The sequence below is a fragment of the Arachis stenosperma genome, chromosome 9 (genome assembly GCF_014773155.1).
Source record: "Arachis stenosperma cultivar V10309 chromosome 9, arast.V10309.gnm1.PFL2, whole genome shotgun sequence".
Taxonomy (NCBI): domain Eukaryota; kingdom Viridiplantae; phylum Streptophyta; class Magnoliopsida; order Fabales; family Fabaceae; genus Arachis; species Arachis stenosperma.
In genome coordinates, this window is record NC_080385.1 from 158,647,222 (window position 1) to 158,717,580 (window position 70,359).

The 70,359-nt window shown below is 34.7% G+C and overlaps 9 protein-coding genes and 1 pseudogene across 11 annotated transcripts; 3 read left to right on the top strand and 7 right to left on the bottom strand.

The window, feature by feature from the left end:
- Positions 1-6,291: 6,291 nt before the first annotated feature.
- Positions 6,292-8,275, bottom strand: LOC130950295 (uncharacterized). The gene is made up of 2 exons (XM_057878806.1): positions 6,740-8,275; positions 6,292-6,567 (listed from the first exon to the last, which is right to left on the bottom strand). The coding sequence occupies exons 1-2, from the start codon at positions 8,273-8,275 to the stop codon at positions 6,292-6,294; spliced, it is 1,812 nt and encodes a 603-aa protein (XP_057734789.1).
- A 7,718-nt stretch (positions 8,276-15,993) lies between these two features.
- On the top strand, positions 15,994-24,342 carry LOC130948028 (uncharacterized). The gene is made up of 13 exons (XM_057876739.1): positions 15,994-16,385; positions 19,325-19,436; positions 21,411-21,523; positions 21,618-21,925; positions 22,477-22,552; positions 22,659-22,745; positions 22,822-22,902; positions 23,012-23,044; positions 23,131-23,184; positions 23,264-23,305; positions 23,399-23,477; positions 23,693-23,763; positions 23,852-24,342. Exons 1-13 carry the CDS (start codon positions 16,206-16,208, stop codon positions 23,945-23,947), a joined length of 1,332 nt encoding a protein of 443 aa, XP_057732722.1. The 5' UTR covers positions 15,994-16,205; the 3' UTR covers positions 23,948-24,342.
- A 3,962-nt stretch (positions 24,343-28,304) lies between these two features.
- Positions 28,305-28,925, bottom strand: LOC130950296 (transcription factor TCP7-like; annotated as a pseudogene).
- A 508-nt stretch (positions 28,926-29,433) lies between these two features.
- On the top strand, positions 29,434-32,193 carry LOC130948564 (pentatricopeptide repeat-containing protein At5g02860-like). Its single transcript, XM_057877334.1, has one exon. It carries the CDS (start codon positions 29,514-29,516, stop codon positions 31,971-31,973), a length of 2,460 nt encoding a protein of 819 aa, XP_057733317.1. The 5' UTR covers positions 29,434-29,513; the 3' UTR covers positions 31,974-32,193.
- Positions 32,194-32,278: 85 nt separating this feature from the next.
- Positions 32,279-33,977, bottom strand: LOC130948566 (uncharacterized). Its single transcript, XM_057877335.1, has 4 exons — positions 33,732-33,977; positions 33,517-33,638; positions 32,977-33,237; positions 32,279-32,695 (listed from the first exon to the last, which is right to left on the bottom strand). Exons 1-4 carry the CDS (start codon positions 33,856-33,858, stop codon positions 32,522-32,524), a joined length of 684 nt encoding a protein of 227 aa, XP_057733318.1. The 5' UTR covers positions 33,859-33,977; the 3' UTR covers positions 32,279-32,521.
- A 1,103-nt stretch (positions 33,978-35,080) lies between these two features.
- LOC130950683 (uncharacterized) lies at positions 35,081-39,025 on the bottom strand. Of its 3 annotated transcripts, none has more exons than XM_057879243.1 (6): positions 38,823-39,025; positions 38,600-38,722; positions 38,208-38,459; positions 37,742-37,885; positions 36,901-37,662; positions 35,081-35,472 (listed from the first exon to the last, which is right to left on the bottom strand). In XM_057879243.1, exons 2-6 carry the CDS (start codon positions 38,708-38,710, stop codon positions 35,233-35,235), a joined length of 1,509 nt encoding a protein of 502 aa, XP_057735226.1. In that variant the 5' UTR covers positions 38,711-38,722; positions 38,823-39,025; the 3' UTR covers positions 35,081-35,232. The 3 variants fall into 3 exon arrangements, with proteins under 3 accessions (XP_057735226.1, XP_057735225.1, XP_057735224.1); XM_057879242.1 differs by having other exon boundaries at positions 35,231-35,843; XM_057879241.1 differs by having other exon boundaries at positions 35,231-35,846.
- A 70-nt stretch (positions 39,026-39,095) lies between these two features.
- On the top strand, positions 39,096-41,412 carry LOC130947715 (pentatricopeptide repeat-containing protein At2g17033). Its single transcript, XM_057876419.1, has 2 exons — positions 39,096-39,463; positions 39,530-41,412. Exons 1-2 carry the CDS (start codon positions 39,170-39,172, stop codon positions 40,598-40,600), a joined length of 1,365 nt encoding a protein of 454 aa, XP_057732402.1. The 5' UTR covers positions 39,096-39,169; the 3' UTR covers positions 40,601-41,412.
- On the bottom strand, positions 41,313-43,446 carry LOC130950297 (uncharacterized). The gene is made up of 5 exons (XM_057878807.1): positions 43,322-43,446; positions 42,773-43,243; positions 42,541-42,633; positions 42,057-42,460; positions 41,313-41,966 (listed from the first exon to the last, which is right to left on the bottom strand). The coding sequence occupies exons 1-5, from the start codon at positions 43,377-43,379 to the stop codon at positions 41,313-41,315; spliced, it is 1,680 nt and encodes a 559-aa protein (XP_057734790.1). The 5' UTR covers positions 43,380-43,446.
- A 552-nt stretch (positions 43,447-43,998) lies between these two features.
- On the bottom strand, positions 43,999-46,521 carry LOC130947289 (uncharacterized). Its single transcript, XM_057875948.1, has 6 exons — positions 46,368-46,521; positions 46,094-46,174; positions 45,471-45,920; positions 45,284-45,376; positions 44,744-45,150; positions 43,999-44,658 (listed from the first exon to the last, which is right to left on the bottom strand). Exons 1-6 carry the CDS (start codon positions 46,405-46,407, stop codon positions 43,999-44,001), a joined length of 1,731 nt encoding a protein of 576 aa, XP_057731931.1. The 5' UTR covers positions 46,408-46,521.
- A 261-nt stretch (positions 46,522-46,782) lies between these two features.
- LOC130950955 (serine/threonine-protein kinase ATR) lies at positions 46,783-60,034 on the bottom strand. The gene is made up of 13 exons (XM_057879563.1): positions 59,498-60,034; positions 59,081-59,400; positions 58,853-58,977; positions 58,497-58,641; positions 57,757-58,344; positions 57,603-57,678; positions 56,753-57,068; positions 54,941-56,197; positions 51,186-54,558; positions 50,515-51,084; positions 49,323-49,946; positions 47,633-47,827; positions 46,783-47,428 (listed from the first exon to the last, which is right to left on the bottom strand). The coding sequence occupies exons 1-13, from the start codon at positions 59,955-59,957 to the stop codon at positions 47,261-47,263; spliced, it is 8,217 nt and encodes a 2,738-aa protein (XP_057735546.1). The 5' UTR covers positions 59,958-60,034; the 3' UTR covers positions 46,783-47,260.
- Between the last annotated feature and the right edge of the window lie 10,325 nt (positions 60,035-70,359).

The window sequence follows — 70,359 nt, forward strand, 5'->3', positions numbered from 1 at the left end:
AAAAATAAAAGTTCATGGTATATTTTTATAGGTATTTAATATTATTATTCACAGTTAAAATCATTTTTATTTTTATTTGAGTAAAGTATCGTTTTTGTCCCCAATATTTAGGGTAAATCTTATTTGTATCATAATGTTGTCGTCTTATTTGTATTCCTAACGTTGGAGACAAAAACGATAGTTTATTCTTTTCATTTTTAATATTTAAAGTTATAAATAAAATTAAATCAAGAACCTGCTGTATACTTGTATACACTAATAAAAGTGTATTAAATTAATGTGATTCAGAATTCTGCACAATTATTTTTGTTTGAATACTATAGAATGGCAAAAGCATAGTTGGCATACTTGGAGGTTACTGGGGAGGTTACTAGTCAATGTCTTAAAGATGTGCACCAAGAATGTGTGCCCAAATTTTCTCAATTATAAAATTTTTATCTTATAATTGAGCTGTGCTTATACTTTAGTCCTGTTTCAACTATATACAATTCTCTTGAATCTCTGATATTATTGTAACTACCTTTGTTTGGTTTGGTATGGAAGGATTTCTTTATTAGTAATTTGTATGGTTTTCTAGAGAAAAATAAAATACAATTCATTGTAGCTGTCTTTAGCTGTATTATTCATTACTATAGTTCAGGTTCAGGTTCACCGTCCTATATACTTAGTTGAATTCAATCTTAATTTTAATTATATGCCATGTTATGTATGAACTACAAATTATAAACTATGGTTAATTGAAGTTAATATAATTATTAAATATGACCCCCCGCAATTAAGATGAATGCTAGTTTAGAGTTTGTTGTTGGTCAATAATCTATTGCATATATAAAGCGGAATTTGAATTATCGATATTTATTTAATCGGACTAGTGAACTAACCATTATACCAATTGAAATTAATGCATGTGGTTTGGAGATATAGTATATAGTTGAAGTGAGAAAAGGTTTTTTTTTTATACTTAAGAAGGAAACCTCGTTACGTTACTCCACAAAATTGGAGTAGAAGTAGTGAGACAGGCATTTTGTCGAACAGGGAGAAGGCTTAATTAAGATGGTGATGATTGTGATCCAAGTCAATGTATTCTATTCTATGCATGACAATGGCATGTAACGTACCAACATAACAATAAGAATGTTTTTGCCACTTTTGTGTAATTAGAACATGTCAATTATTACGGTTTTCTTTTTCGAAATCAAAGAATAAATTAATTTTATATATATATTTTTACATAATAAATATATGATTATTTTTTGGTTTATTACGGTTTTCATTCAAACTTTAACTTTATATTGAATTAATTAAAAGAGAAATCTAGGACCAACAACTTATTAAATTATGGCTAACATATAATGATATAATCAATAAAAAAAAATGAATAATTTCATATCATTAGAAGAAATCTCACACTATTAAAAACATCATTAATGGTTACAAATTATAAAAGTTACTGCCCTAACACTTCTCAAATATATGATTATTTTTTTGTTTTTCAGCGTTCTCCAACTTGATAAACAAAAAGTTAATTCGTTACAAATTTAAGTCTTTTAAAATTTGGATAAATTTAACCTAAATCTTAATTTAGTTCTTGACATTTCAAACGTCTTATTTTTGTCCTAATAAGTTTTAAACAAGTTTAGTGTTATTCTACCATTAAATTTGATACTAATAGTTAACGGAGTGAGTGGCGTAGACGTTAAAACGTTACTAGTTAAGTCATATCATCTTCAATGTGTTAGAAAAATATAATCAAAACTTTTGTTGTAAATTGTAATACTTCTTCTCCTCAATTTCTTTTTGATACAAAACTCAAAATCCTAACAATCAATCATCAACGCTTCAAAATTAAAAGAAAAATTTTTATATTAATGATTATTGGCGGATCGATTTTATTTACATACAGAAATAGAATGTTATTGGTTCTTCAATATGTGAGAGAATTGCATTGTTTGCGTCAAATTTAATTGTGAGATAACATTGATCGCGCTTAAAAATGTTTTAAAGATTAAAATGAAACGTTTAAAAGCTTTTTAGACTGAAATAGAAATTTAAAATAATAAAGATCAAATTAGAATTCGATCCAAACGTTGGAACTAAAATAATATTTTATCTTTTAAAAATTTATTATTAGTCAATAAATTATTAAATATATAAAAAAATTCAAAGTTTTGAATTTCTAATATTTATTTAAATAAACAAAATATTATTTAATCAACTCAAATAAATATAAAAATAAATATATAATTAATAAAAAATATTTAAAATTTATCTTATTTAACTTTTATTAATTATTATAATAATTAATAAATATTAAATAAAATAAGTTCGTCTTTTTTTTCTCTCTCTAACATTACCTTCCTAAAGATAATTTATTCTCTGATTTCGGAAGAATACTGGTACATTTCATTTCATTTGAGTTGCAGCAAAATAAAAAAATTTATTATTAATAATTATGGGATAATAGAATACAAATTATGACACAAAAATGGTTAGACTAATCCTGGACATAATTAATTCATGGTCTCCTCTTAACTAGTAATTGATGCAAAGAGCAACATACACAAGAGTGGGAAACAAATCCATCCCCTTTTCAGGAAAAAAACTCTTGTTAACAGAAACACAAGAAGAAGATGAAGAAAAAGAAGCTATTCTGGAATGCTTTGTAGCCCAGGGCTCCAAGACTTGTTGTTGTTGAAAGAGAAATTTTTCTTCTTGCTCTTCTTCTGTAGCAGTTGATTCAATCGTTGCTCTGCAGTTACTCTTGAAGATGCTTTTGTTCTATCATTATTATTATTCATCACTTCAACTAGTTGCTTTAGCTCACTCTTCCTCACCACAATCTTCATTCTCACCACTCCTTTTTTGTTATCTTCCAATGCATGCATGCTACCACCACTGCTACTCTTCTTTCCACCAACAAATTTTAACTCCATTTTTAACAAAGTTTGAAGCTTCCTTGAGCTTTATATACAGTAGTGTTGATTGTTTCTGATGAATAATAAAAAAAAGAAAATAATGGTGCCATGATCTGGCATTCTTGATCTGTATTATTATAATGAATGGATTAGGAATGATGAGTAGTTAAGAGAAGGGAAGATTATTATGTTATATGTCAACTAATTAAAAAATGGTGAAATGAAGTTGTCCACCTTCTCACATCACATGCATGGTTCCAGCACTGAAAGAGACACTTCTGCATGAAAATTTTAACTAATAATGGAGTAAGTTCTGCTTCTTTTGTCCTCTCTCAACTAATATAATACTTTTCTCTTTAATCTCTATTCATTATTTTTGGATTGTCCATACTATCCTCCAATTCGATTAATTAAAAATTAATTCGTAGGAGATAATGTTTATTTTTAAATAGGTTTAATTATTCTGTTGGTCCCTATAGTTTGGCCGAATTTTTAATTAGGTCCCTATAGTTTTTTTCCTTTTAATTGAGTCCCTATACCAATTTTTTTGTTTTAATTGAGTCCTTAGTCGCAATCAACGTTAAATAAAACGTTGACCTGTGTTAAAGTTACGAAAATACCCTTGTGTCTAACCCTATATAATCCTTGGCCTATCCTGAAACTCCAGAATCGTATTCTGTTCATCGTTCTCCTCTTCTCCCTTTCTTCTGATTTCTTGCTGAAATTTTCTCATCTTGCATGGATTCCACCCAACGTTCTTCGAGAATATCGAGTTCAAGAACTCTCAACAAGAAAAGACATTTGTGTTACTGTGGGGAGGCAGTTGTTGTTCTGTCTTCTTCTGAAGTGGCCAGCCATGGAAGGAGGTACGTAGCTTGTGGACGAGTGCCAAGGTGCAGTTTTTTCGAGTGGATTGACAATGAAGATGATATGAAAGGTGAGTGGTTGAAGCAGAAGGGGAGGAGGAGTCGTTGCTTCTGTGGAGACTCTCTGATTCTGAAAAGTTCTAATACACCCAAGAATCCAAACAGAAGGTTCATGTCTTGCCCAAGTAGAAGATGCAAATTTTTTGAGTGGGTTGATGAAGAAAAGAAGGTTCGTGATGCTTGCTTATTGTCTTCAGAGTATCACTCTGGTCAGGTAGAGGGTGAAATTAGGGGTGAAAATGCACAAGAAAGAAGGGTTGATAGACTTAGTGTTGACACGGAGAGGTTGAAGGTTGAGATTGGAGAAGTTGACGATTGTGTTGGAAGAATCTGTGTAGAGTTGAATTCAGTCCAGGAGGAACTTCGAAAGTTGGAAGAAAACATGAAGAAGCAGACCAAGATGCAGATGATGTTTTTTTTTTTTTTGTGTAATCCTAATAGTTGCAGTGCTATGTGGTAAAGTTTATTGATGAAGTGGTCAATGTTGGCTTTAAAAAGAGCAGTTATTGTGAAGTGTATGTTAAATTATTTAGATTGAATGGATGAATTTTTTTTTGTTTGCTACTATAAATATAATGTGATATTGAATGAAAATATACACAACTAAAAACAACTGCTATCAGCCAATCACAGATGCATCATTAGCATAATATAATTCACAAAAGTGGTCCTTAGAGTATTCCACACATTACATAAGTTCAGTAGATCCAAGTTGCACTAGAGACAAGATAAATGCTCCACCTAAAATGAACTACCAAAAGTGGTCCACCACAAAGCAAAATAAACTAAAAAAGTTATGTTCCCAATACCAAAATACTTCCACAGTAGACTATAATTCACAAAAAAGCCCTACATAAATCCATAGTAGGAGGAGCTACATAACCCTAAAAGCATCAATCATCCGTGAGGTCTATGTGTTCAGCAGGTTTGGCTACTCCATTTGTTCTTCCCATCTTCAATCTTTCACTTCTTCTCATCCCAAAAGTTCTAATCTTAGGCAAAGGCTGTGTAATTGGTGCTACTTGTGAAGTTGGCTGAATGAGTGGTTCAATGAAGGGAGTTGGTTGAGTTGCTGGTGTATGTGGAGGATTTGCAGCAGCTCCAGTAGTAGGTGCACCAGATCCAGCAAGGGGTGAGTCATTTGCAGAACCAGATCCAGTAAGAGGTGACACAGTTGTAGATCCAAATTCAGCAGCAAGAGTATTTGGTGCAGGGGCTGATGCAACAACAGCTAAATTTTTAAATCATTCCATCACTAAATCCAAACAATTATGTAGTATCGAATAGCAAAATATAGTTATACCTGTGAAACTAGTTGTTTTTCCTCTGCTAAGTCCAACACCCCTTCCTCTGCCTCTCCCCCTTGCAGCAGATCCAGCAACTAATTCAGTAGCAGTAGTAGGTGAGCCATTTGCAGCATCAGATTCAGCAGCAGCAGTGTCATTCGTAGCAGCAGATTCAGCAACAGCAGTAGTTGGTGCAGAGGCTGATAGAACAAAAGTGTAATGGTTAATTCATTTCATAATAGAACATTATCAATCCTCTAGTACCAGCAACAAATCCTAGAAGTACCTGTTACAGTAGTTCCTCTTCCTTTGCCCCTTCCTCTACCCAGTACCGCACCCCTTCCTCTGCCTCTCCCCCTTGAAGCAGCTCCAGCATCTTGTGCACCATCAGATGCAGCAGCAGCAGGTTCAGGAGCTAATGCAAGTTCCCAAGAATCAAGACAACATTATAGAAAAGAACTGGTACAATCAACAATTATGTAACAACAACAAAGCAAGATTTACCTGAGAGAATAGGATTTGGGCAGTGTCTCCTGTTGTGTCCATATTGGCCACAGTTGCTGCAAGTCACAGAGGTACCCGTCCTTCTATACTTTGTTTGCGATCTATTTTCATCAGGTTCTCTAATCCGCACCATTCTTGGTCGACCAGGTTTAACCCTGAAAACTGGGGGTATGATGGTATCACAGTTCACTTTTGGCCACATGTTCTCTCCATTAATTGGAGCAATTGATTTTCCATAGGTTGCAAGGTAAGCTCCTGGACTATAGTAGTTGCTGCAATACTCTTCGGGATTATCACCCTTTTCAAAGATGGCACTGCATGCATGAGGGCATGGCATGCCACTTAAACCCCAAAATCGACAGCTGCAAGTACCAGCTAACAAATCCACCACAAACCTTTCCATGATCATCCTATTTTTGTGATGTACCTCAAATTTCAGATCGCCTGCCCATCTAGCTTGCCATTCCATACTTCTTGTTGCAATGACATCCAACCTCTTTTTGGGTTTAGGAAGAATGGATCCTTCATACTTCTCAGCCTTCTTCTTCTTCTCTGCAAATCTTGACATCCAGTAGTATCTAATCCACTCAAACATCGTCAGAATGGGCTTGTCTCTTGCCTCAAGAATCCTGCCATTGAAAGCCTCCGATATGTTATTCATTAGCATATCACTCTTGCCATAAACGTGAAATGGCTCTTTGTCCACAACTTTGGGTCCACTCCCATCAGTTTATCATAACAATCTCTATTTTTTTCCTTGAGCAGATTCATTCTTCTCTCCCACTCTTCCTCATAGGTGGCTTTAGCAATGGATAGGATTAGATCCCTCAAAACTGTCCCTCCACCATATGCCTTCTTACAGTTGGCATAGAGATGCCTTAAACATAATCTATGCTCAATAGAAGGTTCCATCTCAGCAAAAACTTGCATCAATCCCTGTATATAAAAAAAAGCAGCAGTATCCAGTATCATTATTCAATCAGCCAAGAACAATGCTTATTCAATGACATAGTTAGAATCATAATTCATATTATTCAATGACATATTTACTATCATAATTCATATTATTCAATGGCATATTTACTATCATAAGTCGTATTATCCTTACTTTTTGTTGATCTGACATGAAAACCCATCTTCTTGCAGAGCCGATATCATCCAACAACAAATCAATAAACCATCCCCAGCTGTCCTTTGTTTCCGCTTCCACTGCTGCAACTGCAATTGGAAAGTAATTGTCATTAGGATCCCTCCCTACTGCAACCAGTAGTTGTTGACCATGGTCCCCTTTCAAGTGACACCCATCCACTCCTATGATCGGCCTACAACCAGCCAAGAAGCCCTGCTTCACCGAATCCAGGCACATGTACATCCTCATGAATCGGGGTTGGTGAGTTAAAGATGGCCTATCCACCATAATATTAAGCTTGGACCCCGGATTTGCCCTTAAAATCTCAGCACAATAATCCTTCAACTTGGCATATTGTAATATGGCCCTTCCATGTACTTCTTCCCTTGCTTTTCTCCTTGCCCAGTAAGCCTTTCCAACACTAACATTTGCCATATACTTATCCTGAATTGCTTGAATAATAGTGGCCAGCCGCATATCTTCTCCACGACTAATGTTGTTCACAATCTTTTTTGATATCCACTCACTAGAAGCAAGCCTACCAGTATAACTCCTCCCACAGGTATGCTTGCCTTTCAAGGTTTTTATCCTAAAACAATCAGATCCTCCTACCTTACTTGCAAAGCAAATCCACTTGCACTTTCCTTTTTGTCCATTACACACTACTCTACACCTCAACTTGTCGTTCTTCTTGTACCTAATATCTCTCTCATTCAATAAGGCATGCTCCTTAATTGCATCTTTAAACTGGGACAGTGTTTTGAACTCCAACCCAACCTTAAACTCATACTCTCTACACATTTCTGCCTCATCATACTTAGGAAACCTTTTTTTCTTAATCATGTCATCAGAATCTCCCTCGTAACTATCTATGTCTTCAGTTTCATAACCATCCGAAATGTCTCCAATTTCTTCATCCATACCTCCAGCAGCTTCATTATCACCAGCACCTTTATCTGTTGTCCCTTCTTGATTTAGCGGGCCATTGATCCCACCAAACGCATTTGATTGCCCACCATCAACACCATCCTCTACATCGAACCCAAAATAATCCTCATGTTCACCATCATCAGCACTGTCATCAAACCTATCCTCCTCAGTAGAAGGTTCTGACTCAGAATCGACTTCTACTTCTATTAGTCTACTATCTTCGCCTTCATTTGGGACATAATCTGGATCCGTTGATGTGATTTCAACCCCATTACCTTCTCTGTAACCATCAACAGCATACACTATACCATGCTTCAGAGGATTAGCAACTAAAGCCCTACCCATTCTAACTGCATCCCCATCTGACTTCAACTCTTTCAGACCTACCTTCAAGTCCATTCCAGGTTCGTTCCACCATATCTTTGCATAACCCTTCAGCAAAAATACTATCTCTTGCAGAGACCATTCATCTAATTCATAATGCAAGTCCTCCACAACCAACCCACCTAAATATTCTAGTCCACCTCCCGTGTCAATAAATTTTCCTCCGTGATGGAGCTCTATTGTGAACTCTGATTCTCCCATTGCTACACAACAAAAAAAAGAAAAATACTGATTAGTCATCCCCTAATCAAACATCACCAACAATGATAATGACTTCAACGCCATAACGTTCGGCAACTTTTGAAAGAATGAAGAATGAAAAAAGGTGTAACTCGTACCTTTGCAACAACGACGACAGTAGCTACTCCGATAAAGAAGGCGACGATAGACAACAACAAACCTCGATCATACAATGGTGGAATGCAAACTCATTCTCCAACTATCAGAAACGGAGAGGGAGTGAAGAAGAAGGGTTTTTTTTTGCCTCAGTAAAAATGAAGAGTTATTCTTTTATTAAGGAAGGGGCAATTTTGACAATACATAATAAGTAAATACACTAAGAATAACAAAAAACGTTTATAATTGGGTATATTCTATTTTGAAACAGAATATTCCGTTACTCCTAACGTTTCTTGTCACTGTAAGGACCCAATTAAAACAAAAAAATTGGTATAGAGACTCAATTAAAAGGAAAAAAACTATAGGGACCAAATTAAAAATTCGGCCAAACTATAGGGACCAACAGAGTAATTAAACCTTTTAAATATTAGGACTGAAATTAAGAGATAGAGACTCAATATTATGTTTGGTAATTAAATATAAAGATATATATGAATTAGATAAAACCGAATTTATTCTAGTATTAAATCTATTTTTTATATTCTTACTTAATCCTAAACCTGATAAAATCTATACACATTCGAATTACAATTATACTAGATAAAAATCAGACTTTTAATCATAATTTCATGCATCTTTGTATCTCTTTTCTAATTTCACAATTATTTTTATTAAACATAAATGGATAAATTTAAAATTAATATTACACAATATTAGTTAAAAAACATAAGTTCAAGACGAAATGTATTATCTTTTTGAATACTAATATGGGAGAAGCTCCAAATCTTCAACAATTATTACATACAATAAAATTCACTTAGAAAAATATAATAAATACTAATCAAATTCTAAAATTAAAGCATAATCATGAATCAATACTGTACGTAAGTCACATATAAGCGACACTTGTTTAAGCGGACGAGTGAGCTCACCACTCAACCAACCCAAGTTGATTTAATTTAATGTCTTATACTTTTTAAAAACAAAACAATAATTTTAGAATATATATACCCTTACCGGACCGAGTCAAGTAGTCCGAACTATGGCCCGGACTCAGTTGAGGTATTTTTCTAAATGTTGTTTTTTATCTCAGGTCAAACCCAGACCACTTTAAGTCTGGGCCAATATGTACAAAAATACTTTGGATCTATGCTGGACTTTTGGACCGAACCAGACTGTATACACTCCTGGTTAAATATTATAACTAAAATTTTAGTTTTAAGACTCAAAATTTTAATCCCTTGAGTACCTCTAAAAAGTGAAGATACAAGAGACCAAAATTTGTAGGGACAAAAACTAAAATTTTAATATTTTTTAAAAAAAATTTATTTAATTTTTTAAATTTTAAATTTATTTCTTAATTTCTATATTTATCTTAAATTAAACATAATACTAAGATATAATTTAGTTCAATTTATTTTATATCAAACATAATACAACAAACAAATACATTAACTACTCAACAAATTCAAATTAGTTCATGTCTGTTCATTATTGTAACTACATTTATTGGTTTGGTATTGGAGGCTTTTATTCTTTATTAACGAGTTTCAAATTAAATATAACGTATGTGTAGGGTTTCTAGAAATACAAAGATAAAATACTGCATATTATCGTAGGTGTATTTAGCTGTCTTTAATTTATTGCTATATTAGTTGAATTTCTGTTTCAATACATTCTCTTCTCTCCCTGCCTGCATTAGATTAGAATTTCCACAAGAGATACCTTCTGTTGCATGTGAAATTAAATATAAACTACGGTTTCAAGTTATTAAGTTAATATAAGCTTTAGTTAACGGAATTTTCTACTCACACATTCTCAAATGGCTTTAATTAAATTTAGAGTGATATTATATGAAATTATTTTTTTGACTAATATCAGTTAATTTTTTTTAAAATTATTTTATTTATCTAAATCATATATCTCAAATAATCATAAATTTTTTATTTTTAATTTTAAATTATAAATTTAAATCGTCAAATTAATTAATATTAATTAGCTAAAAATTAACTAATATTAACATGATTCCTTGTTGATAGTTGGAACGGTTAAGGCCATGTGCATGGATAGATAGTTCAAAGCATGAAAACGTTATTTTATAAGAAAGAAATTAAAGAAAGAAGGAAACCTCGTTACTCCAAAGACTTTTGACAATAAAATTGGATATCCAACAAATTTCAAAAGCTTTATTGTTTGAGGACCTTTATTTCTAGATCATATAACAATTTTTTCATTTTATTATCCAGATTCCAAAGATCAGTTTTCTATTTTTCTTATTAATTATATGAGCTCCAAGTTTCTTTTTTTATATAGAAGTACTTCATTTCGTTGAACAACTTCTTTAATAATTAATATACTATAGAGATAATTATTATAACTCTAGGATAATGTAGAAGATTTGAATTTTTGTGTTTTATAATATTCAAACATTTTGTATTCACTAAGTTACTTATTTATTTAATTACATATATACATTTTTACATTTTAATATCTTTATTTAATATATTGCATTTTACTTGCTTATTCATTTGTTTTGTTATTTTATATATTTTTTAAAAGGCTTAATTATTCTGTTGTTTCTTATAATTTTATGAATTTTTTAATTAGGTCTCTGTATTTTTTTTTATAATTAAGTTCTTGTACCAATTTTTTTTAATTGGGTCTCTACACTTTTTTTTCTTTTTATTTGGGTCTCTGTACCTTTTTAATTGAGTTCCTATAAAATTAAGTCAATTACTACTAATAGGGACCTCATTAAAAAAAAATTGGTACAGAGATCCAATTAAAAGAAAAAAAATTTATAAGAATCTAATTAAAAAATTTTCACAAAACTATAGGACTAGAATAATTAAACCTTTTTTAAAATTATCAAACATTTGAACAAGTTTCAAGCCAAGATTAGTATTCATTAAGTAGTCTATATAAGATTGCAAATTTTGTCTGATAAGAATGAAATCTAATCAAGTTAGATTAGACTTTGTATTCATTAAAAAATTTATAGCAGGTTGTATGTTTTATTACAGAATTCGGCTCATTTAAAATTATATTGTCACTTTAAAAAAATATATATATCATTAATCACTCTTAAATTAAGATAGTAAAATTTATAAGTAATAAATATTACAAATTTAAAAATAATTAAAATATTGTTTTATTATTTTACTAACATTGTTAGTTTAGAGATTTTTTTTCTTTTATTACATACCTAGTCTGTTAAAGAAAAAGTTTGATTTGATTTAATATGTTTTTATCCTTAGGTACATGAAAAATGAAAAAAATTTTCTAAGAGTATTTCTCAATTTTATAGACCAAAAATTAAACTACAGTAAATTTGAATTTTGTTTAAATATTTGTCAATGACCAATTAGTTGCTACATAAACAAGGCGAATCCAATACTTAAGTATATAACTATTTTTTTGTTGTTGTCTATAGCATCTTTTAGTTTGATATATCAAAGACTAAGTCATCGCGAATTTGAGTTCTATTTAAGGGTCTGCTTCTAATTTATAGGTTGTTTCATGCACATGATGGGATTTGAATACTCGTGCTTAAACGAACGAGTGAGTTGATCACTTAATCAACTCAAGTTAGTTAAGCATATAATCACTTTTATTTTTGTTGAGCTCTATTTAAGGATCTGCTGTTAGCTAATGAATTACTATATACATAAGGTAAGATTCAAACTCTCGATACTTGTTTAAACGGGAGAGTAAGCTGACCATTCCATCAACCTAAGCTAATTAAGCATATAACCACTTAATCAAACTAACTTGGTCAAGTACTCAAGTGTTTTTTTTTTATGGTGGAGAGGTAAATAGCCAAAACGCTAATTGGGCCATCAACCCTGCCAAGTGAATTGGACATTTGGGCTATCTGATGAGAAAGATTAATCAATAGCATTGGCCTCTTAATCATATCATTAAAAACATTCTATTCTTTTTCTCAAGCCTTATCTATATACTCTGACCCAAAAAAACATATTTCCTCATCTATACCAAAGAAAATATATCTAAAACTATTCAACCCAAATTAATATGATTCGAGTTTTTGTTTTTGGTAGAGAAAAAAAAAACAATAAGAAAAAACCTAAAACAAATTAGTAGAATAAGTATTCAATAATTAATTGATAAAATAAATAATATGTTTTTATTTTTATTGTCAGTGACTCTGTATGACAATCAAATCATGGAACTAGTTCAACGACTGTCTATCTCCTCAATTATTAGTGGCTCTTGAATTTCTCCCTCAATGGGTACCTTTAAGATTAATTGTGATGCTAGCTATCCTGGCAGTGGTGATCGAGTTGGTTTTGCTTGTGTTAGCAGAGATTGGAAGGAAAGGTGGCAACGAGACTGTTTGGGAACAATTAAGAGTCGTAGCATTTTGCAAGGAGAGTTGTTTGTTATTTGGAGAGGCTTTCTTTTAGCATGGGACTCGGGACAAAGAGACATTATATGTGAGACAGATTGTGTAGAGGCTTTTACTATTGTCAATAATTTACAAGATTGCTCTGGGTTTATTAATCCTTTGGTGTTAAAAATTCGAGATATCATGTCTTGGAAATGGCGTGTTGATCTTCGGTTGATCTTGAGAGATGCAAATACAGTAGCAGACATCATGGCAAAGACCGTAATGAGGATCCTTTCTCCCCAAGTGGAGTTTCCGTTGCCTTGAAAAGAATTTGAGAGTAGTATTCAGCGGGACTGTTTTTCTTAAGCAGTTTCTTATTTTTTTTTCTCGTTCTTAATTTTTGTTTATTTTCTTTTAAGTCACAAAAAAAATCATGGAACTAGTTGCAGGATTTATAGGATCAAAATGATATATTACCTTAGGAAGAGAAAAATAAAAGGAAAAAGAAAAAGGCCAGTGGTAGTTAAAGGAAGTAAACAAAAAAAAAAAGAAGCATAAAATTAAAGTTAGCATGAGATTGCTTTTTGTTTAGATCTTGAATGTCCTGCAGTTTGCTTTGAATAAAGGAACCCTATGCAATGATATATATATTTTTTTAATATCATGATTGGTGAACATTTTTAAGTACAATATTACAATTACAATCTTCTTCATATATAAATATAATAATTAGAATAAAGTGATAAATAGATTTATGAAGAAGACACTTTAAATATATTAGTTTCTAAAAAAAATATCAATAAAATTTTTTAAGATAGTATATATAATATATAGACGTACTACTTTTAAAAATTAGCCTTATAATTACGGTAAAAGATTTTAATCTAAATTAATTTATCTACGTTTATCATCCTAAAAGATTTTATTGATTTTTTTTCTAAAAACTAATTTGTCCCAAATATAAATTTTTAGAAATTTTTAAACTAATTTATCTACGTTTATCATCTTAAAAGATTTTATTAATTTTTTTAAATTAATTTATTCCAAATATAAATTTTAAAAAATTTATTTTTCACTTTACTCTAATAATTGTTCACTCAACTAGCTAAGACAATTTTAACCAATTCAGTCCAATAATTCTTGTCATTATCTATCAAAATTCAATGATTTGAAATAATCATTTCATTAATATCTAATTAACCGTTTCTTGTAGGAAACAGCAAAGGTCTATTTACGGATCCTGTTATTTTCTTGATATATCCAGTTATCCACTAAGTATATTATGGGCTCAGGGATTATGATTATGATGTTATTATTCCTCTCCAATCACCACCATCTTAGTTTAATAATTAACAAAAACTATAATATTAATAATCGTTCACTCAAGTCAAGTAATAATAAGATGCTTCAATATAATATTACTCCATTGATACAAAAATCACTTGGTTACTCTAATGACCTGATTAATTTTCGTTAATTCAAGTGAGAAAAATACTTATTAATTAGAACTAAAAAGAAAAAAGGAATAATATATTATAAAAATCAGTTATGTATATTTATAATAGAAAAGGCTTCTAAGTTCTAAAAATTAAGTTTTGACTATTGAGTATAAATGTGAACAAATTGCAGAAAACAAACAAGGAATAATTAAAAGTTGAAAGTGAAGACAAATATATTATTATTAGGGGAGTTTCCTAGTCTTGGCAATATCTGAAAAGCTAACATCATCACAATAAATAAATAAAGCATGTAAAATAGTTTTGATTATCCATAATACATATGTATATACATGTAACATTTTTCTTTTGCTTGTTTGTTTCTAAATAACCGTACCACATATATTTTTCTGTTTATATATATATTGAAGTGAAATTGCAAATGTCATTTCGACAAAACATCCAAATTAAATAAATATATTGAATAATGGTGCGGCCCCCTTCTATAATAGTATATATATAGTTTATATAATAATTAGGTAGAGCCACTTAGATAAAGACATCTAAAATATCTTTTTAAAAATATTTTTTAGTAATTAAAATTTAATACATATAATTAATTAAAAATTGTGTTATTTTTTGTTAAAATTAAATCAGATAAATTAATTTAACAAAAAAAAATGAATCAAATCTTGAACTGGTCTAAATTAATATTATGTTTTAGATAAAATGACTAAAATACTTGTGTATATATTCGAAAACTCTAAATCCTATAACGATGGAGAAGTAAAAGACTAGGATTCTTAAAATTAATATATAAAATAAGAATATTTTAATTATTTTCTATAATAAGAATATTGTAGTCATTTTCTATAAAAAATTATATTAATTTAGACCAGTTTAAGATTTGATTCACTATTTTTGTCAGCCAAATTAATTTGTCTGACTTAATTTTAACAAAAATAATACAATTTAATCAATTATATGTATTAAATTTTAATTATTAAAAAAATCTTTAAAAAAAGACGTTTTAAATGTCTCTATCTAACTCCCTAAGTAGATAAGGAATGCTAATTATAAATAAATTGAATTGGCGGTAATTTTAAGTTAAAAATAATTTAAGTGTAGATCTTTATTATTTGTACATATTTGTTTCAATAAATTCAATTTATAACTGAATATTTGAACCTTGGACCACTGTGTATGTATATATGATATTTGCTGACGAAAATAAAATAGTAATGTATATATAAATAAGTATTCCGAGAGTAAATTAGTATTTTTATTCTAATAAATTAATTGTGTTTTATAATAATATCATATCACAGATCTATAATTATTTTTAATTTTAAGATTATTAATAAAATAAAAATTAATTTTAAACTGGCAAAATAAATAACGCATGACAAGAATATTCATTTATACTCCGAACACACACACAAAGTAGGTAGGTGTTGAAAATGGAGTCCTAGGCGAAACGTGACGTGTACAATTAAGGAAGAAAGTAGTGTCCATATAAATATTAAAAAATATTATTGCACACTAAATTTAATAATTATGTATTAATATATAAATATATATTATTTAATTTATTTTTAATATATATTTTATATTAATAATTAATTTTAATATAAACTTAACATAATTGTGGTATTTATTGAAAAACATTAATTGATGAAGAATGGAAAGAAGCAATAGCAATGGCTCCCCCACACACCATATGATAATAAATGAAAGTATATATATATATGTATGTAAGTATGTATTGATGTGTTGCCAAGTTTGTACGGTAAGGCACATAAGAGCAATGAAACTTCGGCAAAGTGGAAACAATACAAGAGAAAGCAACAACTTAGAAGCCACGCCTCCTTCGTCCTTTTTTGCTTTGCTTCCATCTTGGCTTATTCTTCTTCTTCTACTCACTCACTCACTCACTCACTCTATATATTGTGCAATTCCTTGAGTCACTACAATTGTTTTTTAGAGTTCCAAAGAAAACAAAAATATGGAGGAGGGGTTGTTAGGAATAGTAGGAGGCTTGAGGCACCTTTTGGTCACAATATTCTTGACAGGTTTAGGAGGCGTAGTAACCATGCCGGTCATGACGGATATCTCAATCGCCGCCCTCTGCCCCGGCCAGGATCAATGCTCCCTTGCCATCTACCTCTCCGGTTTCAGCCAAGTCGTAAGTAATCCCCGCCCTCTTCTATCTTTAGTTTTTTTTTTTTAGAAATTCAGGTGCAGTCGACTTTACGTGAAGTTGATACTTGAGAACGGTCAGATAAAAATTTAGTCAAATAATCTAATAGCTCTCAGTATCAACTTCATGTAAAATCGATTTCACTTACATTTTTATCTTTTTTTTTTATATGACGGCCCTCAACTATAATATTCACGTGAGGAATTATTTTTTTCTTTTAATTTCAATATTCAAAATTTACTTTAACTAAACTTTGATATACAAATCTACATACAAATAATGTTAAGCATGTATCTAGGAATGTAGGTGCTCTGTTATCTAAACAACCTTAATTAGCTTCTTAATTCTCCTGAAGATTTTGTTTCATTAATAATTAATTATATAATGCATGTTCGGCGTTGTTTAACTTATCTCAAAAGGTTTTCAGCTACAACTTTTGGACCTACCTATGTTACATTTTCATTCTCCCTTTCTCTTTGGTAGATATTAACATACGCCATTGTTTCTCAGTTGGTGCTGTATATATTATAGAAAATTTTTTAAGTATATTGATATATTGGTGTTTTAATCATTTTTAATCGTTAATCTTAATTATAAATAAAATATATAATATATATAATTAAAATCAACGTTAAAATTCAGTAAATACTGATGTACCAATATATTTAAAAATCTCCCTATATTATATAGTATAGTTAATTAGTAGTCCTAACTCCGAGGCGTACGATATAAAAATAACAAAACACGACAAATGCAATGCGTTTAAAAACCATAATCTCCGCCCAACACTAATGTCTCCTTTTATGGGATTATCCATCCTTCTATTGCCCTACCATGGAATAGAATGGGTCCCACACACTCAATTTATCTAAAATATATATTTTTTAATTAAAGATCGAAAACTTAAACCCACAATTTTTTAATTGAATATGAAAAAACTATACTATTTAAATTATTACTCATTAGCTTATCTAAAATATACTTGTCCTTGCTTAACATTAATATTTTATTAAGTTTAATTTTAATATATTATTTAAAATATTTTATACAATCAAATAATTATTAAAAAATTAAATGATTGGATATATATATATATATATATATATATATATATATATATATATATAATTATATTCTATGTTATTAAGAGAAGACGTGGGGCATAACAAAAAAATTTAAAAATATTATATAAACAATAAATATTATTTTTTTTGATCGGTTAATAATAAATTATAATCATATTTATAAATATTTTTTATACAAAAATATATAATTTATATTTATATTTATTAAAATTTTATACACATACATAAATTAATACAATTTGTATTTATATTTTTTAAAATTTATACATATAAATTAATAAAATTTATTTATTAAAAATAATTTAATATTTATACTGTCTAAATATTGACTAAAAGTATTAAAAATTATTAGTCTCAAGAATCTCTCAAAAAAATTTATCCAATAATTAATTAATAATTTAATATAAATAAATTTTAGATGTAAAAGTTTTTTTAACTGTTCTTTTTCTAATTCTTCTAACAGAATCTTCTTATTTATTGGTAAAGCATTAGAAGGCATATAAAAAAGCATTACAAACTATCATCTTCGGCAAGGGAAAAAGTGTTCATGTAAGCCTGTTTTTATTGGATGGGAAACCCATATTTATATATCCACCATTATATTGGATAAATTGTAGGTATTACTAGTTATATACATTAACAATTTTAGTGCTCATATACACAATTTGCACAATTGTGTGGAAGCACGTATAGAAAACTATATATAATGCTACAAAAACATATGTGTCATGCCACATTTTTTGACATCAAATTCCGGTAAACATGACTCATCACCATCCCAAAATACACATATTTTCATTTCTCACGGTGAAAAAATTAGGCTCCTTATATCAAACTATATCTATATCATCACTTTTTTCCTTCTATTTTTGGCTGAGAAAATTTGAGCAACCACTTCCACCAGAAAAAAACACACAATAAAACAGCCACGAAAGCAGGAAATTCAAATAATAAAGTGCTTTCCTATAATATATATAATTTAGTAATTAATATATTAATTTGTGAAAGTGACCGAAGTACATACAAATAAATTATAAATTACTTGATGTCTTACTTACAACCTAAGTTACGGTTTTTAGTTGTGCCGTCTTTCTTGCAACTTTTGACTTGTAACTTCTAAGACTTATTAATTACCTCATCTTCTATTATTACTTATTTTTATTATTATACTTTAGCCTTTAAGCCTTTAGAATATAGATAGCATCTCTCACTCACCCATACCCACTTAGGAATTAAAGTTGGCAAATGTATTAATCAACAATCACGCTAAAATTTAAAGCTAAGAAATAGCTTTGTATAGTAGATTATTAATCCAATTTAGTTGTTATATCTAATTCATACATTAAAATTAAAGTTATATATATATAGCATTCAGTGTGACACAAACTAGCTTTATTATTATGTGACTACGACCATTCTTTATTATGGTCCTTCTCTGATCTGTATCGTCACGCAAGCAATGCATATATATATATGGAAACAATTTCAAATGTTTTTTGAAATATCGATATTCTGATAATTTTAGGCGTTGATTTTAATTATAAAAAATATATAATATATATTAATTATAAAAAATATAATATATATTAATTAAAATTAACTGTTAAAATTATTAAATTTTAAAAAAATTTATATATAGTATGGTAGTTAGTTTTTACTTTTTAATTTGAATATGAAAACAAAAATAATGTTGGATTCGGATATGAAGAATACAGGTACTTTACAGTCATGTGGTGTCACTGAAATTTATATTTGTTCATGTGACATTATTAAAGCATATGTGACGTTATTAATTGAAGAAAAGAAAGAAGAAATGAAATGAAAGTTTTTGCATTGTAGATGAGTGGAGTGGGATCAGTGGTGATGACGCCATTAATAGGGAATTTATCGGATCGATATGGCAGAAAAGCTTTGATCACTCTTCCTCTTATGGTCTCCGTCATTCCTCAAGGTAAATAAATAAATAAATCCTATTTCAACAATTATTAATTTTCGTAATATATAATTGAATTAATGTAATTATATATTCAACTATGTATCACACTAACTAAAAAAGAAAGAGGGTTCTATGAATATTGAATAACAAAATAACAAATTGATACGCATTTGTAGAAAGCATCTCATTTGTTCTTCTACTTTATTCTTTTACTCATAGTGGTTGATGATTCTTTTCTTTACTCTCTGTTTCCTATATTATCCCTTATTATTATCAATATTCTTTTTTTTATTTTTTTAAGAAAAGGAGCAACTATAGGTCTATCTCTATAAGTAGGTATAAAGAAAAAGTGTCATAAAATAATCATTCCATAATAAACTAAACTAGTCTAATCCAACCTTTAGAATCTATTTGATTAGATTGAAATTTAGTATTGTATTTGGTGTTTAATTTTTTTAATAATTTAAAAAAATATAAAAAATTAAAAATTTTAAAAATTAAAATTAAAATTTTAATAGTTAAAAATATTTTAATAGATATTTTTATTTTATATTTATATTTATTTTAAATTAAATAAAATATTATATAATACAAAAATTTAATTTAATTTTAATTTTTAATTTTTTTTTAATTTTTATCTTTCAATCTCAATTTTTCTTCTAGACATAGTCTTAGAGTCTCGAGTCCCTTTCAAATCTAAATTATTTTGTTAGTATTAATAAATTTCAATTTTAAATTTTTTATTTTCTAAAAAATAAAAACTAGAAAAAGTATAATGAAATAATTGATTGATATTAATTAATTAAAATAATTTAATTTGTATCTTTTTTAATAATTACTTGTATAATATTAATATTAATTAATATATATTTTTATAATTAAAATTAATAATGAATATAACTAAACTATCGATATTATCTACCAAGGCATGGGAGTTAAAATTGAAGGTTGAGTTTTTCCATGTAAATGGCTATGATGTAGCTTGAAACAGTGTCACTCACACATAGATGTTAGAGCTGTTCCCTAAATAGTAAATTAACTAATTATTCATGATTACTGATCCATAATTGCCGACTCAAAAATATCATCCAACAATTCCCGATGTTACACACATACACACGAAAACACGACACATCACACATGCAAAAGTGGTTCAAAATTAAAATGAGGTGAGTTCTATGATGTTTTTGTTATAATATTTAAATTATTTATTTTTTTTAAATAAAAAATAAAATATTTAAAATAAAAAATAAATTATATAAAATTTATTAAATATTATTATTTATTTTTTTAATAATTTAAGTACAGAATAATAGCAACATAGGATTCACCTTCAAATAAATAACTCAACCTTGTCAGAACCATTCGGTTCACCGCCTTCAATTTCTCATGTCACTCTTTGCTTTTCTTTAAAAATGGATCCTTCAATTTTTTTTAAATAAAAAATATATAATTTTTTATTATTAATTTTATAAATAAAATAAAAAACATAAAAATTATATTTTATTTTTTTAATTTTATCTTTAAAGATATTGAACACTCATCACTCCTCATGCATGACACATGCATACTTTATGCACTATCCTAAGTTAAAAGAATGATTTAATTATTTTATTATTTTTTATAATTTTATCAAATTTTTATATCTTTTAATTTGATTATTATATTATTTTTAATTTAATAATTATATTTTTTTATATTAAACATATTAAAATTAATAAAATATATAATTAAATATTTAATTATTTTTTTAATTATAAATATCTTTAATTTATAAAAAAATATTTAATTAACTTTAATATTTTTTATATTAAAAAAATTTAATTATAAAATTAAAAAAAGTATAAAAATGTAATTAAAAAATATAAAGACTTATCTAAAAATTTAATAAAATTATAAGGATCATTAAACTTTAAAAAATTAATAAAAATTTTAAAATTGATTTTTTGAAATGCTAATCTAAAATATTTTGATTTAATTTTGTTGAAGTGATATTGGCATCTGGGAGGGACAGAAGATTCTACTATGCATACTATGTGGTGAAAATTGTTGCTCACATGGCAGGGGAAGGAAGCTTCCACTGTCTGACTCTTGCATATGTGGTACTACTTTGTTCATTCCAAATCTCTGCCACTAATTAAATAATTAATTATGTAATCTGTTTTTAATTATGTGTTATACTTAATTACATGCTAGGCAGATAAAGTTCCATTTGAGAAACGAACATCAGCATTTGGATTACTTGCTGGTGTGGGATCAGCTTCATTTGTTTGTGGAACTTTAGCAGCTCGATTCATTCCCACTCATTTGACATTCCCTGTTGCTGCTGTCTTATCCATGATTGGTTTGGTCTACATGAGAATATTCCTTGATGATACTGTTCCTGCTGCTGCTACCATCAACCAACCTTTGTTGAAAGAGGACCACTCTTCTTCCAAGGCCTCAACTCCAACATTCAAGAAACTCCCTTCACTTGGGGACTTTCTTTGTATGCTCAAGTGTAGGTACGTGTCACATTTTCATTGGATTCGATTTAGCCTGCTAAAAATTATCTTATTTTGCATTTGTTGAGATAGTTGAGTAATATTAGATGTAATAAATGCGTAATTAGTGTAGGTATGTGTCACATTTTAATTGTTTGAGATTTAGCCTGCTCAAAGTTATCTTATTTTGAATTCGTTTATTGAAATAGTTCATTAATATTAGATGTAATAAATGCGTAATAAGTGTAGGTACGTGTCACATTTTGATTGGATTTGATTGTTTGAGATTTATCCTGCTCAAAGTTATCTTATTTTGCATTCATTCGTTGAGATAGTTGAGTAATATTAGATGTAATAAATGTATAATAAGTGTAGTTACATGTCACATTTTGATTGGATTCGATTGTTTGAGATTTAGCCTGCTCAAAGTTATCTTATTTTGTATTCGTTGGAATAGTTCAGTAATATTAGATGTAATAAGCGTGTAATATTTGATTGTGTCTTATATAAAATTTTAAATTTTAGGAGGTTGAGTTACTTATTATCTTAGACAAGTTTAATGAATTTTGCAGCCCCACATTTTCACAAGCAGCAGTAGTTTTGTTCTTCAATAGTCTTGCAGATGGTGGTTTGATGGCTTCATTGCTGGTAACTTTCTTACTTTTCTCTAACAAGATTAGAGTCCATAAATTTGTTATGGTTAATCTTGTGTAACTAAGAGACTAAAATCAATGAAATTCGTCATGGGATGCAGTATTTTTTGAAAGCACGTTTCCAATTCGACAAGAACCAGTTTGCGGATTTGATGATGATTTCAGGAATAGGAGCAACTCTTACACAAGTAATTAAGCTTTAATTAGTACTCACACCCTCTTAATTATTCAAAATCAATAATTAAATTTCACTTTGGCATGCAGCTACTTTTGATGCCAATATTAATACCTGCTCTAGGAGAAGAGAAGTTGCTCTCAACAGGGCTCTTAGTTAGCTGCATCAATGTAAGTTTAATTTAATTTCCACATATTTCTTGTTTGATTTGTAACATAATATAATATAATGTAATACTAACAAAGTTTTATTAACAATTAATATATGATGGTTATGCAGATGTTTGTGTACAGCATATCTTGGGCAGGATGGGTAATAACACTTTTCTTCCTTCTAAACTCTTCTTATTTTGCTTATAGTATTATACATTTCAAGAACAATCCTTGAAAACCATGCAGGTTCCTTATGCTCTAGCAGGTTGTTCTATTTTTGGGGTTTTTGTGCGCCCAAGTGTAAGTTTCTGTTCCTATTTGGTAACTTATAACTAACTTTGAAACAGTAATTTCATATGTCACATTGTGCCTGGTACAGATATGCAGCATTGCATCCAAACAAGTTGGTCCTGATGAACAGGTACCCTTACTCAAATTAGATATGAAAAATGAATCATGATTCAGTTTTAGCTTCTTATTAGTTTAACAGATTAGAGTAATTGATTTGATGCAGGGAATGGTTCAAGGATGTCTCTCAGGAGTTAGCTCCATGGCGCAAATTGTTTCTCCCTTAATATTCAGTCCACTCACAGGTATCAATCATAATCAGTTACCAAATTAACCATTATGTATTTGTGTATAAATAGTTAAATACACGTGGTGTTTCACACATTTTTAATGTGTACTTTATATTTCAACATATATTCTATACGAATAACTGATTTTTTTTGTATACACGTAGCATGATTAATAAATATATAGTACTACTAGGTATTAACAAGATTCTCCTCCAATTTTAACAATGCAGCATTATTCTTGTCTGAAGAAGCACCCTTTTATTTTCCTGGGTTCAGTATAATGTGCCTTGGCCTTGCAATGGTAAGTTGGTTAGAACGAATGAACCGGTTTCTTTTAACAGATATGTGATCCATTCATAGCTTATGATGATACCTACCTTGCATTTCAGGTTGTTGCATTTATACAGAGCTTGATGATCCGAGCCGCTCCTCCTATCGGAAAAATTAGCAGCGGCAGTAGCCGCTGCACAGATACATTGGTCTGAGGTAGAGACATGATCTTGTTTTCTGCTTCAACAAAATTGTTCATACTTACTCCCTACCAGACCATGAATTACAAGACAATACAAGCAACCATGTTTCATGTTATAACCAACGAGCATGAATTCAAGTATAGAACTATATACTTTGACACTAGGGGGGTAGGAAACAGAACATCAAGTGCAAAGCACAGCTAATTAATTCTTGTATGCATAGTATATATACACCTAGACATAGATTGTTTATATCACTAGATAGAGTAGTTTTTGCAGACAGGATCTTAGTCCATTTGACAGCTTTGTTGTAGAATGAGAAATCTGTCTAATGTAAGGACTTTGTAATTCCTATATTTTGTTATTTATGAAATATTAATGATTGAATTTTGGATAAATTAGATGTGAATTGCATAATGCAACAATTTAGCTTTGATGTATGTATAAGGCATGGAGCATTGCTGTAATAATCTAAGCAGAATTTTTTCTATTATTAGACAGTGTGCTACAAGTATTAGACAGCAATGCTAACAAATAATTCCAAATCTTGATGTGATAATATCTACAACAGAATCTTTCAATAAATAACACAAGTTTAATTATTTGTCAGTTTATTATTTAGTTAGAAAAATATGTTTAAATATATATAGTAATAAATTTGATAACTAATTTTTAATGTTTATAGATCATTTTTTAAATTTGTTATCTTATTTCTATTAATTCGAAGTCTCCAATACACACAAAATTATCCATTAAATCAATTATTCATATAGAATAAACGATAAAATACAAAACACACACTGAAAATAAATAAAAATAATACATATATTTATTCATAAATACATAATAATTAATTTGATAACTGTCTTTTTTATTTTCATTTATTTATTTTACTATTCTCCACTTATTTTTTGGTTTCCTACCGTCAGAACTAATTTATCGCAGATCAAAGTTTTATTTAAGAGTTTGGCGTTAATAAATAAATTGATGTATATACAAAGTGAAATTCGAACTTACATTACTTGTTTAAATAAACTATTAAACTAATAACTAGACCAACCTAGGTTGATTTAGGCTCATTAATTTAAATATGGAAAACATTTTGGTGAATTGGGGAAAAATGGAGCAACTGTGTGTATTACACAGAGATGGACGTGTCAGATGAAATGCACAACACGCAGGGGGCGTGGTGCATACAACACGTGGTGGGCGTGGAAGCTAGGTGGCATGCTGTGGTTGAGCCACCTACGCAGCACGCAGGGGGCGTGCTTAGTCAGCACGCAGGGGGCGTGCTGACGTGGCGGAACTTGGTTGGACAGCAGCTGCACCACGTGGGGGGCGTGCTGCGTCAGCACGCTGGGGGCGTGCTTACGTGGCGAAGGGTGATTGGTCCAAGTGTGCACCACGTGGGGGGCGTGTTAAGTGCACCGCTCTATATAAGGTAGAGCTCGATAGTGTTTTCCATACCGAGTGAGTGAGATTTGAGTGTGTTGTGAGGATTCGCTCCCATGCCCAAACAAACAACAGATTCAGAGGGCCATCCATCTCCTTTGTATCATATCGTGATGCACGGCATAGTGCTCTGTAAAGATGAGCGAGACAAGCTGACCCCCAACTATAAGTATGGATCTGCTCGAAATCGCGAAGCAATGGTAGATATTTCGCATGGGCATATGCGGTCGACTTGTCCTTGAATAGGGTCGACCCTAACAAACAGAAGATATGACATCTGACGTATCTCCTGATGGACTCCTCAGTGTCCAACAGCTCTGCATCTCTAATACGTCGAACCCAACCCAACTTTATATAGGACTTCGCATTATGACTGACTGATGACTCACGACCGAATATCGCTATGCCCTGACTTTGAACGAACTCGCTACTACTATCTGTCCATTCACTGACAGGCTCTCCATCAATGGGTAGGCCGAATATATGAGCGACATCCTCTAATGTCACTGTAACCTCACCGATCGGCAATACAAAGCTGTGGGTTTCAGGCCTCCACCTTTCAACCAGAGCAGCTAACATGGGGTGAAATCCTCTTATGACTCCAATTCTGGAGACGTGGTAGAATCCCGTGGCGCGTAAGTAGTTTTCCACCATCGGATTCCACGTCTGTGGTGGATCCAGTTTACGCACCAACAAATTCCTGTTAGGCTGCATCAACAAAGATGTATGTTACATTAATTAAAGAATAATCCTTATAAATATTATGATAAACATTCACATATTTATACGATAACAATATTTAATAATATTAACCTATCACGTATTATTTACTAAATTTATCAATTTATTTATTTTTTTCAATTTTTTAATAACAATATAGTATAACATATTATAATAATAATATACTATTATATATTTTTTATACATTTTACATATTTAGTTTATTATAATATTTTTTACTCATGCAACGTATATTATATTATTACAACAACATCAGAATATGTTTTTTATTCTTCAACATATTCTTAATAACAAAAATTATAACAAATTATTATACCTATTAATATTATTATTATTATTATTATTAACGTTTATTTTATAAAAATTATTATTATATTCTTAAAATATTTATAAAATACATAGAATAATATTCTCAATACAAAATATACATGCATAACAAAAATGCATAAAAAAAAATAATTTAAATACAGCAAAAAAAAAATTGTTTACTTATATAATAGGATGATCCAAATAGTTGATAATATGTTCTTCAGGTGCCAGATAATTACGTACCATTTTTTTTTAATCCTTTAAACTAATATTCTTTTTCTTTCCACGTATAAACTTAACTCACCACCATTCACTACTAGTCACTATACTCTCCTCACTAATACTACTTACAGCCTTGCCCACTTCCTTCTCTCGCACTCCCTTATATTTTTTGCTTAAGCTCAACTCAAACACCATGAATGGGAGCTGAAGAAGAGAGACTCCAACGCATGCATATATACATGGAGTATCACTGGCGCTGGTTCCCGGGGTGGGGGGCTGTCTCCTGCATGCAGGCAGGACTGCAACACGCCCCCTGTGTGGTGCAGCAGGTGCATTGGGACTCCGCGCAGCTCTGCCAAGCCTCACGGGCCTCGACGTACCACGCCTCTTGCGTGGTGACTCACTACGCCCCCGGCGTGCTGCCACCTCAGCCACCACGCCCCAGGCGTGCTTCCAACTGGCTCTCCCGCTCACCCACCACGCCCCCCGCGTGCTGCCAACTGGCTTTCCCTATCAGCCACCACGCCCCGGCGTGTTGAGGGTGAGCTCCACCCACCGGTAATTCTCCTCCTTGGCCAATATCCGGCCAATTCACCAACACTGCCTCCATAAAGAAAATAAGAGTAAAGGACAAATCCGTCCCTGACCTTTTTTTGCGGACATTTTCGTCCCCGAGGATTAGAAAATACTTTAATGTCCCTGACCCCTCGAAAAAGTGGACATATTTATCCCTCCGTTAGAGTTGCTCCGTTTGCCCTGACGAAAAACGGTGACGTGGCTCCCGTGGCGCTGACCTGGCCGTTACGGACTGCCACGTTGGATGGGCTTTTGAAAATAGGACGTATTAGTCCCCAGGGACCAAAACGTCTTCGTTTCTCCCCCACCCCCAATCTATGAAATCCTGTAACCTCAAAAAACACTGGTCTTTCACCCACACTATAGTGACTTCAGAAAACAACATCATGATGAACAAAAACATATCATTAACAAGAACAACACATGAATTCTTTCACAAAACACATATCATTAACAAGAACAACACATGTGAAAGTGAAAGAAATAGAGAGATTGAGAGAGAGGATAGCATTGACTACTCACCACACCACTCACCATCCATCAAGTTGTGCCAAAACCCATATGATTAACAAGAACAACACATGAATTCTTTCACAGGAATTGGAATGTAGTGTGGTGTGTTGTGTTGAGTTGTGTACTCCAATAAATTGGGAACAAAGTTGAGTTGAGTTTGACCACCATTAACACTAAATCTACTAGTTGCACTTGAGTTGGCTGCAACAACAACCAAACTTGTACACTCCATTAGGATTTAGGACATGATGAACGAGAGTAAGTGAAAAACTCAAAAACCAAGCAACCAATAATGCAATCCCATTATCATTACAAAGCTTATTAGTCTCTCCAACTTGGAGAACTTTACTTTCTTTTAATCACAACCAACATTATGAATTTTCAAGCTGCATTTGCACTTGCACACAGCAAACACTGATGATCAAGGTTCTGAAAACCGCTTCCAGCCTCAATCTGCAGCAATTCATCATCATCATAATAAATAACTTAAAACAAATCCTAATTGAATTCATGGACTTCTCCACTAAAAAAAACTAAAAACAAAAGAGTCATAAACCTAAAATTTTCCGGGCCCTCCCGACTTAGAAGCCAGCAAATTCAGATGTCCAGAAAGGTAATTTCCTAGCCTCGCCACCGAAGCTTCTCCCATGGCTTGTTGCTGCTGCTGATGCAGATGATGAACGAACAAAGAAGCTTGTTGCTATTGAGACACTGACACCGCCGCCGACTGCACAACCATCTCCAGCGGAGGAGCAGCCGCTACGAAACTCCAAATTTGACCAAAATCGGGCCTAGCCGGGAGGGCCCAGAGCCCCGTGGGAGCTCCGGGACCTATTAAGGACCCCATGGCGGGCCCCACGAAGACGCCATCGGCCTTGGCGGAAGTGTCGTCGTCGGTGCGTATGCGCTTGCCGAGTATGAAGGGATTGGGAGCCAGCAAGGGCTTGTGGTCGAGCGAAGACGCTGCGGAGGTTGAGGAAGGAGAAGAGAGAGAGCCAGCACCGCCGTGTACGGAGACGGAAACGGAGGAGAAGCTGGCGGGAGTGGTTCTGGTTCTGGTAGTGGCGATGATTGAGGGCTCGGCCTGGCGGAGGAGCCACTCGATGGTCTGGCCGTCGCACTTGGGGCCGAGCTCCGTCGGATGCCATGAGTCGGAATGCTCCCTTTCTTCCTTCATCCGCTTCACCTTCACACTGCATTTGAAGGATTAGGGCCCACAGGATTTCATAGATTGGGGGTGGGGGAGAAACAAAGACGTTTTGGTCCCTGGGGACTAATATGTCCTATTTTCAAAAGCCCATCCAACGTGGCAGCCCGTAACGGCCACGTCAGCGCCACGGGAGCCACGTCACCGTTTTCCGTCAGGGCAAACGGAACGACTCTAACCGAGGGGTAAATATGTCCATTTTTTCAAGGGGTCAGGAACATTAAATTATTTTCCAATCCCCGGGGACGAAAATGTCCGTAAAAAAAAAGGTCAGGGACGGATTTGTCCTTTACTCAGAAAATAATTTCCGGTTGATTTAATATGGTCCACTTTTTTTTGGTCCGAATATCCTCCAATTAACATACGTATACAATAGTTTGGGCCTACAACGCCATTTTATTGTTATAAAAAGCCCAATAAACTTTTGTAATCCATACAAAAAAAAGATTAGAGAAAAAAGCGGGTGACCTTCGTCTTGAAGCTTAGATAAGTGAGTTGCAGAAGCAGAAGAAGCAAGTTGAAGAAGAAGAAGAAGCTTCAGCTTACAGCTTTGTTTTAATGGAGATAGCACAAAAGGTAGCACTTCCTCTTCTCCTCACAAAAGGTTCCACTTCCAGACACCACTCTCATTCTACCAATGCTATTTTTTCAACACCCACAACCTCCTCACCTTCTTCTTCTTCTTCTTCACCTCTCATCCACCACCTCAATTCCGACTCCACCTCCTCCTCCCGCCGCCGCACCTCCACCTCAATCGGCAAGTCCTCCGACCCCAACCGCGGCAAGCCTTGGTTCAACCACCACCGTCTCTCTCCTCCAGCTCAGCGTCTTCTTCAAACCCTAACCGATGCTCAATTCCACGATGACTCTCTCGAATTGGACCACCTTCTAGAATCTCTCTTCGACCACCACCAGCAGCAACTTCCAAATTCCTTATCCTCTGATATTCTCGCCATAATCAAGGCCTTAGGGTTTCACAAGAAATACGACCTTGCTTTCTCCGTCTTCGATTGGGTTCGCCGCAGAGAGAAGGAGCAACCTAACTCCGCCTCCCCTTCTCTCTTGTCTGGCTCCTCCATCGCCGTCATCGTCAACATTCTCGGCAAATCGGGTCGGGTATCCTGTGCTTCCTCATTGCTCCACACTCTCCGGCACGACGACGGAGTCGAGGTAGACGTCTATGCCTATACTTCATTGATATCTGCTTTTGCCAGCAATGGCAGGTACAGGGATGCAGTCAATGTCTTTAACAAGATGCAGCAAGAAGATGGCTGCACTCCTACATTGATTACTTACAATGTCATTCTCAGTGTTTATGGCAAGATGGGCATGCCTTGGTCTAAGATCATGGCTCTTTTTGATTCCATGAAAAATAATGGGGTTTCCCCTGATTTATATACTTACAATACCCTCATTAGTTGTTGTCGTCGCGGTTCTTTGTACCAAGAAGCTGTGGAACTCTTTGAACAGTTGAAGCTTGCCGGGTTTTCGCCCGATAAGGTTACCTATAATGCGCTGTTGGATGTGTTTGGCAAGTCTAGACGCCCCAAGGAGGCTATGCAGGTGCTAAAGGAGATGGAGAGTAATGGATTCTCTCCCACTTGTGTGACTTATAACTCGCTGATATCGGCTTATGCCAGAGGTGGTTTGCTGGAGGAGGCTACACGCCTTAAGAACCAGATGGTGGAGAAAGGGATTAAACCGGATGTGTTTACCTACACCACCCTTTTGTCGGGATTTGAGAGAGCCGGGAAGGATGAGTTCGCAATCAAAGTTTTCGAGGAGATGAGAGCCGCAGGATGCAAGCCTAATATTTGCACCTTCAATGCTCTTATCAAGATGCATGGTAACCGGGGGAAGTTTGCGGAGATGATGAAGGTTTTTGAGGATATCAAGGTGTGCAAGTGTTCGCCCGATATTGTTACTTGGAACACCCTTTTGGCTGTGTTTGGACAGAATGGAATGGACTCCGAAGTCTCCGGAGTATTCAAAGAAATGAAGAGAGCAGGGTTTGTGCCGGAGAGGGACACCTTCAACACCCTGATAAGTGCTTACAGCAGGTGTGGTTCCTTTGATCAAGCAATAGACGTTTATAAGAGCATGCTGGAAGCAGGGGTGGCTCCTGATCTTTCTAGCTACAATGCTGTTTTAGCTGCATTGGCTCGAGGAGGGCTTTGGAAACAATCCGAGAAAGTCCTTGCAGAAATGGAGGATGGCTGGTGTAAACCTAACGAGTTGACCTACTCTTGTTTACTTCATGCTTATGCCAATGCTAAGGAAATTGAAAAGATGAATGCTTTGGCCGAGAGAATATACTCTGGCTCTATTGAGACACATGCTGTTCTTTTGAAGACCCTTGTACTAGTAAATAGCAAGAGTGATCTCCTAATGGAAACAGAGCGCGCCTTTTCGGAGTTGACGAAAAGAGGAATTTCGCCCGACATAACTACTCTGAATGCAATGATTTCAATATATGGGAGGAGGCAAATGGCATCTAAAACCAATGAGATTCTGAATTTCATGAGTGAGAGTGGATTCACTCCAACTCTGACTACTTATAATAGCCTGATGTACATGTACAGTCGTTCTGAAAACTTCCAAAAATCAGAAGAAATCTTACGGGAGATTCTGGAGAAAGGTATGAAACCTGATAGAATCTCATACAACACGGTCATCTATGCATATTGTAGGAACGGTAGGGAGAAAGAAGCGACACGGATATTTTCCGAAATGAAGGATTCTGGTCTTGTTCCTGATGTTGTAACATACAACACGTTTATTGGAACTTATGCTGCTGACTCTTTGTTTGTCAAGGCTATTGAGGTAGTTCGATACATGATAAAGCAAGGATGCAAGCCAAACCAAAATACTTACAACTCCATAGTTGATTGTTACTGTAAGCTCAATCAGCAAGAGGAGGCAAAAGAGTTCGTTGAAAACCTTCCTAATCTTGATCCACATGTTTTCCCGGATGAACAGAGAAGGTTGCTGGAGAGAATAGCAAATAAATGGCAGTAAGTTGTTCCATGTCCTATACCTGAAAGATGCACATATTATAATTGATGTTCTTCAACGGGTGGCACCATGCATGTTTCTTGAGGCTGCTATAATTTAGCTATAGGGTTGCTTTATATATGTAAACAATATTCAATCATTTTATTGATGTACCATACTAGCTGTACAGGAACTTTCAGTTGTTTGTATGTGCAAAAACATTGCAAATTGGCATATATGCCATCTTGGTCATGTTACAAGTTGAAGAAGTTTTAAGGTGCCTGTAACAAAATCTATCCCGTTTAATAGGAGTGCATAGAATGTGTAGGGAAAGAGAAGAAAAAGAAATATCCATGTAATGAATTGTACGTAAATAAACCATTGATGATTATACAGATGACCTTCATAACTATATTATGGACATTGTTGAAAGATCCTGTCTCCAACAAATTTTACTATAAAGCATGAAAAACTAAACAATATACAAAGACACCTAAACTAAAATTCCATATGATGATATCATCAGACCGGAGAATATGTGGTGACCCCATAGCCATAAGCAGCCAATTCACTCATGAAATGGGGAATATGTCATCATCATTGTCTTCATCTATGTCCATAAACCTAAACTTGAGATCATCCCAACCATGTCCTTTATAATTGAAACTTGAATTCAGATAACAATTCGTCTCCTGAAATAAGTTCAAGTGATCCACCAGCTTATGATATGCATTGCATCCACAGCACTGCCAACAATTTCAGAAAACAAAGATAAAAAAGAAATTGTCACCAATTTAATGTACCATTTTTTTCAAATAGACAATTTTTTTTTTCCGAATGAGGATCCAGAATTGAGAGGCAAATTACCGGAAATGGATCCTTGAAAGAGTAAAGTGTAATCTCTAACTCTTGATTGCTTTCTCTTTCATGTTTTTTCTTGATCTCACTTATAAAATTAACAGTGAGAGATCACACTTTACTCTCTCAATCGTTAAAAAATATTGAGAGGATCCATTTCCCAAATTACCTGCACAAACACAGTTCCATCAGTGTAAGCATGAGGATTGATAGCCCTTGTAGTTCGCTGGCCACAGATGGTGCATGTAAAAGCCACGAGCATTCTTCGCCGGGGCGATTTTGTGAAGAGAGACCATGGGAAAGTGGAGATGTTCCCGGTTCCTGATTCGCCGTCGCAGCCAACAGCAGGAACAGAGGGCCCTTCCATCCCTGACCCTGTTGTCCATCCTCTACCAGCAGCAGCACTTAGTACCAATCCCATAGCAGCATCCTACACCCACAACAATTCTCAATCAAAATTGAATTCTTTTTAATGTTTTCAGGGCAAAAAACTTTAAAAACAGATATGTTTTTATCCATATTGCAAAAAGTTAGGCATTTAGGTTCAGAAACACATTGAAATAACAAAAATTGAGCTTCTTTTTTTTTCATGACCCAACAGAACCATAATACAGATACTCTAATAAAATTCGAGATATTTAAATTGGAAGTGCAAAATTACATCGAAGCTTAAAAATTAAGAAGGAAAGGGAATGAAAAAGGCACATACTTTGGAGAGCGGAGAAAGGGAGAGGCGGCGATCGCTGAGAACTGGGAGGAGGTTGGCGTTGGAGTTGTCGTTGTTGATTTCCATGGAATTGGATTGGGAGTTTGAATCATGGTCGTCATCACCTGAAAAAACAGAGAATGAATTTGAAAGATTGATGATGAAATCGAAAAATGATTATGGTGGAAAGTGAATAGAAGAAGAATAGGAGTACGAACGCTTGGAAGATAAACGAAAGTGGAGGGATTTGGGAGAAAGAGAGAATCTTCTTGTTGAGGGGAAGATGGAGAAAGGGGAAGAAGGAGATGGAAGAGTTGCAGAGGAAGGTGTAGCCAAGGTTTCCATGAATGCCACGAAACACAACAAAACAAAACAACCTCGTCTTCTCTTTTCTCTTGTGTCTTTATTTTCTTTTCTTTGCAGAGACCGCAAAAAATATCGGTGTCTCTCCAAATTATAATACTAAAAATAAAATCATGAGATGATTAGTGATGACTGATGACTGAGAAATATGGTGCTACATTGGGCCCTTGCGTTTTTCTGGATATTGATCTATTGGGCTTATTAAATCAGGCCCAAATTCTTTCACTGCCCAATTAAACACTAATAGTTACTGTAACTGTGTAAGTTATAAGTACCTAAAAACAAAACACTAATAAACTTATAAATTATAATACCAAAAACAAAAAGCAGTAAAAGTTAAAAAAATATATATATTTAAATTTGAGAGTTTAATTTGAGTTAATATTGGTCCATGAATTTGCACGCAATACTCAATTTAATATCTAAAGTTTTATTTTTTTTTTGTTTAGTCTCCAAATTTTATAAATGTGACTCGTACCATTTTGGTTATGGTGCTCAAATAGGTTATAGTGCTCAAATAGTTCAAAAATGTTGGATCACTTGCTTTAGGAAAAAAAGTTTCAACATCACTCATAAGGTTTTTTTTGGACTATTTGAGTGCCAAAACAAAACGACATGCAGTTCATGTCTGTATATTAAAAATTGTCATTGAAACTTTACTTCACCCCCGTAAATTAAAGGACCAAATTAAGTATTATCTCATTTAATTTTGATACTAATAATATAAAATATTTTACAATTTTTTTTAATAATCATTCACATAATCAATATAAAAATAATTATTTTTACTTAAGTGGTGTTATTTGATTGAACGCCCGCATATAAAGCTAAAATGAGTGTATAACAAAAATTTGTTAAAAGATTAATTCTAATATTTATTCTTTTATTAATTGCAAGCAAAATTATCAAATTATAAATTGGCAAAACTCAAAACAATGATTTTATTTCAGATAATATCACTTCACACGTAATTTTTTTTTATTTGTAAAATAAAAATGTGACATTATTAAAATATGAGTCGATAGCTATTCCCTGAAATTCAATAGATTTTAATTTTACTATTCAATGCATACATTATTCGACATTTTCTCAGTTCAGTTTTCTGTGGATAACTGAGATCAAAGAATTAATATAGGTCAAATAACTTAACCTGTGTGCAGAATGAACAGAAGCAAACTTTTAAAAGAGAAACAATGATCACAAATAGATTTTAAGATCAATTGTATAGAGAGTAATAATAATGTTTAGGCATAGTAAAGGTAAGGTTCCAACTCAACAAGATAATTGTAAATCCTATGTTATATAATATGTACAATTGCTACCATTGTTATATAAACATATTGTGACTCTGCAAACTCAACTGAACAAGTCCTCTTGACTCACTGTGTCTCCGCCATCGTCGTTGTCGTCGTCGTCATCATTAGAACTGTCGCTATTAGCGTTGAATGTCAATATCAACTCCAGAAGTTCTCGATCCGCAGCGGAATTTTCTCCATTGTTGTTTGTCCTAACCCTCCTTCTTGGAAGTGAAAACAGTTGCAACATCAGTTCTTCAGGAGAAGCTATCCGGTACATCCAGCCCCTAGCCTTGGGTTTCTGTTGGACACACAAAATTATCATAAATTTCCAGCATTACAACCACCATCAAAATTATCATCATTGCGATTGTCATCATTATTATCATCAACACCACCACCCATATTGTCATTGTCATCGTCATCACAATCATCACTAAAATCACCGGTGTCAACATTTGCATCATCATCACATTCATCACTATTGCCACCGTCATCATCAGAACCATCATCATCATCCTCGTCATAAAGATCATTGTCATCATCAAACATATCGTCGTCGTCAAACATATCATCATCCTCATCCTCATCAACATCGCTGTCATCATCCTCCTCATCGTCGTCATCGGTAGTATCATCAATAAACCAATGAATTGGATCAAACAAGAGAACCTTCTTCAAAGAAGTAACAGCAGAGAAATTAGTTCCTCTGCTGCTCAATCAGTTCATGAACATAAAAAGCCAATCCTTCTCATGATTTATTAATTTAACAATAACATACCAAATTGGTGTTAAAATCACATTAGTGTAGGAGCTCCTAAATTTGAGCAAAACCAATGTATTAAAACTAATTTTACAATTAATCCACTCTGCAAAACTTTGCAAGCATGCTAAACTTTTATTTTTAAATCCAAGTCTTTTTTAAACTAATTGAGAAATTAAATTTGGGCAAATAAATATAAGTATTATGTCACTTCCACAAAATCATCCTTTTAAGTAAAATATATTCATTATGCTTTGAATTCCTAATGAAAAGATCCAGGGGCAGGGCAGAGAGGCACCCACCCACCTCCCTTTGAGGCAGAATGTTCAAGCCTAGCAAAACTAGATCGATGTTGCCTTAGATAGATGCACCACAGCTTGCTAAATCACCGGAATGTGAATCATTCAACTGGCTAAAGTAGAACTAACTCGGATCATTTTCCAGATGATTTGTCAAAGGGCATGGTGATTGAGAGCTGAACAATTCTGTTGCTGTGTACACAATTGCTGCTCTAACAAGCACCGAACTAGATAGTGGGTAGGACGGGTAAGAATCGTAAAGTAAGACTTTGTCCAGGTCTACATAGTAAACCAATTAATTTTGATAGATTCACAAAGGGTCCATTATTAAATAGCAATTGGTGAAGACAGGGTTTTCAAATTTATGGCACCTATGAAATCACACTTCTAGGATTTTGAACTGAATGAGACTCGGAGACAACCCGGGACAGAAGGTAGAAAGAAGGAAGAGAAGAGTTTTGATAAAACTTCACATTATTTATTAAGGTTCTTATCTTAATTTGAAAAAAGGAAAAGTTTTCATATAAGTTGTTCCTATCAGAGATTTATAAACAAATTCAGAGCTTCCTGCACATAAAATGCATTACCCACAGTGCCAAACAATGATATCATTTGTGCTTGTAAGTTTTAAGTTGCAGTAAGTAGCTCAAGAAGACAGAGTTCATACCTGCTCAATGTTTTTGGGCAAAGTAGCTTTCTCGTGTGCCTTTGGAGTCCACATTTTGATGTCATACTCAATTCCGCTGCTTGCAAGAACCATTGTATGAGGATGAGACTCAATGCAGTTCACAACATTCTTATCCCCTTCCATGACACGAATAAGCTGCCCATCTTTCTTTCTCCAAATGAAAATCCGACCACAATCTGACCCGCTTACCACATACTCACACTTAGGCCCAAAAAAGTTAACACCCTTCACTGTCTCAGAATTCCTGTGTCCCTTAAAAACTTGTGGAGTGATTTTCTCATCAACAGAGCCAGAAATGTTAGACAGTGAGGCTGCAGAGCCAAGACTACCTCCCATTTCACTTGAATCACTGTTCATAGATACAGGGGAACCGGGATCAGGGTTAGGCCCCAGGCCCATATCTTGTGTAAAAAGATAAATATACTCATCATTGTATGATACTAGTAGCTCTCTCTGTTCAGAAAATGCCAAGCCTGTTATTCCAACTCCTCGTTGATCACCAATCAAGTGTGGAGGGCAGAAGAAATTTACTGGCTGGCCAAAATCGGAGGATCCATCCCACTTATATTTGCGAATATCATAAAGTCGAGTATACTCGTCAGACCCAGCAACTGCAAACAGATTTGGATTCCTTGGATCAATTGCAATTGCATTAAGATGGATGACTGGAATGTAATCCCATCTGTCCTTAATTGGCTGGCACGTAAAGAGTTCTGTTGCGGTGCCAGTTCTCAGATCAAACTGTAACAATGGTTAGGGAGCAATGAATAAAGGATAAACAAAAATCAAAGTAAAATTAGCAAACATGTCAATGACTCACATGCTGTACTAATCCATCTTCACCACAGGTGTAAAATATATGAGGGCTACCAGGCTCAATAGCCATCTTATGAGCCCGTCCTTGATGCTTGGCCAGCAACTTATTTTCCACTCTGCCACGTTCAAGAATTTGAGCATGTCTCACCTGAAATTAAGAGTTTGCATAAGGAACCAACTGCATCTTAGCCAACGACCTAAGAGTATTGAAATTTCAAACATATTCAAAGCACAAAACATTTTCTTTTCAAGCCCTAAAGGTAGAGATGAACAACTTTGGTAAACACATTCCCTTAATCCCATCCTAGTGACATTTACCATTCCTTGAAACAACTATGGATAGCACAATTAGAACCAACCCAAGGCTTTGATGTGATACATATAAATGCAAACACAAACACAGAACTTCCTTTATCTGAACACACTTACTCAACTGAAATAAGGGAATCAAGAATGATAGACTAGAATACCTGTCCATCAGCAGCGCAGGTGACAATGCTTCGATCATCGGAATGGGGCATGATCTTAGCCTGGAAAACATTGTTAGTGTGACCAGAATGGAAAGAGAGCTTAATATGGCCAGTTTCCCAGTCCCAAAGAATGACCCTGCGGTCATCAGAACCAGACACCAAGATGTCACCATCTGCATTGAAGCAAACTGTGTTGACACACCCTCTATGCTTTTCCAGCTTCCTCAATACATCAAGCCGAAGCACAAGGTCCTAACACATGCCAAAATTTGATTAAACTATACATAAAGGCTCCGATCCAAAGTACAAGGAGCACAATTGAATGATTTCAATGATCAAAATTCAGTGCGAATCATGACACGAAAAAAGAAGGAAACTTTTAGGGATTGAACCTCGGAAGCGGCAAGACGGTGAGCGAAATTGCGGTTGGAAATCTGACCAAGCTCTCGATGGCAGAGATCGAGGAGAGGCTTGTCGACGGTGGTTCTGGGCCTCTTGTTCATCGTTCGTGCCCACTGCAACCACAAAACAAGAGACAAGATTCCAGTTTAAGGGTTAAAGAACGATTTTTCCATTAAAATAAACCCATGACGATGATGATAATGATGATATTACCTTGGTGTCAGAGAAGAGAAGCACCCGCGAAGCAGTAAGCGGCAGAGAGAGAATGAAAAGTGAGAGCTTACAAGTGAAGAAGAAGACGATGATGAAGGAATGACCACATAAATTACTTAATTAATCATTGGATTGTGTCATGAGATTCCCGAAAAGTCTTGTCTTTTTGGTACCCTAACCCCCAAATGTGAAAGTGAAATGCCCCATGGCCCATAAAGCCATAAGAAAAGCCCGTGAACCGTGATCGTTAATCAGTTATTTTCTTCACTCTACCAACTTTTTTACTTAAAAAAAAAAAAAACATTTTTTTTAACCTCTGTCTTCTAATCTTAGTTGTCACTCTGTGAATGGGGAGTGTGAGTGTTCAACTCCAGTGGAGATGGAACCAACCACCACCGTCGCCGTCACGGTCACTACCAGTTACCGTTACCATGACAGTGATGGTGCAGAGGTGTAGGTGTACGCTAACCAAACAAGGCGAACGCTTCCTCACAAAGCTAGCAGCAAATTCCGATTCCGGAACCCACACATTCATTCGACGATTCGTTAATGGTTCTCCCAAATCAGTTGCTCTATCCACTCTCTCTCATCTTCTATCTCCTTCCTCCTCCTTCCCGCACCTCTCTTCTCTCGCCCTCCCTGTAAGTGCCGTAAACCCTAAACCCTTTTCTTCTTTCCCCCTTTTCTAATTTCCCTAAATTTCGCAGCTTTATTCATGTATCGCCCAAGCTTCCTGGTTCACTTGGAACCCTGCCATTGCTGCGGACCTTGCAGCGCTTCTTGATCAACTGGGTCGTTCTGAGGAAGCTGAAGCTCTGGTCTTTGAGACCACTTCCAAGCTCGAATCACGAAACAGAGAGCTTGCTCTTTTCTACTGTAAGTTGCTTGAGTCACACTCCAAGCGAGGCTCACAGAAAGGCTTTGATGTTGCTTATTGTTACCTGAACCAGCTTCTTCGTAGTTCTTCCTCTGTTTACATAAAACGCAGGGCTTTTGAGTATATGATTAGTGGTTTGTGTGCAATGGATAGGCCTCGTGAAGCCGAGGATTTGGTTGAGGATTTGAGAGGCAATGGTGGAGGGATTGACCCTTCAGCTTTTGAGTTGAAGTCCATTATGTATGGTTATGGGAGGTTGGGGTTGTTCCATGATTTGCAGAGACTTCTGGATCAAATGGAGAGAGGTGGCTTTGAGATTGACACTGTTTGCGCCAATATGGTTCTTTCAACTTATGGTACTCATGGTGAGCACATGGAAATGGTTTCCTGGCTTAAGAAGATGAGAAGCTCAGGCATCTCATTCTCAGTCAGAACCTACAATTCTGTATCAAACTCTTGCCCAATGATCACGAGAATGATGGCGGAGCTGAATGAGTTGCCGCTGTCAATTGAGGAGTTGAATGTTAGATTGGAAGGAGGGGAGGCTATGGTAGTTAAGGAGTTACTGGATTCTTGTGTGATTTTGGAGGAGGTAATGGTGTGGGATTCATCGGAGGCTAAATTGGATTTGCATGGATGTCATTTGGGTTCATCCTATTTGATTATGCTGCTTTGGTTGAAAGAGATGCGGCGGAGATTGAATGACTCGAATTATGGGATTCCAGCAGAAATCACTGTGGTTTGTGGGTTAGGAAAGCATAGCAATGTCAGAGGAGAGTCTCCTGTAAAAGTGTTGGTTAAGAAGATGATGGTGAATATGGGAAGTCCCTTGAGGATTGATAGGAAGAATAATGGTTGCCTTGTAGCCAAAGGTAGAGCCGTGAAAAACTGGTTATGTTAATCAAGGACTGCAAGCCATGCATTACAACTTGATTCGTGATTAATTAAGTTCACCAACATGGGTGGAGGATAAATTTCTTTGGTGTTGGAGAAATGCCAACAATAGGTTTATTGTCTATTACTCTGAATGAATTTTCTTATATATGATGAGCGAATGATGGGTTGGTTAAAGACTAAATGGTTCTGCTTCAGAAAGAGCATACAGTATGAAGAGATTATCTACCATGGAATTAAGGTGCTGTTCGTCATAGGCAAATGGAAACAGCTTGGTTGTGCAGGATGAAGAGATTATTGATAAGGACTTTTCCTTTCAGGTAGGATAAGAGCAATCAAGCTTTTGTTGCTGTTGATGATAATCATAGAATAGTGATATATTTATCTAAAAATTGGTGCTATTGAGTATTGAATTCAACTTGTCATTAACATGGATTCCCACCCTACCATATTAATTACAACCCAGAGATCATCTAGATTGATGCAAGTACTCGGCTTCTATATAGTAGCCCCTAACAAATTGTAAGCCTTATATGTCCTCAAGATTAGTTGAGTTTTATAGTCAAACTCTACCCAAGGTAACTCAACAGAGGAAAAGAAAATATGCGAAACCAGAAAAGTGATAATTTCTGCTTTAATATCTTCTATTTTCAATATCTTATAACATTTTTCACACAAAACCTTGTTTATTTTGGTTACACAAAGCCTCATCTGACTCACTAACCAATGTAGTCAAACGCAGTCCACCTAATCCCAAATCTATAGAACATTCCCCCTGTTACTCTCTCAAGCAATGCTAGTAATAGGACCAACTTGAGAGGCCAAACATACACGTACACAACAAATACCAAGATCACTGGACTAACACAAAATACAGCAGCAAGTAAAAAGATCCATTTGGGGAAGAAGGTGTAGATCAAAACAACACCAGTCATACAAGAAATGGTAATCATGACTCCCATAGAGATACATAGCATAAAATCCCCTGATATAATCCTAATTAGCCGAGAGGTGACAGGATAACCTTTTTGCTTCCAGGTTGAACGAAGTATAGCTGAAGTGTGGAAGACGATAGAAAGTGCACCGGTGATTACTCCAAATCCAACCGATAAAAGAAATATAATGTACCATATCTTGTCTTGAAAGAGAGGGGTCTTTCCTTGAATGTTGTTAGTACGAATAGTGAGAGCTGCTGTTATCCCTAAGCTCACAATTAGAGTTGCTACAACTAGAAAATTATTTGCCATTTCATTCAGTTCCGATACTGCTGAATCAGTTAAGTCTGCATGTTCCTCATGAAATAATTCTTTTGGAGTCATTTTTTCTTTATTTTGCATTGTTTTGAATCCTGGTGGAACTATCTTCTCTACTTCCTACAGTTCAAAAATAGAAAGGACTTTAGATGAAAGAAATGGATAAAGTAAATTAACCAAATGTCAAAGATGATGATAATCTGAATGCACCTTAAACCAAAGCTCCTCACTTAGAATTAGAACATGATTTATTGATCCGAATCTTCCTTTAGCCTCCAACTTCCCAGCTAAATGAAGAACATTATTTCCTTCTTTGTCAACTTCTTGCACAATAGCATTCTTGTATGCACCCTTGCTCAATATTAGTTGGTACACAGATACTTGCCGATATGAAATAGCAAGGTGAAGTAAGGTTTTCCCCTCGCCATTTTTTTTCATTAACAATTTTGGGTTGTGCTTTAAGATAAATTCCAAAATCAGGAGGTTTCCTGATTTTGCAGCATCAAACATTGCTTTTGGCATTCTTTCAGAATTTGGAAAATCATCTTCTTCGACCATGTGTTTAAACAGTGAATTGAGAATATGTTGATAATCAGGAGCATCCTTGTCAAAGGCTGACAATGAGTCTCATCAATTTATTTTACATACATAACTATTATCTGAGAACCAATTAGTGAAAGTTTAGAGAACTAACTTTGCTGAGCAAGTACTTCAAATGCAGTTAACCCTTTTTCATTTTTTACACCAGCAAAATCTGGATATCTCTTTAACAACATTGATGCCACAGCTGTGTTGTCCATGACAAAGCAATTAAGGAGAATCCATAAGTCATTGGAATTACTTAATTTTCAACATGAGCTAAGAAAAAGAAAGTAGCATAAAAAGTAACATGCAACTAACTGTAAGCATATATAGTAGTAGCTTACTGAAATTGTTGTAGGTAAGGGACAAGAAAAACAGGTTAACAATGTCTTGGTATGATAAATGAGTGTCCATATCATCACTTTGAGTTTTCTCAAATAAAAAATTCACCATATGAGGCTGCCCTGCTGAAAATGCCAATTGAATTGGTAACATGCCTTTGTGGCCTCTAAGCCAAAGCAAGCCTGAATTTTTTCCAAGTAAAATGGTTGCAAGTTTGACATTTCCTGAAATGGCAGCCATACAGAAAGCAGTGTTCCCATCTGCATCCATAATTTGCAAATCTTGCATGCTCATACGTTCCACTAACTTCTCAACAAAACCAATATGTTCCATGCTTACTGCAATATGAAGAGCTGTGTCTCCATCCCTAGTTAAAGTAGTAGATACCCAGTTTGGTTGAGTTTCATCATATGATGATGCCTTTCCCCAATCCCCTAATGTGGCTGCCATGCATACATGCCTTTTATATGCACCTGAACATATATAAAATTTTCTTAAGAACTTAGTATCATTATATTTTAAACAAATTATAATTAGATAATTAAACTTACCATGAGGGTCTAGCATGTCAATTGTAGTTGAGGAGGTAAATGCACCTGATTGTGCCATATCACTCTTGTGGTATTTGGTGGGAGTCACTGATTTTACACTTTCTTCTATAAATTGTGAATACTAAATTTGGTGGTCAGGGAGTGTAGCATTTATAAGTAGATGATGATCTACTGTGAACAACCATGGCAAATATTCTAATATTGGAATTTTTTTAGGAAAGTTCACACCCTTAAGATGAAGTTTGGCATTTCCAAATTATTTAATTAGTCTCTTAAATAAGTATAATATGTTGGAAGTTTGTTCTTTCTGCTTCTCCAAGCCAAGTTGTTATACTCTATCTTTTTTAAATTTTGGAACCTAAAAAGCAATTATTTAACATAATATAACATCTTATGCCACTGAAAAGATATTAAAGAATGCTAAGAGAGGTCATAAAATTCCATACCTACCATTATTGTTTATCTATATTCATACTTTATGAGAGAATCACTCAATTGAGGAAAAGATACATGCTTGCAAAACTGCAAACAAGTGTTAACTTGGCCTTCAATTTTCTTACATTTTTTTCACAAAGCCTTGAATTTTTTATGGTCATCATAAACAAAGCCTTATTTGTTCCACTCAAACAAGAAAGTAAATCAATCTTTATGACATCAAGCTAAGAAACTCCTAAGTTTTATATGAACCACAAACCATCGTAGAAAGGAGACCACTTAATCCCAAATACTGAGAGTAACCTGAGTGCAGGTATCTCACAAAATGCAAGTACTAAGTGCCCTAAGAGAGGCCAACTAAAACTATAAATTACATAAGATAAGATCACTGGAAGAACAGCAAGTGCAGCAACAAAATAGATTATCCATTTTGGGGATGAACCATAGAATAAAAGAGCAGCAGATACACAGGAAAATGTACTCATTATTCCCAAAGCGAAACAAAGCAGCACATGCCCAATTGTAATCCTTGTTAGCCTTGAGCTTATGTAACCACTTTTTTGCTTCCATATTGAACGTAGTATGGCTGAAATGAACAAAACTATTCCAACATTGGACAAGCATATTCCAATAGAAATTGATAGCAGAAAAGTATGGTACCATATCCTCTTATGAATACTCCCTTCTTCAATCTCAATGGCAGCAGGAACACTGAGACCTGCTGTTATTCCTAAAGTTGTCATAAGAGTTGCCACAATCAGAAAATTACTTGCCATTCCATTCAGTTCAGATATAGCTCTTTCACATAATGTTTGGTGTTCTTTATGGAATAATTCTTGTGGCGTTTCTCCTTTTCCGTTTTGCATGGTCTTCAATGATGCTGGAACTCTCGTCTCCACTTCCTATTTGAAAACATGAAAGAGTATAGATTGTCAAGCCTAATTTACACTCTAAAAGTCTAAACTTTAATAAGGAATGCGGGTGCACCTCAAACCAGAGCTCTTCACTAAGAATAGAAGCTTGATTTATCAATGAACCAAATTTGACTTGAGGTACCAATTTGGCAGCCATGTGAAGAACATTGTTTCCTTTTTTGTCAACTTGTAGCATATTAGCAAATTTGTATGCACCATTGCTTCTTATTATTCGATATATAGCTGCTTGTCGATATAAAATTGCAACGTGAAGCAAGCTTTGTCCATCGCCGTTAATTTTTGTCAACAAATTTGGATTGTACTCCAAAATAAGCTTTAAAATTAATATGTTTCCTGATTTTGCTGCATCAAACATTGCTTTTGAAGTTCCTTCAGAGTTTGAAAAGTCTTCTTCCATAAACTTAAACAGCAAATTCAGAATTTCTTGGTAACCAGCAGGGATATCCTTCTGATCAATAGCTAACAACATAGTCAATGTAATTAATTACTAATTATAAAGAATAAGTCTTCAAATTACAAAGAATACAAGTAAGGGGAGAAGAAAAAAAAAATACAAAAGAAGTATAGAAAGGTATAAATAGAGAGAACTAACATGTTTGAGCCAACACTTCTAATGCAGTTAGTCCCTTCTCGTTTGTAGTAGTAGTAAGTTCCCTGTATGTCTCTAACAATTTCAATGCCACAGCTGTGATGTATGGCCATTAAGTAAATTTCAACATAAACAAATGTTCTTTTTGAAATGTATATAAATTAAGATTCAGATATTATGTTGAACTTACTGTAAATGTTGCAGTTCAGTGCCAAGAAAAACAGCAAAACAATGTCTTGATGAGAGGGTAGAGTATCCATTGAAATTCTTTCACATAAAAATTCGACGATATGAGGGTGACTTGCTTTACATGCCAATTGAATTGGCAACATGTGATCCTTTTGGCCTCGAATTCGAACCAATCCCGGGTTCTTGTTAAGTAGAATTGCAGTGATTTCCATGTTTCCTGAAATGACAGCCATAGAAAAGGCAGTGTTCCCATCTGCATTGACAATTTCCATGTCTTGCATGCTCATAAGTTGCACCAACTTTTCAACAAAACTGCTGTGTTGCATGCTCACAGCAATGTGAAGAGGTATGTCTCCATTCATGGTCAAGGGAGTATGTACCCAATAAGTTGGATCATAAGATGAAGCCTCAATCCAATTCCCTGAGGTCACTGCCTTGCGTATATAGGCTCCTGAACAGTTCATATTTGAATGGTATCTTTAAATTTGTGTCAAGTAAAAAATCCATTAGACTTGTTAATTTTATTTGCATAAGCTATGTTGTCTAATCAAATATGTTCGGGAAATAGTAAAAGAGTATAACATCATAGAAGAACAAAAAATGGGTACACAAAACAAGACTTACTGTCCTTTGGCCCCAAAGAAAAAAGGTCTCGAAATTGTGCATGCTCAGCTTCTTCTACTTGGATACCCAACCTATTGCAATCTGTTACATCATTTAGCGAACAAGTTATATATAATTTTTTTTTTTCATTCAGCTATATATATAATTGGTGCGTAACTAACCATAAGGGTATGATACTACTCACTAGACCAAAAGTTAGTGTAACTAACCCACTTGAGCATTTTGATCATGTGATGTCATTAGTAAAATAATACATATACACAGTCTCAGTTACCTGTAGCTGATGGTGAGGTGGTTTCACTGGATTCAGACATATCTTTGTTATATTATTCTTCCTTCTATTAGGGTAATGTGAATCACGAAATTAGATTGTGTTCAGGAACAATAACTAAAGCAATACTATTTAAATAAACAAAGATGAACTTTTCGTGAACCACGTTTGAGAATATATATTTTAATGTCGCAAGTTAAAACCAGTGTACCACATTAATTAGATGCTGATGCTGAGAAGTGATCCTTGCCATCGACAAGATGAACTTTTTATTGAATGTTGATTAAGTTTGGGAGATGTTCTAAGGAACTTTATTCTTTACTAATATTGTCGGCAGTTTTAAGTTAAGACCACAGTTGAAAAGCTGTGCTGTGATCCTTGTTACTAACAACTACTTTTTGATTAAATGTCAGTCAAGTTTGGAATTATATTATATTACATGCTTGATCTTGATAGTCAAGCATGGTATTTTGGAACTTGGAAGCTTGTTTTTAACTTTTTTTCCCTTCTCCATGCAAGTTGTTATACACTTGTACATATGCTATGAAATTATCACATGGAACCATGGGATTTGACGCATTCATATATACAGGAATGAGTCCATAACTACCCCGAGAGAAGCTATATACAAAGAAATAAAACAGAGGATCCATACTTCCAATGTGATGCACCCTTCTAGCTGATGGATCTAGCCAGGTTAAGCAAAATGGGCTTAGTACTTGCAGCTGGATGAGGTTGAATCTCCTGTGTCTCAAAGTCCTGTAACTGCTATACCAAAAGAGGATGACCTCAAACAAATCCGTCCTCAGCTTGCTGGTTCAATTCTAGATTAATTAGCAACGTTGTATTGTAACTGACTATAAACTATTGTAAGAACTTTTCAATTCATCTGATCCTCAAAACCATGGCATCCACCATATGTACATCTTTCCAAGATTCTTGTGAGATACTGCTTCAGCAATTAGTCTTCGGGCTTGACCTTCTACAGCAAGGGGCAACGAAGGTGCAGCTCCAACACCAACCACAACTCCTTGTAACCTTGCTTCGATATTACTAATGGCTCTCTGTAAAATCCACGGAAGGAATAAAATAATAAAAATTTAAATTGCTCTATTGTTGCAAACCATAATCATATCTTGGATAATTTTCTTTAATGTTCTTTTGATCTGAACTATTACCAATGAATAAATAATGAAAACTTAAAGTCAGTACTACGGTTACTATATTCAAATTTGTCTTGATACTAAAAATAGAGTGGAACACCAAACCTGTGCATGTGGATTCTGAACTTCTACTCCACTGGACTTGTGAGATTTTGTCCATTCCACAAGTGGATCATGGATGAAAGTTTCAAGAACGCTCATAAGAGTCTCCCTGTGTGTCCTCAATACAGAAAGTGTAATTTCACAAACCCTCAAGAAGATTCCCTCATATCCAGTGATACCTAAACCATCAATCATGTTCTGCATGTTCATTGCAGAATTCACAAGAACCAAAACATAATCAGCAGCAAGCAATTAAGTTTCTCAAGCATTAAAATAATATTATCTTCAGTAATTCTTAATTCTTATTTAGTTATGAAAAATATTCCAGACTACATAATTCCAGATATACTTGGAGAAGGTATGGCTTATTATTGCCAACTAGAGTGAGACAATGAGCTGAGAGGTAAATTGATTATACTATATAGTGTATTCTAACAAGTGTTATATTATTTAAAGATTGATTAGATAATATATAAACTAATATTAAATTTGAATTGTTTTATATTAAAAATATTTAGCAAAACATTTATTTGATAATTTGTATATAATTTCATATAATTATTCAACTAAAATGTAATACAAATTGAAATATAGTTTATTATTTTAAGATTTTAAATTTATTTATTTTTAAAAAAGACATAGGTCTTTTATATTAGAGTTGTACAAAGCTATGTTTTCATTTGTTGCTTCCATTTTTATATTTGCTTTAGTTGTCATACTTTGTCTTCTCATATAGTGTTCTTTGGTTTACAAATAACTAAAAAAAAGTTAGAAAAAAATGAATGAGAATGAGAAACACAAAAAATGTAATATAAAATTATATTAACTTTATAATCACGGTATATTTGAATATATCTAGTAAGGAGATGTGTCAAATTTATACTTACTTGGGTTAGAAAAAATGAATGAGAATGAAAAATACCAAAAATATAATATAAAATTCATAATTTTATAATCATGATATATTTAAATGTATTTAGTAAGGAAATGTGGCAAATTTAAACTTACTTAGAGGAGTTTTTGCCAATTAGTATGAGAGATTAAGAAAAAAAAGAATAGTAAGAGTCTGATACAAATATTGTATCAAGGAATAGAGAGAATTAGGTAGAAATTCAGAGAGTAGGATAGATATCCCAAAGACTAAGGCCAAACAGAAAAAGTAGAATTTTCAATTACATCATGCATGCTCTTACTATTACATCATATTCCTATTTATAGTATAATTCTCTAGTTGAGTTATAGGCCCAATACTAATCCTAACAGAGTCTTATGTAACATATATAAGTAAACTAAATAATGTAGTAGTAAGAATCTTAAGTCTTAACATGTATAAGTTGTAGAATTTCAACATTTGTAATTGAAAATTTTTGTAAATATTATTAATATGACACTTTTAATGTATATTTATTGTATTTAATTAGTACTTTATGTTTTAATTGAATAATAATAGATAAGAGTTTTTTTTTTATTTTTTAAAAATCTTTTATTAAAGGATGATTGGTTGATTTCCAAGTTTTGCCAATTAATCAAAGTTGCTGACATAGCATCATTATAGGAGAAAACATGGCTTAAACTCAATGTAAAAAAAGTTGGTATCAACTTTTATATAGATGGTATTGATATCAGAGAAAAGTTATCAAGACATAGAGAACATGTTGGATTTGTTGCCACTTCCAACATGGGTTTCTCTTACCTGGGTTAACCGGAAAGGAACAAGCTCAGGCTTCTCCAACTGCAGGCCTTTGTCAAATAAGCAACTGAAATCAACATGAACACAATCACCACTGGTAGAGTCAAAAAGAATGTTTTCACCATGCCGGTCACCCAGCCCCACAATATGCCCGACCATAGACCAAACTGCAGTAGTGTGAGCATAAGCAACACGGGCCCTGAACCAGGCAGCAGGCTCAGAAAATGTAGTCAAGAACCATTTGTGGAAAACAGGAGGAAACATCGGAAGGATTTTTCCCTTAAGCATCTCATCCTCTGGCATTTTACCTTGGCATTGATCATAAATTCGTTTAATATGACCATTAGTTTTCTGCCTGTCATACTTCCCACAAGTTATATATACGTCTTGAAGAATTTGTCGAAGTCCACGAGTGTGGGGCACCCACTCTACCATACCACAGTCCTCTGTCAAAGGAATCACAGCAAAAGTACGAATATAGAGCTTCCTTCGTCGACTTTCAGGATATTTGGATAGCAATCGATTAATCATTGCAGTAAACTCCATCATGCGGGCATCTTTGCGAAGATCATCCTTAGGTTTGCAAAGAAAGGGACGTTCAAGGCCATCACTGCCCAGTAGAATGATCTGAAATACATAGGGACTCATTAAGATGATAGTGCATGCTACATGTCTGTGGAAACTGAAAAGAAGTTATGTAATTAATGTATCACAATAAGCAGCAGTGTCTACTGATTAACAATGCCTAGTCAACTGAAAGTATTAAGTATGTGCAAACTGAAACTGAGGAAATAAAACAGGAAAAGGACAAAGAAAAGAAAAGAATAAAAAACAAAAGGAAGAAAGAAGAAAGAAGAAAGAAAGAAAGAAAGAAGGATGAAGAAAGAAAACAGTACTGGATCACACCATGCATGCAGACAAAGTGAACTATGAACTCAGAAATCAGAGAGAAAATAAATGAAGTTATATTTGATAAAGAAAAATAATATAAAGAAAAATAAGGGTGCATTTGGTTTACATTTTCATTTCCAATGTTTTCTGTTTTCAGAATTTTGTGAAGGAAGGAGAAAACATGAAAACAACAAAATTCTGTTTTCTTTATGTACCTTCTATTTTCTCTTTTTCCTTCGTAGAATTCTAAAAAAAAAAGGGGTGAAAATGAAAACGCAAATCAAATGCACCCTAATCCACTCACTTTCTTAGGTCGCTGAAGAGATGAAAGAATTTCAGCCTCATCTGAAATTCCTGCTATGGTAGGAAGATCTGTGGCAGGGAAGATATCTGGCATAAGTGAATCACCAGGCTTCCCCTCAACTGTTGGCAGATTAACGGTAAGAGATTGTTGAATTGGCATAATGATCCCCAGAGGCATCATCCTCTTTAGAGCACTAAATTCAGTTGAGAGATTAATTGTCCTTGCCCTTGGTTGACCAGGATGAAAGCATAACTTGATCAAATGATCAATAAGGCTCGCAAATTGAACAAACAAACTGTTCTCATTACTTCCCAGGCTGAAACCTTTACGTGCACCTTGTATGATTTCAGCTGCTGCTTCCCGCCTTGAAGGAACAGTAGATTTTGAAACTGCAGCCATAATCCATAGGCCCTGCTGTGGATACTGGCGAAGAACAGAGATAATGATAAGTTTAACCAGACGAACAATTTCTTCATTCTGGTGGCAAATTCTAGAAACCAGTTGAGGTAGCACCGTCAACCAATGGTATGTTGGTAAATCCTTCAAGCATCCTCTCATAATACTCATTACCTACCAAAAAGAAGAAAGGAAAAATCACAAATGTAAAAGTAGTGGGCAAGTCTTTCCTATTTACAAGCTACGAAGACAAGAAAAGTTTTTTGCCTATCTACCTTCCCATGTATACTCTTTAGATCTTTGTTTGAGGAACCACTTCTTTGACATATACTCCCAAAGTCAAACCACAGGGTTAATAACCTTGGAAGTGCCTGAAATAGATTCTTGTGTCCCCTGTGAAGTCCTTTTGCATAGAATAACAGTACATCAGGAAGATAGGACCACCAAGACATTTCACCACCAACAGTAGCAGCCTTTGAAGAAACTCGTCTGGGACCAAGTTCAATATTCTCCTCCTGGCGTTTCCGGGCATCACCGAGCACTTCATCACAATACTTAGCAATATAGAAGTATCCTTTCTCCCATTTGGGCTGCAGTTCCCTCACCCTCGTATAAAGACTTATGACATCTTCCTTCTGTTTCTGGCCAGTGTAATGAATCCACCTTGAGTACAAAAGGAGAGTCTTCGCAATATCTCTGTTCTCATTTGGAGATTGACTTTCACAGACAATAGGTGCTGGGTTAAGTGGTACTAGGGAAAGGCTAGTGATAGATGACAGAGCAGCACAGCCTAACACTTCAACAGGCATGTTCAAGAGAGATTGCTGTAATACTGCAATGGCACCATCTGACCGCCGGGTGCTCCAAAGAAGTTTTGCATTTTCCATGTGGACGTTAGGAGCACCACAGGCCTGGGCTTCTAAAATTGCTCTGTTGGCTGTTTCATAGTGACCAGCCAAGCGACATAACTTTGAATATTGAAGCCAGCAGTTACCAACTTGAGGACGAAGACTGCTTGCACTGAAAACCAGTCTCCTCAAAGCCAGTAGTGGCTCTCTAGCCCATAGTGAAGATTGTGTAAATCTGATACGATTGTCCCAGTTTTCAACCAATTTGGAGAAAGCAAAATCACCCAAATGAAATGATTTCTCTAAGAAAGAGTCATCACCTAAAAGAGAATGGAAGTCCTCCAACTCCCGTAGAAAGTGAAGTTTTACAACAAATGGGTATGCCCGCATGTAAGAATCCATCCCTGCAGCAGCTAAAGGGGCAATTAATGACTGCTTGGATAAAGCAATTTTCTCTGCAACTGAGAAGTGATCCCTCTTCATCATTGCTTGAAGAATCTTTGCAACATCCAAGTCAAATGAAGCATTACTTTCAGAGCTGCTGCAAACTAAACCTTCTTCGTCAGCTCCACTAAGGTACTCATTCATCAAATCCCACCTGCCAAGCCTCCAGGCTGCCTGCACACCTTGCATGGACCATGCTTTCTTGTACTGAGGAATCCTAGAAATCAAACCATCAACATGAGTGACCATGGCCTGAAGATGGCACATGTTCAGTAAACAGTTAAGGACATCTGAATGCCTCTGAACTGAGGTTGGCTCCATCTGCAAAGCTTGTTCACAGGAAGTCAACACATCAGCCCAGTTACCATCTTTTTTGTTTATTAGAAGTTGATCTTGCAACCTCAAAGATTTACTTAAACAGGACAAGCCAAACAACCCATCTGGTTCATCCAAACAGCTGTATATTTCCATAAGATGAGAAACATCTTCATCCTGAAAGATGCCACTCCTCTCAGCAGCAGGATTGAAAGCACCTGACTTTTCCCTCACATAGGATTCAAAGTACATCAAGGACCTTGCATAAGCCTGACACCTAAAAGAAGCACTAGCAAGGGTCACCTTTGGAATTGCAGAGAGAAGCTCAGAAACATATTTACACTGTACAAGGAGTTGGTCCTGATATGTCAAGGAATTTGAAGTTGGATCCTTTGAGTTTTGTTGCTTAGATGCTGATGAATTAGAAAGGGAAAGTGCAAGCCCTTGTTCAACGTCATCCACCCATTGTCCAAGATTATCAAGAAGAGTAAACACAGCTTGAATACAAACTTCACTTTGACCACCACTGTATCCATGAACTGGAGCACCACTGTTCTCTGATGCAGCTGCATCGAGAACTGAAAGGATTTCTTCTGTTATACTGTGCCGTGCCTCCTGTGTTCCATGACAGACAGCATTAAGAACTAAGTAAGGAAGCAAATATATTGCTGTTTGCATATCATGGCGTACAATACCTCGACAAGCATTAAAGATGCTTGCACGAGATCCAGTAGCATGCATAGTCAGTTTCCTAATCCAAAAGAATATCCATCTTCTAAATGACATAGAAGGGCGGTAAATTGGGCCAGCAGACGTTGATTCGGGCACTTTAGGAAGCTGAAACCTAGATGTTAAGCATGGGGCAATTATCTCTTTCACATAATTAGAGAACCGGCCCCATAATTTTTGGCCTCTATTGTTCATCACATTACTACAATTGGATCTCTTAGGTTTGGATGTAAAACTGTTACTATTATCCTCATCCTTCTTTTCCTGTGATGTGGAAGCTGGAGCATTCTCATCCAGCGATGCTTCACAACCAGCAAATTTTAGTAACTCTTGTATAGCCAATGCAGCAGAGTCTTGAATAACAGTATCAGGAGCTGATCTAAATGCCCGAGCTAGGTGTTTGTGGATCAGTTCAAATATAAGGTCATCATCAGAACATTGAATTTTGAAACGTTGACATGAAAAGCTTTTTACTTTAGCAGGGTCAACAGCACCAAGGGCTCCAAGACAATCAGCACAAACCAACTTTAACCGCTGCCCAACTGCAGTCCTTGACTCTTCTGCACATCCTCTTAACAGTGATGTGATCAACAAACTCAAGACATCCAAGTCTGAACCAGATTCAGCAGTGATTAGAGCGGTAACATCCTTCCATCTCAAGTTCAAAAGCTTGCAAAGCTCACATGCTACCATGTACCTCACATTTAAGTTCTCGTGATTTAAACCATCCACTACATCTCGCAACTGATCCTTCAAATTTGATGACCCACGTGCATCCTCAATTGCTTTGTTCACTTCCGTCAAAGCAGGTATGCTGGGTAACGGGGGGAACTCACAGATATGCTGTTTTAGGATAGCCGTGTTCTTAAGACTTAGTTCTTTCAAAATTTCTACCACTTTGTCCAAGTGTGTGGAGGGATTTTCTTTGTCTCTTTCCAAGAATGGAAGAAGGGAGGCAAAAACTTGAGAAATTATATGCTTAATGCTAGATGGTGATACTTCAGCCAATTGTCTTATGAAAAAGTGCAAGACAGACAGACCCTCCTTTTGCAGTGATTCATTACCTATTGCATGCATCAGAAGAACCATCAATTTTGGTACATAAGTATTAAGATGAGAACCCATCATTCTAATAAGCATCTCAATACGCTTCAATGCTTGTCTCCGAAGCACAAAATCGTCAGCATGGAGCAACTTCCTGTCTATACTATTAAGGAGGCCAACAAAATGATTCCTCAAAAACCCTGGAAGATCATCTCCACCAGTGAGAACAATAGCAATGCCTTTAATCATCTGAGGCACCCTTGCTAATCTGTAAAAAAATTTAGAAAAGAATGAGAAAGGACAAGTAAAATTCATGTACTCTTAATCAGCAATAGTTTGCTTCCATTATCACTATCAAATTATGAGCCCTTTGTTTGCCTTTCAAAGATGGCTATAGGAATATCATAGTACATAGGGATTCACTGCAATAGTTTCTAATAAACAGCAGCATGGAACAAAACCATTCTACAAACTAGTCAATGATAAAAGAAAATGAATATAAACAAATAATTACCTAAAGTATGTGATCCTTAATATTAGCTAAATCTAGGGAGAAAGCTCATATGAGTTATCAATATTAATGTCCAGTTTTGAAAGTTTTCAACCATAATGCCATAGAATATCAAATTCCAGAGATACACTCAGTTTACCTTATATTTATCTCATCCGAATCACCACCATCTGTAAAGCATATAAGTTCATCTAGAAGTGCAGGTAATGCAGCTGCAAATATTTCCTGTTTGTTGGAACCAGTTTGTGCATGGTAAAACTGCACAGAAGCAAGTAACTTTTGGTCATCTGCTTGATGAAGAGCAAATGCAAGCACTTTTGGCAGCCAGTTAACTATAAGTGGCACCATATCAGTGTTCAAACACTTGGCCAACTCATGTAAGGTGTCAACTGCTTGATTGTTGTCCTGATGACAGACCACAAGCTTTGGGAGAACAAAAGGGATCATTTTCTTCACAAGTTCTTCAGTCTCAATGCCATAAACAGCTTCCGCAAACTCCTTCACTAAAACCGGACGGCTCGCAAGTCTCTCAGAGATATAATCATACAGTTCGGTACAAATATGAACATCTTTTAAAAGAATTAGCTCCAGACCTCCTTTCAGATGGAAATAGCAAGCCTTGTGTATTAACCTTGATGCATTCATTCTTACCGCCACATGCATGCTATCTAGCCGATCAACCAACAAAATTAGACAATACAAGAACATTTTGCTATCTACATTAACAGCAGACATTATTTCCGCTACGCATTCCATTAGAGTCTCTAATATCTGAGGACTTTCTGCTACTGTCATGGCATGTTGAATTGTATCCAAGAATTTCTGCTCCTTGCTTTTGTCAACATCTCCAGGAAAAATCAAACTCAAAATGAGATTGTCTGCAAATGAACTAATCTGACTGCAAAATGCTTCTCTCAATTCCTTGCTCCTGCTAATTAAAAGAAACTCTACACATTTTATCCACTGAAATCTATTTTGGATCAGAGTATCAGCAGATCCATGTGCAAGGATGCGATGAATAACTTTCACGCAGGAAATTTGGACATCATGTGATGACTCATCAAACAGAAGTTCAAAAAATAAAGACTGAAGTTGAATAAGATTACATTCGAAACTAACATCTACATTTGCTCCATGCCCATTAGCTTGGTGAATAATTGGAGGATGCTGCTCACCATGATTGCGAATAAAAATTCTGTCACATTTTGAGCAGCTGAAATTTTGCAGTAAACAATCTACCGACCAACATGGTTTTCCATTTTTTACATTCAGAAATAATTTGCATTCATCTGTATGTAAGCCAGAGGTAGCTCCTCTGCATCCATAAAGGCATGACAACAGACCAAGTGTTATGGGAACCAATTTCTTTACCTTCTCATTATCTCTCTTTATGTACCTGCATAACAGATAGGGAAAATGTAACAAACAGAAGATTTGTTGTGCATCATTTGTTAAAAGAGATACAACTTTCCTCCGTGCATATATCAATGTGATGGGAAATTTAACTGACACATACATAATGGCAAAAGAACTGCTTAAGAACAAGAGCAGTTGTCATAATATTGGAACAGGAAAAACCTTGGAAACAGAAAACCTCTAATCGAACAATCTTGATGAAAGATGAGGTATAAAAGGGAAACACACTTCAAAGAATAAGATTTTGCCATTTGAATTTTAAATGATGGGGGAAAAAAAGAAAGATAGAAAAGGAAAAAGAAATGCTTGTTCCAGACATAATCCATCCTAGAAAAAGGAAGCAACAGTTCGGAGGAAAGGAAAAAAAATTAGCAAACATGTTCTTTCAATTACCTCCTGCAATTCAAATATCAACATCTCGTCGATGAGAGCCTTCACGTTAAACAAACAACTACAATGAAATTAATCAAATGACAAGCCTGACCAAACACATTATCTAAATCATGTACGCAAAAACATTTACTTAGTTACTTACTCAATCTTTTCAATGACAGGAGATGATATATCAAGAGTAGACCAGAAAAGCATCACTGGCATAGAAATGACAGCTTCAGTTCTTACTTTTTCAGCTTCATCATGCAGACCCATATCTAAAACTTCAAGAACAACACTGCTGCTCAAGTTTGGGCCTAGCTTGGATAATACTTGAAGAGAAAGGCATTTTGCTTTCCATGGGCAATGGTTATCAACAGCAGGTAGCATATGAGTCCAAGGAAGTTTAAGCACTACACAAAGGTCTTCACGGTAACGCTTATCTTGCAATAAGTTGTTGTTTTCCTTGAAAGCAGCTCCTGATTGAGAAGACATTAGCATGAAATATTAGAAACCTCAAACATGGAGTATAAGTGAATTTAAGGATGAATCCAGAAAAATCACCATTACTTGGTTTCTTTTCATCTGTTTAAACTCCTAGACAAACCTAACACCCAGCTCCAACTTAATACACAAAAGAAACAAGAAAGGATTTACCAGGAATCTAGAATGCTACCAGCAACAATATATTGAGAAATTAAACATTTGACAAGAAATGCATATTAAAAAATACACTACTTGAATCGACAAGCTGCTCAAAACATTATGATGTTCTGTTCAAGACATGTGATATCAGGTAAGCTGGGCAAATAAGGCCCAACAGCAAACCTTATATGTACTAGTCATGGGGGTTCGACTATATTTTTATGTTGGTTTTTATATGTACTAGTCACCAAATAAAATTAGAGGCAAAACAATGCATGCAATAGAAATAACAAAATGTTTATTACTAATATTATTATGAAAGTACAAGGCAATTGACAGTGCCAATGACAGTAAGATACAAAGCTTACGTTGGGAAAGCAATATACTGTGAATTCCTTCCAGGTAGATGGAGATATCTATGGTAATCGAATTTCCTTCTTTAGCCTATAATGACATAAAAAGTTAGTTCACTGAAAGAGAAACAAATTGTATGCCATGAATTTTCAGCTATAGCCTTCCTACCTGTTCAACTATCCAAGGAAGCCATGCATGCATCTGCTGAAAAATTCTGAAATATATATTGGTTTCTGGATAAATAGAAAAGGTAATGCATAGCATGCTAAGTGCAGATAAAGCGGCCATCGGTCTCAAACTCAGCAAAGCATCACTAACAGCAGGAGCATTTAATGATTGGACAAATGAAAGAAGAGATTTATTCATATGATCAGCATAATCCTCTACCCTTTGGCAAGTAACTATACCACTATATTTGCATTCCATCTCAAGACTGGCATCTGAGACAACAATTTCCTCATTCACTTTTTGCCGCTTGATTGTTGGATTATGAACGTCCTCAATGGGCCTCTTTAGGCCAAGCCTCATGCTTTGAATTGACTGATCATTGGATGCTAATGTGGTTAAAGTGTTATCGTTTCCTTGGACTCCCCCAACAAGATGTGGACCAAGTGTAGATAGAGCTACTTGAAAGCAATCTATTAGAGGCCGGAATAGGTCTTCTAGTTGATAAAGTGCAGATATTAGATATTCTGGCTGCCAGATATGCGGAGGACAAACTCGAGCAATCCTAGCATAGGCACTGCATAGTGCAACCTGTAAAAGGAATACTATTAGAACCTGTTGAGCAATTCACAGCTTCAAATGTATCAGACTTCCTGAAAAGGGTAGGAACAAACAATGAAAACCAACAAATGGCTCCCTCGTTAACAAAACTTTTCCAAAGAAATGCAAGTTTCAATGTTAACCTTAAGTTCCTGGCTTTTGGTTCTCGACAACGATCGGCGGAATACACTGACTAAATCAGCAGCGGTAAGTTTGACAACATCTTCTGGGCAGCTAGAGTAGAGTGAATTGAGGCAAATACCCATCGAAGAATCATAAGCCATGTTTCTGCAAGGGAGCTTTATCTTAATTTAGGGAGTAGGAAACATCCTTATTTATTCACTTAAAGAACCTTTCAAGACAATCTTCTAAATGTATTGGAAGCAGGGTTTTATAAGAAAATTACTTCCGAAGGAGGCATCCATAATATACAAACACCTCAATCATATGAAACCAATTTTAAAAAAATAATAATAATAAAGTAATCAAATATTCAAACCTGAATACAGGAAGCCCCTCCTTGTCCACATTCAGGATAGTACATATTGACAGGATTAAATTGTAATAAGGAATGATATCATAGTTTGTAACAGTTCCAAGGATGTGTACAAGGTCAAAGCATGCCTTCCAAAATCAAAAATAAATAATCAGGTACAGTTTTTCAGTAAAACTGAGTGAAAGTGTGAAACTCTTAAACTCCAATTTACATGAATCGTTCATTACATACCATGTGAAGATCAGAATCCCCATAGCATAAGAGCGAACATGCAGCAGAAACAAACGACACGCCGATCAATCCTTCAACATAAAGCGTTCCTTCGGTTATACATTTACTGATAAGCTTCAAAATCCAAGTAGCAAAAGGCTGCCACCTCGCTTGGCCACTGAGGTCAATCAATAAACCATAGCCATCCACCGGTTTGAGCGTTGCCGGTAGATCTCCGATTCCGGAGAACGAGTCGCAGAAACACTTAATCGTGAACTTAGAAGTTGATGATCCATCATTGCAATCATGTTGATGGCAAAGGGAAGCCACGTGTACAACATCTACAAGCGCAAAGAGCTTACTGATTTCAAGCACAACAACAAAAAGCACTTACCTAACACTAATGTTTTCAACACTAGAGTTGTGAATTGCAGTTACCTTGAACGGCGAGCATGGCGTCAAGGAAGAAGTGGCGGAAAGCGTCGCGAGCACCGGTACGAAGCAAGGAGAGAAGAGATCCAAGAGCTTCGAAGAAGACAGCATGACGAGAGCGGAAGAGAGGATCGGAGAAGAAAGGGAGAAGGCGAGCGAGGATAGGGAGAAGGGAAGCGGAGTCGGAGCCGTGGAAGAAGACGCCGGGGAAGTACTTAGCGGTGTGAGAGACGAGCTTGACGACGGCGATGGCTTCTCTCTCATTGGCGGAGGAGTAAGGGAGCAGGTATGCGTTGATAAGATTAGGGAGCACGGTACGAAACCTGACTTCCAAAGCGTCGTCGTCTGAGGCAGTTACATTATTGTTAGTGGTGGTGGTGGTGGTGGTGGTGGTTGGAGTTGAAGAAGAAGCCGCAATGCGTTCTCGAAGCTCGTGCACTAAGCTCGAAAGCTTTGCCTTTGCCATCTATTATTACTGTTACGTTCTCGCAATGCCTTCACTTCATTTCATTCTCATTTTTCCCTCCCAAAATGTTCTGTCAATTCCTTTTCAATATCTTTCTCTCGCATTCTCCCTTCCCTTTTCCCTTCCCCTCCCTCTCCCTTTCCCATTAGACTCACTCGATGCTTTACTTTTTCCCGGTTTTTCTTTTCCTGAGCCTATTAACAAAAGCCCATAAAAAATGGGCTTCACAATATTATGGACCGATTAACAACCCTAGGTTAGTAGAAAAACGACCCAGATCCAAAAACTTGGAACGGGTTGGATTTTTAATTTTTAATTGATACTTTTACCCAAACATATTGTTGTCTATCACTCTTAATATAGTATTGTTAATAAAAAAAACTTTTTAACCAACTAAGGGTGTGTTTGGGGATCACGTTGAGAAATAGAAAAGCACGTTTGAGCGTCTTGAACGTTCCAATATCATGTTTGGCAACTTTTTGAAATTCCTAACCCAGAAGTGCTTTCACCTCTGAACGTACGTTCACGTGAAGCTACAAATTCAAGCTTCTGCGTTCACGTTAAGAAAATTAATTACCGTTTGAGGAATTAGGTAAGGAATTTATTCCATATCTACCAACTGTACCCTTCATTTCATCTATAAAAAGGATGCACATAACCATATCATTTCACCATTAGTTCTCTGTACGTTCTTCCTCATTTCACCATAGTTCTTTGTATGTTCTTCCTTATAGTTTTTTTTTCAGATTTATTTTCATCACTGCTAAGTTAAAGATTTTAATTTTTTTATTATTTTTAATTCTTTCTTTCATATTTTGATTTTTATATTTTTTATTTATATGATAAATATTTTTCATATTATTTTTTAGTATTCTGATGTTATTTTTTTAATTTTCTATTGTTATATTTTTATTATTTTTTTATTTATATGACAACTATTGTTGATATAAATTTTTATTTTTATTAATTTTTATGATACTTTTATTATTTTTTATTTATATAAATGATACTAAATTAAAGAGTACTAATGATACTAAAATAGATTATAAAATATTTTTTTGTTTAATATTATAAAATGTATAGTACTCCCTTTTATATTTTTATTTCTTATTATTTTTTAGTTCATATGAATTTTTTTTATTATTTACTGTTTCTTATGTTTAATATGTAAAGTGTCTTTTTTATTTTTATTTGACTTTGTTCTTTTTATTTTTTACTTATTTTTTATCATTGACTTTTTTTATATTATTTTTTCAGTGTTCTAATCCCTCAGTCCTCATGTATGTTATTACTTTTTTTTATGGTATTCTTATTATTTCTTGTTTATATGAATTCTATATTTTTATGTATTAAAATATATTTTGTCAATTTTTATATGTTACTTTAATTTAGTAAGTAAATATTAACTTTATTATAAAATGAATTAATAAGATTTATTCAAATATCTAAAGTAAAATAATAGAATAATATAAAAAATTATTTTAATTGATGTCTCTTTTAGTAATTTTTTATCTAAAAGTGATTTTGAATAGTATAATCCAAACAACATTTACTTTACTATAATCCATTTTGACATAAAGATTGCCAAACATAAATCACGTTAACACAAACTTACTTTTCATCAAAAGCAAGTTTGCAAAATCACTTTTATGCAAACTCCCGTTTGCAAACTGAAATCCAAACACACACTAAGTTGGTTAAATTAGTTAACTCACTTGTCTGCTTAAATAAATGCCAAAATTTGAATCCAACTTAAACAAAATAGACATAACTAAACGACAATGTAAAATAATTTATAATATCAGTTAATCAAAATTAAATTTATAAAAAAATAAAAATAAATCAAAATTAAACTCATAAAAAAAATATATAACTATCCACTCTCAATTAATGCAATTGCTTTATTAATTTTTGTTTTTTTTAATATAACAACAATATCAAATCTTATTTCATTAAGTGAGATGATTAAATTAATCAAACAATGACAATGTATATTAATATATATTATGTCTATAGTAAAATTATTTATATACTAACCTCTCTTAACCACTTTAGAAAATTATTTTTTAGATTTATTTTCTCTCTCTGGCAACTCGTCAATCTTATAATTTTTTAATAACAACATAAAAATAAAAAAAGCCACAATGGCATGTGTTTAATAAAAGATGTTTATATTAAAAAAATTTAGATATTTCAAAAATATTATTACTTTAATAATTTTAATATATATTTTATAATTAAAATTAACGACTAAAATTATTAAAGCATCTCGTATTTCTAGTATATTTCTAAAAAAATTACTATTGTCTTTTTTTTTTGCCTTTGGCCCAATGCCAAACCAAACAGGAGATCGGGTCGGGTCAGAAGTCAACACAACCCTACGCTATCGGTGTAGCACCCGCACCCCTTGTTCATCTCTCTCGCTCTTCAACACTCGGTTTCCGTCAGTTGCGCAGCCATTACCGCCGTCTGTCCGCCGTCGATCCCAGAGGCTGCGCTGGCACCGTATCTCGCCGCCCCACTGCCTAAGATCGTCAGTTCTGCCGCGGTGTAGTCCTTCTCGCTTGCTGCAACAGCCGATTTCCACCGTCGCCGTCTAATGCGTTTGTCCGCCGGTGAAGCCTTTTTCCGTCACATGCCTGCCATGATTCTTCGTCACCAAGAAAATTCTGGTTGGTTCCTCTGCCACGTCGAATTTCTCCTTCCCTTGTTGGCTGTCTTGCCCAGGTGTGTTAGCGTTATTCACGAAGACGTTTCTCCTTTCTGGCGAAGTCGCGTCAGTACCTTTGACAACTGAGAGAGGGTTTAGAGTTCCGGAATTTGGCATCAAGTCTCTACGCCACATTGAATCCCCGAAATTCATATTTCCTTGCCTCTGAATTCTGGAATGTAATGTGTTTTAAGTCTTGCCTATTGAATGGCTTCGATTGGAGCATCCATTATGGTTTGAAGCTTCCCTCCTCAATTGTTTTGTTATTTCTCGTGGGGGCTTCCGTCTCCAGTTTTCCTCCAATTGGCCTGCCAGGGAACACTTCGCCACTCCATCAGCGACTTTATTTCCCTCTCTAGGGACCCATGTGAAGCCACAATTAGACAGGCTCTCAGCCAGAAGAAAAATATCTCAAAGAATCGATTCCACCTCTCCTATATAAGTTTCTTATTTCACCGCTTGCACAAGAGGTAAATTATTCGATTCTATTAAAATTTGCTCCATATTAAGATTTGTAGCTAGAATTAGTGCCTTCTCATTGCTTCTGCTTCTGCTGCCAGGCTGGAATGAACTCTGATTCTCATTGATTCTCCTGTTAACAATCTCCCGGAATTGTCTCGAATCACAACTGCAGTTGCTCCCTCTGCCGTCGATCTATTATATGCAACGTCTACGTTAGCCTTCAGCTAGTCCCCCGGTGGAGGTCTCCAAGTAATGCTCCTTCTGCTCATACTTCTGTTCTGAATTTGCCTGAGCTGCTCCTTTTTTTGCATTGCTTCCCTGATTTCTGATTCTAGGATTTTAACTCTGATGATGGTAGTATTAGGGTTGGAGTTAGTGTTTTGGAATATAGTCTGGTTTCTCATTTTTCAAATCTCCCAACTTAGCATTCCAATTCTTCCAATCAGATCCCCTGCCTCTTCTTTTGCTTGTCCTCTAATTTTCCTGCACATTTCAAGCAGTCATTATGCAAAAGACTTGACTGTCTCTGATGTTGGTAGACATTGACTCTATGCTCCAAACCACGTTGCTCTAGTCCACGGGCATAGAAGAATTGCATGTTCCGTTGTCTCTATTCCTTCCCTGCAAATTTGACAGCTAGGAGTATCAGTTATTTTCTTTTTAAATAAGTTGTTATATACTGGTATTATATCATGTGCCGCTTTCCATAAAAATATTCTTATCTTCGACGGAACATTCATTCCCCATATCTCTTTCCAAAGATCCGTCATATCTGTGCTTGTTGAAGGTCCCGCTCCTTCGCTGACCTGTTTTTCCTTCTTTACCACATGATATCCTGTCTTAACTGTGTAACCCTCATCCCATTTGAAAGGCCATATTAGCCTGTCCTCGCTCCTCAGTAGACTTATGGGTGTTTGCATAATTTTGTTGCTTATGTTCTCCGGGAAAAATTCTGTTATTCTTCCTTGTTTCCATCCTTCTCCCTCGATGATGAGCTCGTTTACTTTATCCATTGAGTGATTTCTGTTCAAAAGGATTTTACCCATGCCCATAACCCAGTTGTCTTCCCATATCTTTACTTTTGAGCCCTTTCCAATACTCCATCTCCCATTCCTTTTCAAGAATTCCCTGCCTTGGATAAGACTTTTCCATGCCCATGATCCTCCACTCCCGATGCCAGCTTCCCAAAAATCACTATCCTCAAAATATATTGCTTTTAGCATTTTTACCCATATTGCATTTGGATTTTCAATCACCCTCCATGCTTGCTTGGCTAGATAGGCTAAATTCTGACACTGTAAGTCCCTAAAACCTAACCCGCCATCCCTCTTGCAAACCTTGCACCATCTTTTCCAGTGTATCCCCTTCTCTCTCTCAGAGTTTGTCCACCAAAATCTTGCAACTTTTGATCCTATTCTTTGGCAAAAGTTTTTGGGTAGCAAGATAATGCTCATAGCGTAACTGGGTATGGCTTGAATAACTGCTTTAATCAAAGTCTCCTTCCCTGCCTGGTTGAGTAGTCGCTCTTTCTATCCTTCAATTTTGTTGTCTATCCTTTCTTCTAGCCATGTCAATGCTTTGTTCTTCGATCTTCCCCAATGTGCCGGTAACCCAAGGTATTTTCCAGGATTTTCCCAGGTTTGCATGCCCATAATCTCTTTTATATTGACCATTGTCTGAATCGGTACCTGCTGTCTAAATACTATGCCCAATTTCTCTAAATTTATCTTTTGTCCCGATCCATCCGTGTATCTGTTCAGAATTAAGATGCTTTGGTAAAGTTCCTCTTCTTTGGCTTCCGCAAAAAGAATGCAATCGTCGGCAAACAGAAGATGGGTGATAACTGGTGCTGTTGGAGCAAGCTTAACGCCTGAAATACATCCTTCCCTTTGTGCTTCCTCCATAAGTGTTGTGAAAACCTCTGCTGCCATAATGAAAAGGTATGGTGATAACGGATCACCTTGCCTCAGACCTCTTTGAGGTTTTATCCTCTTAGACAGCTTACCATTTATTTTAAATTTATAACTTGCGCTTTTGACACACTCCATTACTAACTGTATCCAGCTCTGCTCAAAACCAAAAGAATGTAAAATATTTTCCAAAAAGTCCCACTCTAACCTATTATAAGCCTTGTTCATGTCCAATTTTACAGCTATGTTTTGGGAGCCAAACCTGTCTTTTTTGTTTAAATTGTTGAAGGCCTCCTGAATAATAACAATGTTGTCTTGTATGAGTATTCCTCCCACGAAAGCGCTTTGGTAAGGGAGATTAATTTATCAAGAAACTTTTTTAACCTGAGGACAATGATCTTTGTCACGATCTTGTAAATGTAATTACAGTAGCTGATAGGTCTTAATTGACTAAGACATTCTGGTTGTTTAACTTTGGAAATCATGACCACCGTAGTCTCTCCCATGTCCTATGGCATTCTCTTGCTAGCAAAAATATCCTTAATAACATTACATACCTCTTTACTGATAATATTCCAGTGCTTTTGAAAGAATGAATCGTTAAGACCATCTGGACCAGACACTTTCAGGCTTCCCATACTGAAGGCTGCATCCTTTATCTCCTTATCTGACACTTCTTTTAGAAGCTCTCTGTTCATTTCAACTATGAACTTTTTCGAGATAATCCGGGTGCATTCCTCTACTTTGCTCCTTGTGGTTGTGGCAAATAGATCAATGAAGTGTCTCTCCACTAATTCCATGATATCCTTGCTCCCTGTAATCCAATTTTTCTCTGCGTCCTTCAATCTTTTGATCTTAGTCAAGTCTCTTCTTTGAATTGGCGTTGCATGGAAGAAGGAGGTATTTTTGTCCCCAAACTTTAGCCATTTTAATCTTGCTCTCTGGCCCCAGTACTTTTTTTCTTTCTTCCATAGTTGTGATATTTCAACCTTCATATCCTTGATCCTTTCCTGCTGCTGTTCTGAAAACTCCTGATTCTGCAGTTTTGTGATTTCTTCCTTAAGTTAGTTGATTTTCTTGTCAGCTCTGGTGAAAGTTCTTTTACTCCATTGCTCCAATTCCTTCTTGCAACTCTTGAATTTTTCTTGTAATTTTTCCCATTTATTCCATTTATTTTCATTCTTTTCCCATCCTTGTTTGATGATCTTCTCACAATCTTCGTGATCTTCCCAATATGCTTCATACTTGAAGTGTCGTTCGAATTTCTCTTTCGGTTCCAGCCTTAAAACCAGAGGGCAATGATTAGATCCTATTCTAATATAATCTCCTCCACTCCCAGTTGACAAGGACCCTGTCTAGCCTTTCTCTTGTAACGAAGCCATTCTTAGGATTGCTAAACCATGTAAATTTTTCTCCCTTAAGATCAATGTCCATCAATCTGTTGCTGTCCACAAAATTCCTAAATTCTTCCACCTGCTCTCTTGGCTTTGGGTGTAAGCCCAATTTTTCTTCCTGATTCAAAATATCATTAAAACCCCCAATAAACAACTGTGGTTCATTTTGATTTTGATTTTGAGCTACAAAATCCCTCCATTGCTTCCTTCTCTGTCTAACATTGGGGTCTCCATACACAAAACAGCAATTCGATTTATTTCCTTTCCTATCTGTAATATAAGTTTTAATAACATTATGACACCAAGAGTAAATATTAAGATTCATATTTCTATTCCATAAAAGACTTAGACCTCCAGACAAGTCCTGGGGTTCTACACAAAAGGATTTATCAAAACGGAGTTCTCTCTTTAACTTTCTGATTTTGCATTCCTTAGCTCTTGTTTCCATAAGAAAAATTATGGCCGGCTTGATCTTTTTGCAAAGATCTTTTAATTCGGAAACTGTCGTGGTTGCTGCAACACCCCGACAATTCCAAGCTACTATACTCATGGCTGACGTTGGGGCATGTATGGACCCGCCTCCTCAGCCTCTGTACTACTGAGAACAGTTTGCATTTTCCCTACAACTACGTCTCGCTCTGTTACCTCATCTTTCCTGGTCCTTTTGGTCTTAGTGTTGTCTTGAAGCAATTCTTCTTCTTCTTCCCCTGCAGCTTTAATCATCAGAGTGTCCTGTTCAGCCCTCTTCCTCTTGATGTTCAACTTGCTTATGATCTTCATTGTGAGCCTCTTTTTCCACTCAGCATGTAGAGCTTGTGTCTCCTTTTTTCCCACTTTTATCTTCGTCCTCTTCCTCGGCTAGCTCCACAAAATATGTGCCTCCTCCAGCTGCTCTCTGTATAATTAAATTCTTCTCGTTTGCCATGCCATCTTTCTATTCCTCTATTCTTCTGAGCTCCCAAATATCCCCATTGTCCTCATTAGATTTTAAAGCCTTGTCTTTGTTTTGTTGTTCCGTTCCTCCTGCTGCATTTGTCGTGTTTTTAGCACCAAAACTGGCATTCAGAATCTCCCTTATTGTTTTTGGCCCAATTCATCCTTCGTATTATTATGCTGCCTTCTACATCCTTCTTCTTTTTTGCCCTTTTTTGTGTCTTATTGGTCCACTTCCATTAGGCTTGTATGGTCCAAATTGTTTAGGCTTCCTCCTTCTTGGTTAATGCTTTTCTGTTCTTTCTGTTGTTTTCCGGTCCAGTACCCAGCTTCTATTCCTTCTTTTATTGGGCCTGGCCCATTAGTATTCCTTCCTATTCTGGCCCTAATCTCATTTAAGTCTGCCATCCTCAGCTGATTAAGAGAAATTTTTCCTACTTGCTCTGCAGCTCTGAGATCCATTTGCCCTATCTGCTTTTAATTTTCTAATGCTACTTTCTTTTCTTTTTCCTTCATTCCCTCTTCTAGACTTCTACCTACTCCACTGGCTGCAGATTCCTGTAGCTCCTCCACTCTCTCATAGTTGTCCTGGATGTCACGCGCCTCCGTCTCTTCATCCCATTTTTGTGATTTGCTCTGCTTCCATCTTCTTCCCTCTCCCTTATTAAGAGATTTGGCTTGGTCTACCCCTAACCCATGGGTATATCTGGGTACGTCTGGATTCCACGCAACCATGGCCATCTCTTTATTGCATTCTTTTTTGCTGTGCCCTATAACCCCACAGTTCATGCAGTAACAATTTTGAAGGCGCTCATATTTAAAATGAACCTAGATATTGGGGAGGTTTTCCCTTGCCATATAGAAACCTGTGGCTAAAGGCTTGAGAATATCCACGGTTACCCTTACCCTTAAAAAAGTTCTCATGAGTACATGGTTCCTCATCGGATCTTCCACATCAATAACAATCCCCATCATGTCTCCAATGATTTGCTTGTTTCACTGTTCATGTTCTCCAAGGATAGCCCATGTATCTGAACCCAAAACTCCATATATTGGTGGCTGACCTCCGATATTGTTCATGCTGTGACCATAGTTGGAGATTTAGGAGATGACCTTTTATACTCCATGGCCCCCTTTCAATGTCTGCAGACCTCTCTACATATCCTTGAAATTTATCAAAACTTTGTTACGTCCCACTTCAGAGATGAAAACTCCTTATGGGTTTTCTAGATTCCCATAATGTCATTTTTATTTTTTCTAAATAAGACTTCTTTACTTGATATGATTTGTCCTATTAAATTGATGCTATCTACTTTATGTTCTTTTTGACTATTTGATTTGATAGTGATTATTTTTCTTTCTATCGGCTCCCTTCCAAAGTTTGGTATATTTTGTAACATTTTGTGTATCTTCTTTTGGTATAGTGCTACGGGTGGATGTATGTGGTTGTTGGTTTATTGGCTAGCGTGATAAACTAATTTAAAAAAAGAAATGAAGATGTGATAAAAAATGTTGAGTTGTGAGATAGAGGTGACAGAAGGTTAAAATTTTTATGGTATTTAATATAATTATTTATGTTTTGGTTGAAATTAAAGCAACTCCCAAATTAGAGTAACCCTGGAATGATACTCTCCTGTACAGAGAATAGTGCATGGTATACGTCAAGAAGCAGGCCAACACCCACATAAGCAAAGGGGCTGTATGAATACAAAATTAATTTAGATACATTACAAACCAATGTAAAGTGGAGCCCAATGAATACCCATCTTAGTGAGCATTCTCGTCACAATTTCCTCGTAAAATGGCATTATAAACCCTAGTGGGAGAATCAAAGGATGGTAGTAAATTGCAAGAGACGATATTATTGGAACAAAGGAAACTGCATGGAGAACAAAAAAGATCCATTTGGGGAAGAAACTGAAGACCAAAGCCACAATAGACATAGCACTGAAACTAAAAGTACCCATGATTGTAACCGAGGAACCTAGGAACATAAGACCACATGTCATCCTTATCAGTTGACGTGTAACATTATGCCTCCAAAGTCCAAACTGCAGGTATTAAAAGTTTAAAACTGAAGTGAAGAGGATCAAAGACATTACAGAGAAGCATACTTGGAATCCAATTGATACAATTTCTTGGGAGCGTATCCATCTTTGTTCTTCATTGATTTAGTGTCGCTGCTACAATACTCTCCACGTGCTACAATTCCAAGAAAATAGGTAACAAATAGACACAGACACAAATATCATAGGGATAACTGGATAAGTAAACTACAAAGAAAAAAAAAACACGAATTATTAAGTTGTCGTATCTAAAAATATAAGAATATTTTTTATTGTTAATAAATTTAAAAAATATTTTATCGATATCTTGATAATTTAAAGATATTTTTAGTGATTTACTTTGAATGGATTCAAATTAAATTAAGTATGGGTTAAATTCAATTTTTAAAAGGTGAAACTTATTTTATTTTTTATAATTTTAAAAGTATTGATTTTGATTTAAAAAAAGCTTAATTTTGATAAATTTAAAAATTATATACAATTATTTATTTAAACATTTTGATTAATTTTTAAGTAATGAATTTTAAAATAAATTCTTTTTAATAATATAATAATATACAATTGGATGTTTGTATAAAATTATTTTATATTATAAATGTATGAAAATTAAATTTTTAAAAATGGTATTGTACAAAAGATTTAGAGCCCGTTTGGGAAGTAGCAGAAACTACTTTTTTTTTTTTTTACTTTTGGATTATAAAGAGTCACAATCTATGTGTTCGCCACTATTTTAAAAAAAGCTTTTAACTTCCAGAAAAGTTAATTTGCAGCTTTTTGAAGAAGTAGAAATATATGACTTATTGCTTCTCGAAAAGTCATTCTACCACTTACTTAAAAAAAATTAATTTTAAAACAAAAAAATCTACTTTCCTTCTTGACTCTATAAAAAATATTGACCTTTCATCACCATTTTCACACAAGGTCTGC

Coding starts and splice junctions, on each gene's coding strand:
- LOC130950295 (XM_057878806.1), bottom strand. CDS start 8,275: ATGGGAGAATCAGAGTTCACAATAGAGCTCCATCACGGAGGAAAATTT. Junction 6,568..6,739: donor TCATGTCAGATCAACAAAAA/GTAAGGATAATA, acceptor TTTTATATACAG/GGATTGATGCAAGTTTTTGC.
- LOC130948028 (XM_057876739.1), top strand. CDS start 16,206: ATGGAGGAGGGGTTGTTAGGAATAGTAGGAGGCTTGAGGCACCTTTTG. Junction 19,437..21,410: donor GGTCTCCGTCATTCCTCAAG/GTAAATAAATAA, acceptor ATTTTGTTGAAG/TGATATTGGCATCTGGGAGG. Junction 22,746..22,821: donor TAGGAGCAACTCTTACACAA/GTAATTAAGCTT, acceptor TTTGGCATGCAG/CTACTTTTGATGCCAATATT.
- LOC130948564 (XM_057877334.1), top strand. CDS start 29,514: ATGGAGATAGCACAAAAGGTAGCACTTCCTCTTCTCCTCACAAAAGGT.
- LOC130948566 (XM_057877335.1), bottom strand. CDS start 33,858: ATGGAAACCTTGGCTACACCTTCCTCTGCAACTCTTCCATCTCCTTCT. Junction 33,238..33,516: donor CCCTTTCTCCGCTCTCCAAA/GTATGTGCCTTT, acceptor TTGTGGGTGTAG/GATGCTGCTATGGGATTGGT. Junction 32,696..32,976: donor ATGGAACTGTGTTTGTGCAG/GTAATTTGGGAA, acceptor AATTGTTGGCAG/TGCTGTGGATGCAATGCATA.
- LOC130950683 (XM_057879241.1), bottom strand. CDS start 38,710: ATGAACAAGAGGCCCAGAACCACCGTCGACAAGCCTCTCCTCGATCTC. Junction 37,663..37,741: donor AAGATGGATTAGTACAGCAT/GTGAGTCATTGA, acceptor CCATTGTTACAG/TTTGATCTGAGAACTGGCAC. Junction 35,847..36,900: donor TGCCCAAAAACATTGAGCAG/GTATGAACTCTG, acceptor ACTTCTTTGAAG/AAGGTTCTCTTGTTTGATCC.
- LOC130947715 (XM_057876419.1), top strand. CDS start 39,170: ATGGGGAGTGTGAGTGTTCAACTCCAGTGGAGATGGAACCAACCACCA. Junction 39,464..39,529: donor TCTCTTCTCTCGCCCTCCCT/GTAAGTGCCGTA, acceptor TAAATTTCGCAG/CTTTATTCATGTATCGCCCA.
- LOC130950297 (XM_057878807.1), bottom strand. CDS start 43,379: ATGGCACAATCAGGTGCATTTACCTCCTCAACTACAATTGACATGCTA. Junction 42,634..42,772: donor CCTTACCTACAACAATTTCA/GTAAGCTACTAC, acceptor TGGACAACACAG/CTGTGGCATCAATGTTGTTA. Junction 41,967..42,056: donor GTGAGGAGCTTTGGTTTAAG/GTGCATTCAGAT, acceptor TTTGAACTGTAG/GAAGTAGAGAAGATAGTTCC.
- LOC130947289 (XM_057875948.1), bottom strand. CDS start 46,407: ATGTCTGAATCCAGTGAAACCACCTCACCATCAGCTACAG. Junction 45,921..46,093: donor TTCTTTGGGGCCAAAGGACA/GTAAGTCTTGTT, acceptor TGAACTGTTCAG/GAGCCTATATACGCAAGGCA. Junction 45,151..45,283: donor AGAAGTGTTGGCTCAAACAT/GTTAGTTCTCTC, acceptor CTATGTTGTTAG/CTATTGATCAGAAGGATATC.
- LOC130950955 (XM_057879563.1), bottom strand. CDS start 59,957: ATGGCAAAGGCAAAGCTTTCGAGCTTAGTGCACGAGCTTCGAGAACGC. Junction 59,401..59,497: donor CGCCATGCTCGCCGTTCAAG/GTAACTGCAATT, acceptor TTGCGCTTGTAG/ATGTTGTACACGTGGCTTCC. Junction 57,069..57,602: donor CAGTATATTGCTTTCCCAAC/GTAAGCTTTGTA, acceptor CTTCTCAATCAG/GAGCTGCTTTCAAGGAAAAC.